General features: G+C 58.3%; 3 protein-coding genes and 1 pseudogene across 4 annotated transcripts; 2 read left to right on the top strand and 2 right to left on the bottom strand.

Moving 5' to 3' along the window:
• Positions 1 to 14298: 14298 nt before the first annotated feature.
• On the top strand, positions 14299 to 16664 carry LOC141982016 (uncharacterized; annotated as a pseudogene).
• A 2903-nt stretch (positions 16665 to 19567) lies between these two features.
• On the bottom strand, positions 19568 to 26995 carry LOC141981243 (uncharacterized). The gene is made up of 2 exons (XM_074942921.1): positions 26802 to 26995; positions 19568 to 22948 (listed from the first exon to the last, which is right to left on the bottom strand). The coding sequence occupies exon 2, from the start codon at positions 22848 to 22850 to the stop codon at positions 20895 to 20897; it is 1956 nt and encodes a 651-aa protein (XP_074799022.1). The 5' UTR covers positions 22851 to 22948; positions 26802 to 26995; the 3' UTR covers positions 19568 to 20894.
• Positions 26996 to 27402: 407 nt separating this feature from the next.
• On the top strand, positions 27403 to 46976 carry TONSL (tonsoku like, DNA repair protein). The gene is made up of 26 exons (XM_074943678.1): positions 27403 to 27451; positions 29680 to 29775; positions 32813 to 32955; positions 33247 to 33430; positions 34093 to 34222; positions 34522 to 34693; positions 34851 to 34965; positions 35666 to 35811; positions 36104 to 36256; positions 36577 to 36702; positions 37395 to 37581; positions 37811 to 37875; positions 38094 to 38183; positions 38903 to 38975; positions 39067 to 39230; positions 39383 to 39506; positions 39839 to 40590; positions 40684 to 40778; positions 41134 to 41290; positions 41463 to 41541; positions 42106 to 42407; positions 42891 to 43062; positions 43590 to 43762; positions 44082 to 44155; positions 45445 to 45578; positions 46115 to 46976. The coding sequence occupies exons 1-26, from the start codon at positions 27421 to 27423 to the stop codon at positions 46306 to 46308; spliced, it is 4131 nt and encodes a 1376-aa protein (XP_074799779.1). The 5' UTR covers positions 27403 to 27420; the 3' UTR covers positions 46309 to 46976.
• Positions 46977 to 47511: 535 nt separating this feature from the next.
• VPS28 (VPS28 subunit of ESCRT-I) lies at positions 47512 to 53290 on the bottom strand. 2 transcript variants are annotated; one of them, XM_074943680.1, is made up of 10 exons: positions 53154 to 53290; positions 52474 to 52531; positions 51734 to 51762; positions 51355 to 51392; positions 50852 to 50941; positions 50257 to 50362; positions 49557 to 49658; positions 48912 to 48965; positions 48493 to 48584; positions 47512 to 47978 (listed from the first exon to the last, which is right to left on the bottom strand). In XM_074943680.1, the coding sequence occupies exons 2-10, from the start codon at positions 52508 to 52510 to the stop codon at positions 47861 to 47863; spliced, it is 666 nt and encodes a 221-aa protein (XP_074799781.1). In that variant the 5' UTR covers positions 52511 to 52531; positions 53154 to 53290; the 3' UTR covers positions 47512 to 47860. The 2 variants fall into 2 exon arrangements, with proteins under 2 accessions (XP_074799781.1, XP_074799780.1); XM_074943679.1 differs by lacking the exon at positions 53154 to 53290 and adding an exon at positions 52748 to 52871.
• Between the last annotated feature and the right edge of the window lie 511 nt (positions 53291 to 53801).

The following is a 53801-nucleotide window of genomic DNA, read 5'->3' as shown; positions in this document are numbered from 1 at the left end:
AGGAAACTTGAGCCCCACAAGATCCCATACTTTATCAAAGGAGTTGATTCCACTTGTGCCGTTACAGTAGCCAAGAATGGTGAGAACATTGGAAAGGGACCTCTTCGAATCCCAGCCAAAGCATGCTAGGCATGGCCCAGTTCTGCTCCTGGCTTGGGTCTGCATGGTCAGGACCCCAGCAGCCGGACTGCACGCAGTGACAGCCCTGTGTAATGTTCCTGACCAGTCAGAATGGAGGCACCACAGTGTGGAGAACGAACAGCCACGCCACCCAGTAACCCAAATATGGCTACTCCCCTCTCATCCCTGCTTCACCTGCCCAGTGTCTGGGTCTCTGAATCTCAGCATGTCCTAGGCTCCACAGCCCAAGTCTGTGGGGGAGAATAGGACTGCGGGAGTGAAGAGCCCAAAGCTAAGTGGTTAGGCAGTGTGATGGCAGAGAGATCAGGGTAATAACAGGAATTCCTCATGCATAGTGCTGGCTTCTAAATTAAGGGGGGCCGAGGGGTTACTGTGGATAGTCCAGTGACGTCATCTGCTCAGTGGGAGTCAAAAAGCAAACGACCTCAGGATATAGAAAATCATAAAAATAGCTCTTCTTCTATCTCCATGGCGGGGCCTTAACCCAAATGCTGGGTTCAGGACTGGTCACCTTCTCTCGTTCATGGCCCAGCAGCAAGCGAAGGGGTCAAGCGGTGGGTAGTGAAAACGGTTAGAGGCATGAAGTCTTCTGTATGGGGAAAATGAGAAGGCCTGGGGCTGTTTCGAGGGGGAAGAGGAGGTGTGATGTAGGGGTCCAAAATAATCGAATAGAGAAGGTGACTCGTGCGCTTCTAGTTATTTTTTCTGATACAAGAACAAGGGGACGGACTGAAAGGCAACAGAAACTGAAAAAAACATTTTTAACATGATGCATTGCCTGTGAAACTCTCTGCCACAAGATTGCTGAGTCCAAGAGCTCAGCAGGATTCAGAACAGGATTGGACATTTGTAGGGGTAACAGGAACACCCAATTTAAAAATAAAAGTGCTCGTTGGGGTTGCGATTGTATCTCTGTAAGTTGTTTGTACGACACCTTTACACTGGGGCCCTCATCCTGACTGAGCCTCTGAAGGTTTGTAGTAAAAATAGCCAAGATCATGATGTTTCAGATCCTAGCTCAATGTCCAGGAGTTGGGACGAACTCGGAGCAGATTATGCCAGAATTGGGCATTCTGGACGTTCTGGCTCCTTCCCCTGAAGCCGCCAGTCCCAGCCACTCTCAGCACATCGGACTAGATGGAGCCGTGCTCTGAGCCGGTAGGGCAGTGCCTGCGTTTCCTGCTTTGATCTCCCTTTCTTTGTACCTCTTGTTGCACCCTGGACCTTCCAACTTTATTCTCCCTGGCCCCCTCTGGAGATACTGAAGTTGTGTAGTTGCCTTTGGCTTTAACGCAAGTCAGTGTGATCAGGCGAAGTAGCTGGAACGTTGACTTTGTTCATTACTTTACCTGCTTTGTGAAGTGCTTTGAGCTCTGCTGATGAAAAGCGCGAGTAGAGAGCGAGGTAATATTATTACTCGCTGATATTGGGAGTGCTGTGTGTAGAGGTTAGGTTTTCCATATGCTCTTTTTTATTAGTAGCAGCAGCCTTTGTGATGGATGGTCCATGCGTTTGAATAACACACTGTCATTGTGATGTTAGACTTGGTACAACACTGTAATCCTCTGGCCGGTGACTATTGAAAACTAGTTGGCCAACACGTTACTTGTTGGTACAGTGTGGCCTATTTCTGTAGGCCCCCTCCGTCCCGCTCAGCTGGGGTGTGCTCGGGGTATATGCCCACGCAGCGGGATCCCTCACACTACAGCAGCACAATCCTGATTCACTGCGTCTGATCGTGAGTCCCACTGATTTCTTTCTATTTAATTTCTCTGGGTACTGGGTGTCACTCAAACTGTCCAGAGCAGCCATTTTATGTATATCCTCTGTGCGTGAAACCTCACCGGGATCCATCATCCCATCAAGCTTAAGAAAATGTGAACCCACCCCCAAAAAACCCCTCTTTAGCTATATGGTCGTCCTGCACCATAGGACGGGGGTGCCTTCCAAACTCCCCCTCTCTCACCTCCCAGAGCCGCAGAGACGTCGCTGGGGTTTTCTGTAGGTGACATGAGTTGGTTGGGTTTTGTGTGTCTGTTGAAGTGCTGCGCGAAGGCGCGTGCTGTCTCCGATGTAGATCCGGGCATGGTGAGGTGGATGGAGTACGGAAGGGTGGTTCAGTTCAGCTGTGTCAGCTCCTTCTCCCACGCGTCAGGGTCCTCTGGGTTGGCAGGTTAGAACAGAACCGCGCTGGGCAGTAGCGGTTGTGTGGGGAGAAGTGACCATTCGGGTGGCTAGCGCCAGTCCCATGGAGAGCTCTGCATCTCGGGACAGACATTTTGGCCTGGAGTCTGGGGAGCCAGTGCGGACAGCGGACGCCCCGCGGGGGATGTGCTGCCAGTGACCTGTGGAGCTCCTGTGTGTTGTGCAAGCTGGAGGGTTTTTCAGAATGTTTCTAGATAGCCGTCGTGATGATCAAACCTGGAGGCCACAAACACACAGATCCCGGCCAGGTCTGTGGCCTGCTGGAGGGGAGCGATCCTCTGGCGAGCTGCAGAGACAAGTGGGCGTCTCTTGCTGCTGTGGCTCTTTTGGACTCATGACCACCGAGTGTCCAAGGGACCCCAACGTGGTGGACTGAAAAGGTGGGGGAGGAATATCATTTATTGGACTGACTTCTGTTGGTGAGAGAGACGAGGTTTTGAGCTACACAGAGCTCTTCTTGCCAAAGCAACTTCCTCAAAGGACTTCCTGTTTCTGACAGCAGCCCCTCAGTCCGACGTGGATTCACCTTTAGCCAGGGGTTTGCTCCACTTCCAGAGATGGGCACAGTCAGGGGGCTTGGCCCTCCTGAAATGGAGAGTCTATAATAGGGCCTCCCTTCTTGGCTACGTGAGGCCGAGAACCTGATGCTCAAGCACTGGCTAAGCTCAGAAACTTCTTGCTCCTGATCTGTGGAGGGGATTCAGATCTGCCAGAAGGAGCCAAGCAAACCCCAGCGGCCCCCGGCTCCTCTGCGCCCGAACCCCAGTGGCCCCCAGCTCCTCTGCGCCCAGGATGCCCCCTGGGCAAGAGGACTGTAATTGTTAGGTGCCTTGTGGAACTGCACTAGAGACAATCAGAGATTTCGTAATGAAATACACATTGGCAAGTTTTCTCAGGCTGAGAGTTTTGATTTTCCTCCCCCTTCTCTGCTCCAAGAGACTTTTGTACGTTCCCTGACTAGACACTTTCACTCTGCCCTGCAGAGAACTGACCCACCGGCCCCCGGGAGCAGCCCCCTCGGCGAGTCAGGTTACAGTTCACCTGCCTTCCCTAACACCTACTTAAAATCCCTTCCCCCTCGTGAAGTCGAGCCAGCATTTCTTCTCCAGGGCATATCTTCTTCCTACCAAGGGTATTCAGACCTGTGCGGCCAGCACAGACCCGGGCCCTGCAATCCTGGCACTACCCTGGATCCTGAGAACTGGCAAGAGGCTCTCAGATACCCCGTCCTTGTGTCAGTCTGTGACACTGGCCCTTTTCTGCCTCCTGGAAAGCCTGTCCAATGAGGCCTGCTGGTTTCCCACGCCGTGGGGGCTGGCGGGGGCCGCTTAGGCAGGTATTGTTTAATCTGGTCTCTTCTCCCAGAGCGACTTCCACTGCTCTCAGAACTTGGGGCTGCAGAGGCGGAAGGATGGCGCTGGCGAGAGCTCGGTGCTCCCTGACGCCATGGTGGAGCGTTCCTTCTGTCGTGACTCAGAGCAAAAAGCTGCCCCCCGAGCTCCCTGTGCATCCCGTCCAGTGAACTGCCTGGTGCTGCTTCGTTTGGAGAGATCCGACAAGGCCGCGGGCTGAGGGCAGTAACGCTGCAAAGCCCAACACGAGTGGGGCCGTATTCTCCACGTTCCTTCTGCAGCTGTGTGTTCAGTGGGGCCTACATCTTAACCCCCCCCCACCCCCCCGCAACTATGGATGTTCTGGGCTAAAAATATACACCTGACCCCTGTCGTCCTACAGGTTAAACCTGTTTGCCGGGGTGGGAAATACCTGCGCTAGTCTGCCCTTTGGCCAGCCTCGTGCTCCCCAAGCCACACCTGGGCCTGGCTGGGGAAGGGGCACAGAGGCTGGCAGATCGTATGTTCCACACGTAGCAGGAGGTTTGAGTTTGGTTCGACGGGCGGCTCGCTGCTGCTGCTGTTTATTGCAAAGAAACGTGCGAGAGCCCGTGAGGAAGAGAGACGTGGCTGGCAAAAGAACAGAAAGAAGGCAGTGCCAATCCGCCTCCATCCCCGGTTTCTGCCTGACCTCTGTCCTCTGACCTGAAAGGATCCAGCTCCTCTCTAGTAGCAACAAAGAGATGCCATGTTCCCCTCTATAATCCTAGCACCTGCCACCTCCACTTTGCTGGTAGCCCGTTCCCCGGAAAGGCCTCGTGCCCATTGCTGATGGTGCCAGCAGACACGCGAGGTGCCGCCGATGGATGATGCGGACGCAGGGCGAGGGGAGAATGCTACCTCGTGCGATAGGACCTCGGGGGGGATAGCTGCTGCTGTTTGGCTTCATGTGACCCTTCGAAACAGCCTCCCGAAGAGCTCTGCGTGCGTGACCGAGCGGCTCGCGGGGGCCGCACGGGACACCCAGCGGTGCCGGAAAGACCTCAGCCGGGGGAATTCTGGCACAGACGTCACCATCTGACCAGTCCCGCAGGAAACCGTGCGGCTTGCACTCCACGCCGTGCGTGCCGGCCTGAGCGCTGTGGGGCGCGCACCGGAGAGAGCTCGACGTTGAAACGTCGTGCGAATGGAGGAGGGCGCTGGGTGTGAGTGACTGAGCGGGAGAGAGGAGGTGAGCCAATGGGGAGGCTCCACTTCGGAGTCACATTTGAAAGCTGAAAGTAAATGAATTAACGCACCCGTCTGCCTGGGGAGATGGAAGCGCGCCGCGGCTCGGTCCATGCGGCCCGCCAAGCCGGACTCACCTTTCGTCAGGCGTTTGGGGGATGGACACTGACGCCTGGAGCGTTTCTCGGCTTGGCTGGAATAGCAGGTGGGTTCAAACCAGCCCTGCCTGGGCTGTACTGGGTGAGTGCGCTGCTTCGAAAGGGCTTGATCCCTTTCCCACAGGGAAGTCGCCCTGACTTCCTGCTCCTGTGCCCTCTGCTGGGGTTCTGCAGGGCCGTGAAGGCCAGAAGGGACCATGGTGCTCAGCTAGTCTGGAGAGACCCTCCCCATTCTGAGACGATCGCAGCCTGGGGGTGCGGCTCTGGCTCCCTGAATGTTGGGTCCAGGTTCCTGGGGCAGAGCCCAGGCCACAGCAGGACTTGAGCCCTATTCATGCAGGTCATTGCCTCATGCCTCCTCCGCACCCAGGTCCTGCGGGGTCTGGCACCGGCTGTGCTGTGGCTTGAGCTGGGCAGCCTGGAGCCCTGGGTTGCAGGCTGCCCTCCCAGAGCTCTCTGCCGGCCACTGGCTTCTGGGTGCAGGCAAGGATCCTGGGAACTACAGGCCAGTCAGCCTCACCTCAGTCCCTGGAAAAATCATGGAGCAGGTCCTCAAGGAATCGATTCTGAAGCACTTAGAGGAGAGGAAAGTGATCAGGAACAGTCAGCATGGATTCACCAAGGGCAAATCATGCCTGACTAATCTAATTGCCTTCTATGACGAGATAACTGGCTCTGTGGATGAGGGGAAAGCGGTGGACGTGTTGTTCCTTGACTTTAGCAAAGCTTTTGACACGGTCTCTCACAGTATTCTTGCCAGCAAGTTAAAGAAGTATGGGCTGGATGAATGGACTATAAGGTGGATAGAAAGTTGGCTAGATTGTCGGGCTCAACGGATAGTGATCAATGGCTCCATGTCTAGTTGGCAGCCGGTATCAAGTGGAGTGCCCCAAGGGTTGGTCCTCGGGCCGGTTTTGTTCAATATCTTCATAAATGATCTGGAGGATGGTGTGGATTGCACCCTCAGCAAGTTTGCAGATGACACTAAACTGGGAGGAGAGGTAGATATGCTGGAGGGTAGGGATAGGATACAGAGGGACCTAGACAAATTGGAGGATTGGGCCAAAAGAAATCTGATGAGGTTCAACAAGGAGAAGTGCAGAGTCTTGCACTTAGGACGGAAGAACCCCATGCACCGCTACAGACTAGGGACCGAATGGCTCGGCAGCAGTTCTGCAGAAAAGGACCTAGAGGTTACAGTGGATGAGAAGCTGGATAGGAGTCAACAGTGTGCCCTTGTTGCCAAGACGGCCAATGGCATTTTGGGATGTATACGTAGGGGCATTGCCAGCAGATCGAGGACGTGATCGTTCCCCTCTATTCGACATTGGTGAGGTCTCATCTGGAGTACTGTGTCCAGTTTTGGGCCCCACACTACAAGAAGGATGTGGATAAATTGGAAAACGTCCAGCGGAGGGGAACACAAATGATTAGAGCACTGGAACACATGACTTATGAGGAGAGGCTGAGGGAACTGGGATTGTTTAGTCTGCGGAAGAGAAGAATGAGGGGGGATTTGATGGCTGCTTTCAACTACCTGAAAGGGGGTTCCAAAGAGGATGGATCTAGACTATTCTCAGTGGTAGCTGATGACAGAACAAGGAGTAATGGTCTCAAGTTGCAGTGGGGGAGGTTTAGATGGGATATTAGGAAAAACTTTTTCACTAGGAGGGTGGTGAGACACTGGAATGCGTTACCTAGGGAGGTGGTGGAATCTCCTTCCTTAGATATTTTTAAGGTCAGGCTTGACAAAGCCCTGGCTGGGATGATTTAGTTGGGGATTGGTCCTGCTTTGAGCAGGGGGTTGGACTAGATGACCTCCTGAGGTCCCTTCCAACCCTGATATTCTATGATTCTAAGGGGCCCTCCTGCATGCCCCTGGCTGCTGAGTTCTCTCGGGGGTCTGCCCCTCCTGCCCACTGGGGTGGTTGCCCCCCTCTCTGGCACCTGCCTGCTGGGGTGGGTTGCCCCACTCAGTCCCCCTTTCCGTCCCGTCCCCCCCGCCCCATTCTGAGGTGATCCCACTTTCCTCCGTTGGGGGTCCCCTCTCCTGTGGGTCAGTTCCCTCTGGTTGGCTTGGCCCCTTTCCCAGCGCAATCCCCTCAGCCCTCAGGTGGCCACACTGGCCCATGTGGCCCGTTCACCCTGCCTGACAGGAGCCACATCCTCTCGCCCAACCCCCCCGCCATCCTTCAGCTTGATCCTCTAGTGATGGACTTCCCCGTTCTGGGGGGAGAGAGACGCTGGGGGGATGGCGTGAGGGGGCAGGGAGAGCAGGGAGGGAGATGGGAGGGATGTCTGAGGAAATAGGTGGGGAGGGCGAGCCGTGAACTGGGGCAGAGGAGACGGGGGCAAAGGACCAAAGGCTGAGGACCAGAGCGAGGGGCCGTCAGTGTGTGGGAGGGGAGAGGAACCAGCCAGGGAGGCAGGACAAACCCCACAGACCCATGAACTGGAGCAGGCCCAGGAGCCTGGGGGCTGCAGGGGCTGCAAAAGATGATGAGAAAAATTCTCCCAGCTCCAGCGGGCAGGGGAAAGGAGCGAAACACTGGGGGCAGCCGCAGTGGGGGCCGGGTTCGGTGTCTCGGGGTTGCTTTTAACAGTCCAGAAGAGACACGCCTGCCCAGAAATCTGGGACAACTGACCCCCCCCAGGCGACGATTCCCCGCTCGCAGGGCTGAAGCCCTTGGGCTTTGGGCCCCCAGGGTGGTGGGGCTCAGCCGTTTTCAGGCCTGGGGTCGTGTAGTAATTTTTGTTGTCAGAAGGGGGTCCGGGGCAATGAACCGCTAGGCCTTTTAAACTGCCCCCCCAGGTAGAAACACCTGTCCCCTCCCCCCTGCATTGGGCTTAGGGCAGGAGGTTTTGGTGGGTGACCCCCAGCCCCGCAATAAGGGCACATGAAGCGTCGGGCTGACGCGAGGAGCCATGGGCTCAGCGTTTCCCCGGAGCACTTTCCCTGCGTCAATTGTCCACTCGCCGCTGCATCAGAGCAACATTGTAATGTCACAGCCGGGGCGGAGATGGGGGGGGCATTAGGGGCATTGCCCCCCCAGACTGCAGCTTTCCACTCCCCTCCCGGCCCTGGCCCTTCAGTGCAGCCCCAGGGCACACAGCCACTTGCCCGGCCTGGCAGAGCCTGCGTTTGGGGGGCAGGGTCTGGAACGGGAATTTTGGGGGTGGGGGAGCCTGGGTCAGAGGCGCAGAAGAGGCGCAGCTGGAAGGTTTCCTCCTCTCGCCCTCAGCAGCTGGCTTGCAGGTGGGGGGTCAGGGGTTGCTATTTCACAGTGGGGAGTATCAGGGACCCCCCCATGCACTGAACTGTTCCCTCCATCTCGGGTGTCGGTGGTGGGCTGTGGGTGGGCTGTTTTGCAGTGAAGGGCTGGAGGATCCCCCTCCCCAGGGCACTGACCTGTCCCCTTCCCCCCTCCCGTCTCCCCTATCCATGTGGGAGCCCCCCCGCCATTACAGGCTGCGCCCTCCCCAGCCAGGGTGGGGCACGAAGCTGCCAGCAGCAGCATCCTCAGCCTGTTCCCACCACCGGGCTTGCTCAGCCATTTCACCGACTGGGGGCTCCCCTGCCTCATTCCCCCCACACTCAGCCCCCCAACTCCCACAACATGGCTGTCCCACTCCTTAACTCGTCATATGCCTTTGCTTGAATGGCACTCCCCACAACCGCAACAGTTCCTAGGGCTCAGGCCTGACCTTGCACGCGGCAGGCTTACGGGGTCTTTTCCCAGAGAAAGAGCCTCACACGGTAATAACCCTAACCTCTATTGATTACCAGTCACCACAACAGAACACACACGCTGAGCACACAACGCTCCCCGCTCCCAAGGAGACCGGAGCTTTCCCTGGTGGCCAGTCAGGATCAGGTCATCCGGGGACTCCAGTTTCTGCCCGGTGTCACGGGCTGGGTGCCGAGGTCTGGCAGCTCTGCTCTTGGGATGTGTCCTGGAGTTGGTCCCAATGCACTTCCTTGTGGACCCCAGTTTATACAGTGAAACTTGAGTCCTGCGTAGCTGGGCCTTCACCCGTCATTTTAAAGTACAAGACAGTACTTCTCACCAGTCCTAGCCCCTTCAGACCCCACCACCTTGGCTTGCAAGACTAGCCACGCAACAGACAGAACCAATCAAGGAACCAGCCAGCCAGACCCTACAGATAAACCCTGGAGAAGTGGGGACCGTGAAGGCAGAACAATAGAAGGGGGGATTTGACAGTCACAGCTGGTGAGACGTGGGTCCTTGCCAGACAGGAGGCTTCAAGCAACGTTTTCTGTAAACATCTTAAGATCTGTTTCTTTAGCTGGTGATGGTGGGTGCTATGGGGACAGGAGCCGCTTACCAGCCCGATATGTCAGGCTGTGACTTCCTGCTTCTTCTTCGCTCATGGCTGCTGCTGCTTACTCAAGGAAAAGACCTCAGACCTGACAATATGGCTACAGGAAGAGACCTTATCCTTACAGCTGGGCACCTGGGCAGAGTTGGGACACCAGTGCAAATAAAACCTGTTCTGGGCGGCTTTCCCCCACACCATCAGTCGCTAGCAGGGGCGAGTGTGGTCACCTAAGTTCCCTCTAAGCTGCGCGGCTGTGCAGCAGCCTATAAAGTGCCGCGCAGTCCCCTCCCCCAGCCCCGGAGCTGCCGCAGGGAGAGAAATCTGGGGGGAGCTCCCTCCTGCACCCCAACGCCCTCATCCCCATCCCAGAGCCCATACCCTCCGCCAGAGTTCTCACCCCGCCCCCACACCGCAACCCCCTGCCGCAGCCCTGAGCCCCCTCCCACACAGTGAACCCTCATCCCTGGCCTCACCACAGAGCCTTCACCCCCAGCCGGAGCCCTCACTCCCACACCCCAACCCTCTGCCCCAGCCCTGAGCCCCTCATCCCCAGCCCCACACCAGAGCCCGCATCCCCACGCCCCAGCCCCGAGCCCCTCATCCCCAGCCCCACCCCAGAGCCCGCACCCCCACGCTCCAGTCCCGAGGCCCTCATCCCCAGCCCCACCCGAGAGCCCGCACCCCCATGCCCCAGCCCCGAGGCCCTCATCCCCAGCCCCACCCCAGAGCATCCCCACGCCCCAGCCCTGAGTCCCCCAGCCCCACCCCCACCCCAGAGCCCGCACCCTCAACTGGAGCCCTCACCCCCCCCACACACCTCAACCCTCTGCCCCACCCCTGAGCCCCCTCCCACACTGCGAACCCCTCGGCCCCACCCCGCCACATGAATTTTGCTGTGTGCACCAATAGGAAGGTGATGTGTCACACGCTACCTCCATATGGGTGCGCAGAACAGCAGTCGCTCCGCACGTGGCTGGGAAACCTTAGAGGGGATGCTGCTGGTCACCCCACTGGCTTTGAGCAGGAGGGGTTGATAGCGCAGGCACCGACTCTGGGGGTGCTCCGGGGCTGAAGCACCCATGGGAAAAAATGGAGGGTGCTGAGCACCCACCGGCAGCCCCCCCCATTGGTCCCCCCCACCCCAGTGTGTCCTGTCTGCCAGCGGGCCCCACCGATCAACACCTCCCCCTCCTTCCCAGCGCCGCCCGCCCGCCTCGATCAGCTGTTCTGCAGCGCGCAAGAGACGCTGGGGGGAGAGGGGACAAGTGAGGGCGGGGCACACTCGGGGGAGGGGTGGAACAGGGCAGGAAGAGGCGGGGTGGGGGTGGGGCTTTGGGGGGAAGGGATGGAGTGGGGGCAGGGCCGGGGCAGAGTGAGGGTCGCACCCCCCCACCCCAGGGCATTAGAAACTTGGCGCCTCTGAGCGAAAGCCCGGGGCTCTGGGGTTAGGGGTGAGTTCTACTCCAGAAGCGTTACATGGCAGAGGGGACGCGAACACAGCCGCTCCCTTCCCTCGCAGCGCCCGCTGGTCACCGGGCACGCGCTTACGGGCAGGTCCCCTGCATCTCTGGGGCTGCGGCTAGGGCTCCCCCACAGCGAGGGAGTGCTTCGGAAAAGGCTGGCGGTCCTCTTCCGATGGCGCCGGGGCTGGCCCCTGGGGCTGGCCCGGGCTGGGGGAGCCGTACCGGTAGTTCAGTGGGTTTGTCTTTCTGCGGGCTTAGAAACAGCAACATTGAAAATACAGATGAAAAGCCACGGCCTCACCCAGGGATCTGATCCGACCGTGACACCCACGGGTTAGTAGCTCCAGACCGCGGGGGCAGTTTCCACATTAAGTGTCAGTGCGGTGCCTAAGCTGTTCTCTGCATTGCCACACCCCGCCCCGCAGTCTAAATGTGACCCGGTTTCCAAGGGTAGCCGCGCCCTGGCTTTGCTGCACCGGCCCTGCTTGGGCCAGCCTTGCGGTGTGGGAGCGCCAGGAGCGCTCTGCCTCCAAGGCCTTTCGAAGCCTGGACCCTTGGCCTCCAGTTCTGCTACTGGCCATGCTGATCTCCTCCAGATGTGGGGCCCAGAGGCAACGCCCACAGATGCTGCAACTCGGGGTGGGGGGCTGCAGCACCTCCACACTTGAAGTGGTTTCCATTATATCCAGGGTTCACAGTTTGGTTCAATGGCTCTCGGCACCCGCCACCATTCCAGTGCCCCTGGCTGCGCCACTCCGTCATTTCTCTGGACACCAGGCTTGGCAGCGCTGAGAGTTTCTTTCATTAGCCCCTGCCCCCCCAGACTTCAGCTGTTTTGCATGCAACTAAGATAACTCCGAGTGCCGGGGCTCCCACAGGGAAACAGACTGCACAGCAGGTGTGGCGAGATTACTTCCAAGCAGAAAGAAAAGGTCAATTAATGGATGATGCCCCAGCTCTGCGAAAGACTGAATTTTGATCTATGAGCCACCATGACAGCTGTGTCTGAGACAACGCAGATCACCCAGCACGGGACAAAGCATCCTCTGCTAGGGAGCAAACTTCCAGAAGCAATCAGGTGAATCTAAAGTCTTGAGTCGGTGGGAAACACAGCAAAGCCTCTTCAAAAGGGCTTTTCCAGCAAAAGAATGACTCATAACGACACTCCCTTCTACCCAATGAACCCGACCAATCCCCCCAGATGCAACAAATAAAGAGAGAGAAACGAAATCCCTACCCTAAAATCCCTTCCTTTGACCCCGAAAAGAGCAATGTGCCAGATACTCCATGAAGTCAACTCGGGTCTTCACTATTGCTATAGATGTTTGCTTGAAAGCTGCTGAGAGGGTGGTAATGGGCAGGACTATAAAACCAGACAGTCACAAAACACTTTTGGGGGACCTAGTTCGGGGTCCCCTTTTGACGTTGAAAGTCTTTTACAGCAGAAATAAAGAATCATGGAACTGAGGTCAGACAGTTCTTTACCCTCAAGGAAGGAATTCTGCGGCATTTTAAGTCTCCTGTATAAATCCCTTCACACACACACACCCACCTTTGGTCCCCCGGTTTGGGTCTGGATCCTGTGTAGTTGGTTCAGAGGGGTGGGCAGCAGCTTTTGTATATACTTGGGAAGGGTGATTCATCACAGAGGTTTGACTTTGGCATCCCAATTTCAGGTCAGCAGGCTGTGAAGTCATGTACCATACAATTTGCACCATGTAACACAACTGATGCATCTTAATCTGTATGGGTTTTAAGTGTTTATCTCACAAAGGCAGTAAGATCTGTAGTGAATGTGTTGTCTCAGACAATGGAGAGATGCACTTTCAAGGGCAGGTGGGAAAGGACAATGGGCAGGAGAGGTGAATCAAGCCCCAGAACTCAACAGCAGTGTGGATTCCTCCATCTCGCACTCCAGAAGGAGAATGGGGAACGGATGGCTGTATCGAGTCCGACATTCCAACACAGGGAATCGTGTTCCCATTCCCCCGCTTCAAGATTTGGGATCAGTGGCTTACCCATCCTTGGGGAAGGAGACCTGAGAGCACTCGTGTCTATGCTGGGTCACTGATGGTCTTGAGGGTTTGTGCTGTTTGTCACTAAGTCTCCCAGCGTTTGGAGAGCTCTGTATTCTGTACAGGGACCCAACAACTCTTGGGCCAGATGTTTAACTTTCCCTAAGGCTCTCCCTGAATTCTCCCATGTGTTCGGATGAAGGAAAAGGGGTGGGAATAAAATCACAGTTGAATATTGATTGAGTTACAAATAATTGCCCAGCTGTGAGGTCTCCTGTCTTCCTTTCCTTGGGCAGGATGTGAGATCCCTAAGCCTGGCATCTTGTCCACGAGGGGAGGACACATGCCGGCTGCTGCGGTCATGAGTGGCCGTAGTAATGCTGCTTGACTCCCGGCAGTTGCCCTCTGGGCCGGTAGCTTAAGGGAAGGGTCTCGTGGTTTCTCATCTTTCTGAAAGGCCCCATGGTGCCCCCCCCATATGGTCCCCAAGGGCCTGGGAGCACCGGAGCCAGCTATTCAGGCAGAACCTGACGTGCCAGGGGCCAGGGGCCAGGGGCAGGGGGCACTGCTGGCCTGCCCTGCTCGCAACTCCCCCCCCGTGCCAGGGGTTCCCCCCCCATTGCCAGGAGTCTCTGCCCCCCCCACACCAGGTGTCCCCCCCATTGCCAGGGGTCTCTGCCCCCCCCACACCAGGTGTCCCCCAATTGCCAGGGATCTCTGCCCCCCCACCAGGGGTTCCCCTCCCCATTGCCAGGGGTCTCTGCCCCCCCACCAGGGGTTCCCCGCCCCCCCTCCTGGGGGACGGAGGAGGGGCAGGCTAAGCCTGGGGGACGCGGGAGGCCGAGGTCAGGGCCAGGGCGCGTGCAGTTGGGAGCGGGGCGCATGCGCCCTCCCGGCAGTTTGCTGCCCCCTCAGGCGAGGGGAGATGGGCGGGGTGGGAGGGTCACGTGTCCATCCGGCATCACTTCCGGCTGCATTCACTTCCGGTGTTGCTGTGAGCGGGCTGCCGGGGCCGGGCGACCTTAGCCTCTCGGGGTGCTGGGGCCGGGGTCGGAGCGGGGAGTGCGGGGGCTGGGCCTGGGTTCAGAGCTGGGGCGGGGGTCGCTGGGGGGGGGCCGGGGTCGCTGGGGGGAGCACGGGCTGGGCCTCGGTTCAGAGCTGGGGCGGGGGTCGCTGCGGGGGGGGCCGGGGTCGCTGTGGGGAGCACGGGCTGGGCCTGGGTTCAGAGCTGGGGCGGGGGTCGCTGCGGGGAGGCCTGGGGTCGTTGCGGGGAGCACGGGCTGGGCCTGGGTTCAGAGCTGGGGCGGGGGTCGCTGTGGGGGGGCCTGGGGTCGCTGTGGGGAGCACGGGCTGGGCCTGGGTTCAGAGCTGGGGCGGGGGTTGCTGTAGGGGGGCCTGGGGTCACTGCGGGGAGCAGGGGCTGGGCCTGGGGTCGGAGCTGGGGCTGGCATCCCCCTGCGGGCTCCCTCTGCTCATGTGACGCCGCCCCCATCCCAAGCGCCATGGCGGGTAGCGATGGGGGCTTACAGCGGGCCGCCAGGCCGAGCCCCCGGGGGAAGCGGGATGGAGAAACAGGCCCGCCAGAGAGATGTCGCGGTGCCCATGGGAGTTCGCAGGTGAGGCCCAAACCCTGCTTCTCCCAGCGAGAAACGGCACGAACCATGTCCCGGCTGGGGGGCAGCACATGCCTGGGGCGGGGATCCAGGCCACCATTTGCAAGTGATGAGTTTCTATTGCAGAATCTATTATTATTATTCACGTTTGTGAGGGTGAGGCCCCAGGGTCAACCAAGGATAGGGCCCCATTACCATGGGTGGTGACGTGAGCCAGGAAGCCTCCAGGTGGACTCTCAGGATTGTCTTTTACCTGGTAAATGGATCCGTTAGCTCTGGAGTCCACAGGAGACCGGAAGCCTGGAGACCCACGACCCCGTTGTGACAAGCCATGTGTCAGAGTAGAGCTGCACCGCATCATGGCATTGACAGAGCTGCCGCTTTCAGTCCATTTAGGAACACAGATGTCCGCTATAACTCTCCACCCCCTTCACTGACATTGGGTGTAGTTCTGTCCTCGCTCATTGGTTCTGTGTTCAGATTGGCTGGTGAAGATTTTGGGGGATTGCCTTTCTGATTTTGATCTCCTTAGTGTTTTACTTGTTTCTGCCCTACTCTTTGCAGTTTTCCTTTCTGAGAGATCCTTTCTCCTGACTGCTGGATGTGATCTTGTCTGGGTTCTCTCTCCATTCTGCAGACGATGGGCTTGAGAGTGATTGTGAGAATGAGAAAACTCTACGGGAAGATCCTGGAAAGGTGAGCGCCAATGAGCTGTTTTCAGACTGCTCCATGGGCAATGTTTCCCAGAGTCTGGACCAGGGAAAAGACAGTGAAAGTCAGCATGGGTTACAAACGCAGCAGAGAAAATCCACAGGGAACCGGTGGGGCAAATCCACTCTCTGTGAGAGACGTCTCAAGAAGTGCAAAGATGTGGCTGTGCACTAGAGTCCAGCTCAGAGGGGAGAGAGACCCTATAAATGTGAGGAATGGGGCAAAAGCTCCTGGCAGTGCCCAGCCCTTATCAAACACCAGAGAATCTGTATGGGAAAGAAGCCCTACAAACGCATTGCGTGTGGGAGGAGCTTCCAGCTGAGCTCAGCACTCATTAAACACCAGAGCACCCACTCCGCGAAGAAACCCTCCAAGTGCCTTGGCTGCGAGAAGCCGTTCAGCTGGTGCTCCGCACTCCTGAGACACCAGAGGAGCCATGCTGAGCAGATCCCCTGCCATCCCACTGAACGTGGGGAGAGCTTCCAGCAGCGCTCTGCCTTTGCCAGACACCAGAGAATCCACTGGACGGAGGAAAGGTATGAGCGTGCTGACTGCGGGAAGGCCTTTGGGCAGAGCTCGGAACTGATCAGACATCAGAGAATCCACACCAGCGAGCGACCCTACACATGCGCCGAGTGTGGGAAGAGCTTCTCTTGGAGCTCAACCCTCGTCACGCACCGGAGGATCCACACAGGCGAGAGACCCATCAGTGCAGGGAATGTGGGGAGTGCTTCAACTGGAGCTCCACTCTCCTCGTCCACCAGAGGATCCATATGGGGCAGAGACCCTACAAATGCACCGAGTGTGGGAAAGGCTTCAGTCACAGCTCAGCTTTCATTCAGCATCAAATAACGCACACGGGAGAGAGACCCTGGACCTGCTCCAAGTGCGGGAAGAGCTTCGGTCAGAGCAAATCCCACCTTGCCCATCAGAGAACAGGCCCTATGGGTGCAGCGAGTGTGGGAAAGTCTTCCAGCGAAGCGCGGAGCTTCTCCGACACCAGGTTATCCACCTGGAGGACAGACCCTACAAATGTAGCGCCTGCGGGAAGAGCTTCAACAGCAGCTCGAACCTGACCGAGCATCAGCGAATCCACACTGGGGAGAAACCCTACAAATGTGACATGTGCGGGAAAGGCTGCAGCCCATGGCCCATCAGAGAACCCACACGGGCGAGAGGCCCTATAAATGTCCCAGTTGTGAACAAAGGTTTAGGTGGCGCTCAACACTTATTAGACTTCGGAGAATCCATGTGGAGCCAGTTGCTCTGGGGGCATTTTCGTAAAACCGCCAGGGAGCTGTGTCCTGTTAAGCAGGGAGCCTGGGGGCTGCACAAGAAGGGCTGCGTTTGCTGTGGACCCCTCCCCAGGAGGGATTAAAAGGAGGCAGCCCAAGACTTGAGCATTCACCTGCTGAGAGAGGAAATGTAGTTACTATCGAGGAAAAAACATCGTAAAAACTCATCAGCTACGTATCTCCGAGCTGCTTGGATAGCGGGTCGTAGCCAGTGTGCTGGGGCCAGTTTTGGGGTGACTGCCTGATTCTAAGTGGGCACCAAAAAAGTCGTCATAAAAATAATCTGGTGTTCAATGATAGTCTAAATGTGAATTGTGAAAAAATAGCTCTATGCCGTGAGGGAGAGAGACTGTGCGGAGCAGGGGTGAGTTACTGAGGGGACAGTGAGAAGACAGAGGCGAGCTAGCCGTGAAAGAAAGCAGAACTGCTAAATTCAACTATATGGAGCTGTAGCCCCTACTCATTCATGCTGGCGTGGCCCTGTGGATTTCTCATGTTGTGCTGGCCACAGCTGAGTGCAGTGGAATTTGCATCGTGCCTGTGTCCAGGTGTGGACTGGTCCATGACTTACAAAAACCGAATCCATACACTGGAGGCGAGCTTTAGGCCAGTTGGGACGGGAGCTTGCTCATCCCAGGGACTGCGAGAACAAATGACCTGCTGTGCCTCCAGACGGCAGAGGGGGTGATGCTGATCAGTGAGACTGCCTGCTTTCTCTTAGGAATGGCATAAAACCATTTTAGCCTGCTTGAAACATGTAAAATAGGTTTGTGGGTGGTGGTTGTTTTTTTTTAAAGCCCTCCCCCCTGCATTTCTGCAAAGGCTCCCTCTGATCAAGGCAACCACCTCACCCCTATCCTTGGTCTGTGTCTGCTATAGGCCCCATTACACAGGAAGTGCTTTTAGCAGCCTTGTTGCTGTCTCACCTGAACTGTGAGAAATGCTATGTTTGGGGACGTGGGATTTCCCTGGGGACGAGAGAGTTTCCAGTGTGACCAGTGGCCGGAAGGTGCAGGCCTCCTCCAGCTGTGACTGTACAGGAGGTTCCTAGTTGGTTTGATGGTCAGATACACCCGCCACGGCTGTGGTCATGAGCTGGAGTGTGTAACTGAGCTGGAGTTAGTGTATTGAATGATCCCTGTGGCACAGGCTCAACACCCTCTAAGCAGGGGCTGTATGTGTCTCCATCCCTTTCATGCAGCTCCCTGGTTCCCTGAAACAGTCATTGCTTATGCCACCCACCCCACTGCAGCCTCACTGGGGAGATCTAAAATGAAGCCATCCCGTGGTCCAGAACTTGCCTGAGCTCATAGTTCTGGGCAGGGACGGGAGCTGCCTTCTCTCTGTGAGACTGGCTGTGAACACTGCCCTGAGTCCAGTGTGTTCTGGGAGCAGCGGAGCAGTCACACACTACAGCATTTCTCGTTCTTGTGGATGGTATTTATCCCAGAGCCAAGGGCAGTGGTTAACAGGTGGGGGTTTTGCTGGGGTGTGTGTGTGTTTGAACAGGAGGAACCAATAAAAGTGTAGAATTGCTGAGCATGGAGACTTTTGAACATTTTACATAACTAACACTCACATAATCACTGAGGTGACAGGCAGGCTTCGAGGGCCAAAGCTGGGGCATTTGCCCGGCTGAGAAACTTGCTAGTGGGACCAGTTCAAATGCCCTGAGGCCCTCCTGTTAAGGGCTGGTCCTGGACCAGTGAGGAGGGAGGAAGGAAAGCTCACGCTCCCTGAGTCCTAGTAGCTACATCCCCCAGGCCCAGAGGTCTGTGCCTGCCTCAGCTAGGGTGGGAAGGCAGAAGAGGCTGAGTATTTCCATGCTTTGATGGGGGTGAGCTTCCTGCCCTGGGGAGGAGATGAGTCCAGTTTGCTATGGGGCACTGACTGATCACATGAGTTTGGGAGGCTGACTGGTGATTTTTCCACTCGTGGGGTTGGCAATGCTGATCTTGCTCACCAGGTGGCTTTTCCCAAAGAGCTTGCAGCACTAATTGTAAGTACAAGGTAACTCATTAGTAATAGCACACGAGTAACAGACTGTCACCACAGCACTAGTTATTTCTAGCAATTATGTTTTCACACTTTTACTTGCCTGTCAGGTATTTTCTACATTCATAGTTTACAGTTTAACAGAGTGGCGAAAGCAACAGGTTAATCACTGTCAGAATTTTGACTTAATTTCCATGAACAGACTATTGTAATGTATACCATTTGTGGATTCTTTGGTCATCCAGCTGTATTATTTAACGAAGAGACGTAAATCAAAAAGCATGAACAGATGAAACTCTTACAGAGCGGCATTCCTTTTTCTTTGAATCTTACTTTAAATCTCTGGTCTAAAAGGACACTTAAAAAAATTAAGCTTTAATGTCTCTCCTATAAAGAAAGAAAACGTAAAATTCCCCAAAGCCCCCTAGCATGCTAAATCGTCCAATCCAACTCCAGTCAAGTAACAAAAACCCGTCAAGTGACACCACATATTTTAAACCCATACGGAGTGCTAAACTGAAAACAACCCATTTAAGTAGAGCTTAGTGTGCAAAGCCTGGCGTGAAACCAAAATTCAGGTTTCTTACAATCTTCATAAGAAAGTACCCACACTGTGTTGTCAAACACTGCTAATTGCTGGGGTGTTACATTGAAGTGTACAGCCAGTATGATCATGATAAATTCTTCAAAGCAACAACGGGTCAGTAGACAAGAGATAAGAGGTTCACAAAAGGTGAATCCCAATGCTAATTAAAGTGAAACTGCCCATTAACGGATGCATATAAAAGTTAGTAAATTTCTTTAATTGTGGAGCTATGACACCCTGGCCCCACCCCAGAGCCTTCACCCCCCCTGCACCCTAAACCTCTGCCCCAGCTCTGAGTCCCCTCCCACACGCTGAATCCCTTGGCCCCACCCCTTCCCACACATCACCTCCATATTGGTGCACATAACAAACTTCATTCTGCACATGGATGTAAAAAGTTAGCGGGAACATTGGCTGTTAGGTGCTAGTACGATCAGCATCACTTAACAGTAACATGGATGCTCTTGCAGTTAGAGCACTGGACTGGAACTAAGGATCATCTGGCTCATTTCACAACTCTGCCATGTAATTCCTGTGTGATCAAGGTCAGGCAACTTACCTGTTTTTGCCTCAGCTCCTCATTAGTAAAGTGGAAATCAATGATACTTCCCTATTTCACAGGTGTTTGGTGAAGATAAGCTCATTATTATTTACAAAGAGCTCAGGTACTACAGGGGAACAACACCCTTGCCCACGAAAATTGTTTTATCATTCAGTCCTTTCAAGACTAACATCTTCATGCAGGTTTATGAATCACATTATGACTTTAAGTAGCAAAAAATCCCAAATCTGCTGCTGTTTCAAAGATGTGTGGAACAACGTCCATTACAAAAGTGGCTAGGCTACCAGGATCCCCGCCCTCTTGGATCGCAGGCAGGTGCTAAATGCCTAAGTGCAGATATTGTAAACAGGAAATGAACACAAGAATTGGAACGGTTCAAGCTGGGCCCAGTGCCACAAAGAGTGAAGAATCCCTCAATCCCACTGGCACTAGTGGTTGATAACACATACACGGCAGGACTGGATCCAAGTCGCCAACTCCATCACTCCCGACAGGGAGGAAAGTACAACATGATGGTGAGATGTTGTTTGATTTCATCAGATCTGTGCCCTGGTATTTGCATATATCCAAGGTAGATGTTTAATTACACTGGTTCCAGGCATAACAAAAAAGAACAGAATTGATAAAGGTACATTGAAACCTAATCACTTATCAAGTCTGAAAGACCTAGGTAAAACCTTCCAAACCTCACTGCCTAAAATTAGGCATCTCAATTTGAAGAGCTTAATAAAGCTAAGTAGGCATTCAGTGGGGCTGAGCACCCACCAAACCTCTGAAAACCAGAGGGGGTTTTTGTGTGCGCTTTAATATACAGTTAGGTGTAAAGTTTGACATTTTTGGACATGTCACCAGATACTGCATAATCATTTCATACAAACTTTGCATCATCTTTATTCCTCAGAAGTAAAACAAAAAATATAACAAGAACAGGGCAAGAAACTCCCTAGCACAGCCACAAAGAACTTTCATTGTAAAGGTATTTATATTTATGTAGAACAATGCAAACATATAGGCCTCAATTCTCTGTGCATTTATTTCTCCACTTGAGGCACGGACAGCGACAGGGCTTAAAGTCACCTTTGTGGTAGGCCAGCTCAGAGTCTGCCTGGCCCCCAAGTAATGAAGTTAAAGCAACCTCAAATATACACTGCTAATTCATATTCTAACTCCATATAGTGTACTTACTGGTTTAACTTTTTTTAGGATAAGAAAATATGACTATAATGCTATCGTATTCTAGCAGCGTGCAGTCTAGACCGGACAGGGCGGTGTGCATGGCAACTGAAACTTCTGATCATTTGTTGCTGCTGCCACAAGCTCCTTAGCTACTCCTGTCTGCAAAAATCCAGCAAACTCGGCACACGTCATTTTATAGTTGAAGTGCATGAACAGCTCAGCTTTCACCATGTCCACCTGGAGCCGAGTCCTTTCATCAGCCCACAAGTTCTTCATAACGCTGAAAACGCGTTCCACAAATGCGTTGCTGGGTGGAACAGCAAACACGTGCTGCACAATTCTAAGCAAGTTTGGGGCCTCGCAGCACTTAAAGAGCTCTACCCACACCTCAGAGACATTGATTTGATGGTGACGCTCTTGTTGCTGCTGGCACTGGGTCGATTCAGCATCGTTTATTGAACTCTTGAGGATTGGTAGCACATCATTCAATACGCACATTTCTGTAAATAATTCATCTATGTTCACTTGAATGTTCAAGTCTGTAGACAACGCGCACAGTTTGTCTAGCTGAAGAGGTTCGTCCAGATTGAGTGGTGCACACAACTTATAGAAAGAGTTTTCGCTGAAATCAAACCACTTTTCCAGGTACTGTAGCATGTGTGTGTAAGCCCGCTGGGCATCGCCAACAAATTTATTCTGCTTGTTAAGCGGTAGCTTCTTCAGGAACTGTGTCACTTTGTACCCATAGAAGCCTTTCTCTTGTCGATTCTGAATCTCTCTTCTCAGCCTGTTGAATACAGCATAGAGTTCGGTTACCTGAATGTAATCACTTTCAAGAACCTTTATGGTGTTGTTAAATTGGCTCATAATGTTGTGCACAAAGTAGATGTACAGTTCGGGAAGCGTAACAGTTTCATCATCGGATACTGCATCCTCCTGCTCAGCAAGAAAGGCCCATATTGCGCGGCTCACATCTTCCTCTCCTTTGTTCACGAAGTAAGATTTGAGTGCAGGCCAATCCTTCAGTAACCTGTCTACAGCAGTGAAAAGGGTCAGAAAACGTTTAGGTACCTGGTGTAAGATTTCTAAATATTCTGTCTCCATGAAGTCAAAGAATTCTTTAAGTTCACTGATACTCTTTGCACTGGATGAGAATTCACTGAAGACCTTGATGACCAAATATTCTACATCGTAAGAGAGCATATTCAAGCCATGTTTTGCTGTATTGTGAACTATGTGAGCACTGCAATACCCTGGCACAAGGTTTGGTAAATCCAACATTTGTTTTAGGTGCAGAAAAACAGACTTATTTTCTCCAAAATTGACTGCTCCATATGCCACAATTTTATTCTGTATCAGACCGGAATTTTGAAGACAATTTCTTAAGTTGTTTGCGATTGCCTCTGATGTTTCGTCTGCATCCTCGAAAAAGTCTATGATAGACATGCAGAGTCCCTTATCTTTATTAAAATAGCGGACGGCAACTGGGAATAATATAGTGTTCCCTTTATTAGACGCATCTGTCGCCACTGAGAAAGGTGTTGATCCAATGTCTTGCACAGCCAGTTTCAATGAATGGGGTGCTAATACATTCTCAATCAAAGCTGCTGCTTTTGTCATTCCACAGTGAATTTTGGAAGCTATCTTGGAATCAGGGAAAATGGAGTGATACAGTTTATTTCCACAATCTTGAGAACGGTAGCTGTGGTGGTGTTTAACTCCGTGATATGTTAAAAGCAATTCAGCCGTGCATATATGTTGTTCTTTGGCGTTGTCAGTCTTTATGGAGACTTTATTGCTAGTACTGGACCATACCTGTCCTTGTACTTTGATTCTGTGACCTTTTGTCTCTGCATGATGCTTAATAGCTTTTACAGAATCAAACTTAACCGTGAATTGAACACAACAAATAGAACAATATCCCGAGTCTTCACTTGCCTTTGTAAGCCAGTTCCGATACTCTGGGAGTTGTAGCCACTCATCTTTAAAAGAGCAGAGCCTTCGACTCTTTTTCTTTTCGGGTTCCGCCATTTCACCCTCGCGCTAGTCTGGCTGCAAGCACAGGTCAGCCACCAGATAAAAGTGTTGAGTGTGTGTGGCAGTTGCTCCCCGCTGCTTGTGGTGGCGCACTAAAAAAGTTATTCAAAGAGTCAATCACCTAGTTTTTGGCAGATTGAGTACGCTAATTACAGGTTTTATTTGTTACAGGACGCTAGAAGAAGATGGACAATCGTGGTAACTCACTTTTGGTGTCCGGTCAATACTTCTGACTAGAGACTGCACAGGTCCCCTTAAAACTGGACTTTTTATATATTAGCCTCTCTAATTTGTCACAAGCTATTTTCCTGTTTTCAGTGCAGCTAAAGTTAACAGCGGTGTTTTGACCAGCTTGGGTAACATCCAGTTCTGCAAGGACATCTCTGTGTATTTGCATCAGTTCAGTTAGCACCACCCTGGGGAGAGCATGAACCGCTGCAGCTAGCGCATCAAGCGGCATGCTTACAGTGTCCCCATTTTTCATGTTTGGTAGAGTATTATTAAGCCTTGACAAAATGACGTGAAAACGATAAGTTAACAATATAACTTACATTGGATACCAGTTGCTCTCAAGATTAACAAAACAAGGCCCTAACATGTTGATATATTAAGTCAACTGTATTAAGATAAGAGTCAGAGTCTGGTTTTAACCTTTAAGACAGAAAACCCCCAGGCAGAAGACAATGCACAGAGAATTTAGTTCATAACTCAACACCCTCCCCACCCCCCCCGACAGTGTTTATATTTACGTATTAGGTACCAGTCATTCCTTAGAAACTTCCAGTGACTGAGAAGCTGTAATTGTCAGGGGTTTCTCAGGATCGCCTTCATTTGTTGGTACTACATTGACTCAACACATGGTATCTGTTGTTCAAACCTTTGCTGAATGTTGTGTCAGAGAAGTCAGGACAGGGGCAATAGGGGGCAGAGCACTGCGGGAGCAGTCCCTGGAGCCAGAGGCAGCACCGGTCCCTGGGCTGAGGGCATTCGGGGCACGATTGGGCGTAGGTGGGGGTTGATTCCTGGAGCAAGGGGTAGGGTTGCCACCCATCTGGGTTTTTGGCTTCTGTGTCCAGGTGCGATGAGGCTGGAGAGAGCCGGGGCCTGGGAAGCTGAGAAGGCAGGACGGGCCATTACGGATAGCGAACCCGGCCATACTCCTCAAATGCTGTGCGCTGGCAGGATCCCTCCCCCAGGTCCAGGGGCACCATTTAGGGAGGGGAGAGGAGTACTTGCCCTCCCCGCCCCCCCAAGATTCATACCCAAGCCTTGGCATGCAGGAGTGCTGGCCCTTTAAGACAGGCACACAGAGACGGGTGTGTGTTTGTGCACGCAGGAGTCACACAATCCCTCCCCTGAGCTCAGAGATGAAAGTAAGCTAGCACGGTCCAGTACAGCATACCGGTGAGAGCTGGTACACAGCCAACCATACCAGCAGGGCTGCTGATGATGGGGGCCAAAAGGGGCAGCTTCCCCAGGGCCCGGCAATTTAAAAGGGCCCAAGGCTCCCGGCAGTGGCCGGGAGCCCCAGGGTAGCGCTAGTGGCGGAGATGGCAAAGAGCCCCAGTCCCTTTAAATCGCTGCTGGACCGCGCTGAAGGGCTGGCCGGTGGAGTCTGGCCCCAGCCCCGCCCCTTCCACCAAGGCCCCGCCCCTTCTGGTTGAGCCACCCCCGCACCTTGCTCAGGATCCCGGCTGCCCTGTGCACTGGAAAGTCCCTTAAATTGCTTTCACCCAGCCTGAGCTGTCAATCAGCTGGTGGCTCCTTTGACGCCTTTCTCATGCACATCGCTCTGCACAGTGCTGTGCCTCCCCTGGCCAAAGCCTTGAGTTTGCACTATTTGTGGTGAACTTTCCGGGGGAGGGGAGGGTGGGTTGCTGGTCCCTGGATCCTGCGTCTCCTTCATCCTCCAGGCTACCAATTACAAAGTTCCCTTCCCCCCCAAAAGGGTTTGGACTAATGCCTTCAGACCCTCATCTGCTGAATGGATCTATGTCACCTTTGGTGAGTTCATTATACTTTTGAGAGGCTTTCTAACCTTTCACAGCAGAAGTATATTGCAGTCTGCCAGGCAATCATGATGCCAGTAAAAGCCAGTGCTTTTACTGACATGACGTAGCTGTATTTTATTAGTTCCTCCACTGTTTTGCTGCCTTTTGTCGACAAAACTCTGTGGTGTAGACAAGACCTCTAATGCCTAAGACAGTGCCCTAAAGAAATTAAAGGAAAAAGTTCAGAGAGGGTAAAAGATGCCCAGCAGCAAGACAGTGGGGGTAGTTCTACATTATCCAGAGGGGTTTCTTTTCAGATCTCTTCAGCTTCTAGTTTCATCTCCAGTGTTCCAACAAAAAGAGCAAGAGCTGCCCCCAGAATGCCCCGTCATTTACCTAGGCCCGAGTATTGGATGCTGATAACTTGTGATGTATGTGTTTAAGGATCTAGCCCTTAGTTCAACTTTATATCTAGGTACTGTCTTGTAAAATGGCTTGCTTTCCCCCCCGGAAAGGTTCTCTTGTGGATGATCTCCATACATAGTTTTACCATAGTTACTTCATTGCAATTAGGGGTCCTACACAAAGTCTAATGTTACTAGAAGGCAATGTTTGTTCCAGTCTTTACAGAAGTTCTATCAAGTAAGTTCTACTAATTAGGTACACTTTAATACTACCAGTAAGATGTGCTAAATGAATTCTTCACTATAGCATGCCACTTAGGGAGGTCTTTTAGCAGAGAATCCCTATCCATAGCTGTCTCTAGCACAGTTTCCAATGGAAATTGCAAACGGGCAAATTCTGCCCTCCTTTGCACTGCTGGAAATCGGAGTCTCAACCATTATTCTGAATTTGGAGTTGTGTAAATGAGAACAGAATATGGCCCATTTTATTTCATTTTTAGTTTTGATCTTACTGATGCAAGATTTTGAAAAATATATTTTGGCCTCCTTATTCTAAACTTAAGGTTCACTGAAATTCTACTACATTTAGCATTTCAATCAATCATTTGTGCATTGAAAAAGTAAGACTACAGAAAGTACTGCTATTTAAAGTGCTTCAGTTGTGGGGTGCCATGAAACAACCTTTGAGTTAGGGTGTGATAAAATATTGCCATTCCAATCGCTGTAGTACCACAAGGTTTAAAGTAGTTTAAACTTTTCCAGAGTACTGTCAACCTGTGGAACTCCTTGCCAGAGGATGTTGTGAAGGCCAAGACTATAACAGGGTCCAAAAAAGAACTAGATAAAATTCATGGAGGATAATAGGTCCATCAATGGCGATTAGCCAGGATGGGCAGGGGTGGTGTCCCTGGCCTCTGTTTGCCAGAGGCTGGGAATGGGCGACAGGGGATGGGTCACTTGGTGATGCCCTGTTCTGTTCCTCCCCTCTGGGGCACCTGGCGTTGGCCGCTGCCGGAAGACAGGACGCTGGGCTAGATGACCCAGTATGCTTTATGTCCTGCACCCCCTTGCAAGAGTCTGATTTGTCTAGGGCACCCCCAAGTTTCACCTCACTTAAAAACGACTTGCTTACAGACCAGACAGGAACATACAAAAGCCCCGCAGCCCCCTGGGGCTGAAGAAGGGCGTACGGGCTCATTTCCCCCCGACGATGCTAAAATGGGGGGGGGGGGCACTTGGAAGATGCACCCTTGTGCTGACAGTCGCCGTGCGTCTGAAGCCCGAGCTGGCCCTGCCCTGGCTAGCGCTTGCCCTGTCGCCCGGGGCAGACGCAGGCTGAGGCCGGGGGAGCCCCCGGGAAGAGCCCTGCGAGCCCCGCCGGCTCCCTCCGCGCCCCCCGGGCGGGGGCCCCTGGGTGAAAGCAGCCGGGGAGCGGAGGCGGCGGCGGGCTAGTTCCGAAATCGACGCGCGGCTGTCCCGTCGCCCCCCGGCACCCCAGGGAGAGTTGCCCCCCGCCCTGGTGCCCCTGCCCGGGCAGCGCCGCTACCTACCGGTCCGCGGGAGCCAGTGCCGGGTGCGCCCCCAGCAGCCGCTGCTCTGCCGGCCCGGCGGCGCTTACTGCGGGGACCGGACGTTGGGTGTCCGGTCAGCCGCGCCGACCGGACACCGCCCCGATCCCCTTTGCGCCCGGCACCCGCCGCTCGGCTGCGGCCGGCCGAGCTCCAGGCGGACACGTTTGCGACACAAAGGCGTTCGCCTCGCTCCTCTCGCAGGACTACATGTCCCAGCATGCAACGCTGCCGGACCGCCCTGGACCCGAGGGAGCGGCCCGCGCCGCAGCAAGGCGGGAAGCTTCCACCGGCAGGGCCGAGCGGGGAGTCCGTGCGCGGCATGCTGGGAGCTGTAGTTCCGGGCCGCGCGTGGCGCTTGGCCTGCTGGGAGCTGTCCCGCGGGTGGATTTCCTTTGCAGCCTATCAGAAGAGGGGCTGGCCCGTTGGAGGGCGGGACTGGCGTGCTCAGTTTATGATTGGCTTCGTTTCCTGGGACCGCGGTGCCTGGTAGCCAATGAGAGGGCAGCCCTGGGGATCGGCGTCCAATGGGACCGGCGCGGGGGGCGGGCTCGGTACGAACCCAACGCGGCGGGGCGGGAGCTGGCGGCGAAGCGGGGGGATGAGCGGGGAGCGGAGCCGGGAGATCCGCCGTGAGTGCGGAGGCGGGGGATCGGGCCGGGCCGGGCCGGACCGGACCGGGATCTGGGGCGGTGGGTGGGTGGTATCGGTGGGGCGGGGATGTGTGGGGCTGGGGTACTTGGGGAGGGGGGATTGGTGGGGGTGGGGTGGGGTGAGCAGTGGGTGGGGCGGGGGGGAATCGGGGTGTGGGGGGGTCGGGGGCTGGGGGGGTGAATGGCATGGGACAGGTGGGGATCTGAGGGGGTTGGGGTGGAGGGATCGCAGGGGGTGTGGTGGGGCAGTGGGTGGGGATGTGTGGGGCAGGGGGATGGGGAGTGAGTGGGCCGGGCCGGGTGTGGATCTGAGGGGGTGGGGCGGTGGGTGGTATCGGTGGGGCGGGGATGTGTGGGGCTGGGGTACTTGGGGAGGGGGGATTGGTGGGGGTGGGGTGAGCAGTGGGTGGGGCAGGGGGGAATTGGGGTATGTGGGGGGCTGGGGGGGTGAATGGGATGGGACAGGTGGGGATCTGAGGGGGTTGGGGTGGTGGGGATGTGTGGGGCTGGGGTACTTGGGGCTGGGGGGGTGAATGGGATGGGACAGGTGGGGATCTGAGGGGGTTGGGGTGGTGGGGATGTGTGGGGCTGGGGCCGGGTGTGGAGTGAGTGGGCTGGGCCGGGTGTGCATCTGAGGGGGTGCGGCAGTGTGTGGTATCAGAGGGGTGTGTGGTGGGGATGTGTGGGGTTGGGGTGCTTGCAGCGGGGGAATCTGAGCTGTGGGGCAGTGGTGTGTGGGATGGGTGGCATGGGGGCGGGAGGCGGTAGGGGTGGTGGCTCATGCAGGGAGGAATCGGGGTGTGTGGGGTGGGGGGAGATTGTAGGGAGTGGGGACGTGTGAGGCTGGGTTACTTGGGACAGGGGAATTGGAGCGGGGTGAGGTGGGGTTGTGTGGGCTGGGGCAGCGGGTGGGGCAGGAGAGAATGTGGGGGTGGACTCATTGAGCTGGGCCCTTGGGCTGGGGATTGGAGCTGGGTGGGGAGTGGGATAGGGGAGGGTGTCAGGTATTTGGAGATGGGATCATTGAACTGGGCTCTTGGGCTGGGGCAGTATTTTGGGTGGTGGGATTTAGGGTTGGGGTCCATAGTTGCCTACGTAAGACAAAGCCCCTAATATCATAGAATCTCAGGGTTGGAAGGGACCTCAGGAGGTTCTAGTTCAACCCCCTCCTCAAAGCAGGACCAATCCCCAACTAAATCATCCCAGCCAGGACTTTGTCAAGCCTGACCTTAAAAACTTCTATGGATGGAGATTCCACCACCTCCCTAGGGAACCCATTCCAGTGCTTCACCATCCTCCTACGGAAAAAGTTTTTCCTCATATCCAACCTAAACCTCCCAGTTCTCTCAGCCTCTCCTCATAAGTCATGTGTTCCAGTCCCCTAATCATTTTTGTTGCCCTTCGCTGGACTGTCTCCAATTTTTCCACATCCTTCTTGTAGTGTGGGGCCCAAAACTGGACACAGTACTCCAGATGAGGCCTCACCAGTGCTGAATAGAGGGGAACGATCACGTCCCTCGATCTGCTGCCAATGCCCCTACTTATACATCCCAAAATGCCATTGGCCTTCTTGGCAACAAGGGCACACTGTTGACTCATATCCAGCTTCTCGTCCACTGTAACCCCTAGGTCCTGGATGGGGCAGTGAGTGGAACAGGCTGGGGGAGGGGTGGAGATGGGTGGTCTCCTAGGGTGGGGGGAGCCCTGGTGGATTTGGGATTCTTGTGACTGGCACAGGGGTGTAGCTGGGACTGATGGAGGAGCCAGATGTGAGAGGGCAGAACAGGGCCTAGGAGCGGGGTCACAGGAGTTCACCCCCTGGGACTAGCCTGGGGGCCCTGCCCTTAGCTCTGGAGGGGTTGGCTGGGCCGGAGGGGGCCCCGGGCTCTGAGTGGGAAGGATGCACTGACAGAACCTGGGCTCAGCTCCTGGTCCTGACACCAACTTGCTGGGCTACCCTGGGCACGTCCTGTCCATCCTTCTCTGGGACTCAGCCCCCAGGGGCTGATGGTGCTTCCCCACCTGCAGGGAGTGTGCAGACAGGTTGGGGGTCATAGGAAAACTTGTCCATGGTGATTTGCTGCCCTGTGCTGGGCGCTCCTTTGGTGCCTAGTTAGGTGGCCAGTGACTGCGCCAGAGGGATTTGGTGCTAACAGGCTGCAGGGGCGTGACTGGTCGCTGATGGTTTTTCTCCTGCTGCCCCAAAGAGCTCCAGAAGGCGAAAGACAAGGCCCAGAGGAGTGGGAACCTGAAGGAGGAAGCTGTCATTTGTAACCAGCTTGGGGAGATCTTGGCTAGACATGGTGAGTGGGTCCCAGGGCCCTGCTCCTGGTGGGTGAGGGTAGCCGGCTCGCTCCTGTCTGTCTCTGGTGGCTGAGGCTGACTTTGTGGGAGATGGGACCTGGAGAGTCCTTTGCCTGTGTAGGTATTGGGGCCCTGCTTTTGCGCCATTCCCCACCCCCCACCCCCGGCCCCGCGAGTGTCACATGCACAGGCCAGGGGTGAGATGGGATCTCTGCGCTAGGATCGGGGTCGGCCCCTCTCACCCTGAAGCAGGTCGCTGGCCCGTCTGATGCCCTGTCTAGCGCTGCCGGTGCATGCTGCCGCAGGAGAAGGTGGAAAGGTGGGTGGTGTGGTGCAGCGTGGGCAGAGGGGATTCCGTCTGTCCCCCGTGGGGACCACAGTGTCCTGTAGCAGGATGTGCGATCGCCCCACGTCAGGGCCATCATTCCAAAGTTAGTCACTGTGAAGTTCTCTAGGCTGTTTTTTGTCCCCACTGCTCTGGTTATGTTCGTGGAGGCCGGGCAGAGGAGGGCGCCTGGCGCTGGGATGGCCCTTGGTTCCTGGGGAGTTAAGTCCAGAGGCTGGGACCAGCCCTGTGTCTGCCGCACAGCTGAACTTCCCCCTGCTGGTGGTGCCGGAGGAGCGGGGTTGGCGACCACGCTCTCCATCCTGGAGCTTTAGGCTCGTTTGGGTGCACTGGGCCCAGGTCATGGAGCACCTCGAAGATCAGGGCTGAGACGCTGAGCTGGGCTCTGTTGTCCAGGAAGCCAGCGGAGGACGGCCGTGAAGTGCTGGTGGGAGCCTGTGGCACTGAGGAGATGCTGCAGCGTTCTGTACTTGCTAGAGATTCCTACGTGCTGAAGGCTTCGTGCCCAGGTGTGCCGCATTGCTGGAGCCCAGCGGAAAGTCAGTGTAAGGCCAGGAGGGACAAGCACATTATCTCATCTGGCCACCGGCACCTGCCCGCTGACCCCAACAACCGAAACAAGGCCAGTGCACCACAGGAGGCTAGGCTGGTATGGGCAGAGAACAGGAGGGGCCAAGCAGTACCATGGCCCATATAATCCTGGCAAGTGACCCACGCCCTCCAGAAGAAGGTGGAAACCCCACAATGTCCCTGCCATTGTGATTGGGGGGGAAATTCCTTTCTGACCCACGTGTGGCGATCAGTCAGACCCGGAGCATGTGAGCAAGGCAGCCCAACCTTGTAGCACGAGACTCAAGGAGCTCTATTCATTGGCTTAACGTGACAGTTAAGGGGCGACTTGATCAGTTGATAAGTACTTACATGGGGGCACGTATTTAATACCAGGCTCTTCAGTCTCACAGAGGAAGGTCTAATGGGATCCAGTGGCTGGGTGTTGAAGCTGGACACATTCAGCCTGGAAATAAGGTGCACGTTTTTGACAGTGAGGGTCATTAACCACTGGACCAATTCCCCAAGGGGTGTGCCGGATTCTCCACCACTGCTCTGCTCTGGGAATGACTTGGGGGCAGGGCTCTAGCCTGTGTTACACAGGGGGTCAGCCTGTATGGTCACACTGGTCCCTACTGGCCTTGGAATCTATGACGAGGAGAGAGCCCCAACACCCCCCCCCCCCGAATACGTTGGGGGGTGGATAAAAATCCCTTCCTGTCCCCTGCAGATCACCATCGGAGACCCTGAAGCATGAGCATTAGGAACATAAGACAGAAACTGGAAGGGTCCCCAGAGCTACCAAGCCCTGCCCCCGTCATCACAAACAGCCCCCTCATACAATCACACTCATAATTTTGCCTAGCTTGCTCTCAAACCTAACAAAGTTGTTTGTCCCCCACAACTCCTGGTGGGAGGTAGTTCCAGAACCTCCCTCCCCTTCACTGCCCGCCTGAATTTATTCATGGCCATTTGTTCTCAGGCCAGCATTGTCCTTTAGCTTCCCTAGCTCTTCCCCCTCCCTGGGTTTACCTGCCCGGCGTGTTACCAGAGAGTAAGGAGATCCCCTCGCAGCCGCCTTTGTGCCACGCTAACCAAGCCAGGCTCTTCCAGTCGTCTCTCCTGAGCCAGGCCCTGCGTTCCCCTGACAAGCCGAGTCGCTCTTCTCTGCCCCTTGCCCAGTTTGAATTCACCTTTCGTGGCCGTGAAATTATACTCAGTATTCCAGATCCGCCCTTCCCAGTGCTTTGTACAGTGGCATGAACGCTCCCCTCTCTCTACTGGAGAGACCTTGCCTGAGACAGCCTAGGATCGCATTTGCCTGATTCATGGCTGCCTCATATTGGTGGCTCCTAGTCACCCTGTGAGCAACCCACAGACCCAGGTCTCTCTCCTCTTCTGTCGCCTCTGGCTGATGAGCCCCCAGCTTGGAGCAGAAATTCTTATGATTAGACCTTAAGTCCATGACCTTGTCCTTTGTACAACTGAATTTCATCCCATTTCTTCTACTCCAGTCTTCAAGACCATCTAGATCTTCCTCTCTAATATTCCGATCCTCCTCCAGAACGACCATCCCACCCGACTTCATATCATCAGCCAATTCCATTCGCCTGCTTCTGCTTTTTGTACCATGGTCATTAATAAAAATCCAGACTAAAATTGGGCCCAAGACTGATCCTTGAGGAGCTCCGCTTGGAGCCTTCCTGCAATCTGGTCATTCTCCTTTCAGCACAATCTGTTGCCTTTTCCCCTGAAGCCAGTTCCCTTCACCTTCCAGTCCTTGGGCTGAGCCCCATCTTCTCTAATTAAACTAATTTCTCATGTGGCACCGTGTCTAACACTTTCCTGCCGTCCACGTGTATTAGATCTGCTGCGTTTCCCATAGCTAGAAATTCAGAGGTGACGAGGGTCATCTGCTCTCACATCCCCAATGCTGAGTACACTTCAGATCGGAGCATCGGAGCCCTGAGAGTACACTTGCATCCCCAATGCTGAGTACACTTCAAATTGGCTCTCATCCGGGGCCGGGGTTAGTGTGTCTCCGGTTAGTGCCGTGGCTAATGAAGCAGGTGCTGCCCCACCCGCCTTGGGCAGCAGGTTCGCTTCCCCCTCACCCCGCCTCCTTTCTCTGCTCCCGGCAGGGCGCTACCGGGAAGCGCTGGAGGAGCACCGGCAGGAGCTGCGGCTCCTGGAGAGCGTGGAGGACGTTCTTGGCTGTGCCGTGGCCCACCGGAAGATTGGGGAACGCCTGGCCGAGCTGGAGAACTACGAAGCTGCACTGAAGGTAGGAGGGTGGGGAGCTGATCGGCCGTGGGGATCGGGACTCTCCAGGGAATGGGGGTGGAGGCTGATTACCCGGAGTTCAGCCCCCTGAAGACTGCAGTGTGGGGGTGGTGAGGGTGCAGCGGGGCGGGGATGAGGGGGGAGAATAACTGCAGAGGTTTAAAGGGGAACACTGGGGCACGTGGTGGTAACCTCTGAGCTGTCAGCCCCGGAGAGCCCAGCTCAGAGCCAGCCTGGATCCCCACGGCTTGGGGGTCTCCGCTGAAACCCGCTCACAGTCCTGCCCCCTCAGCACCAGCGCCAGCACCTGGAGCTGGCCCGCGCCCTGTCCGACCACACCGAGCAGCAGAGGGCCTGGGCCACCATAGGCCGCACCTACATGTTCGTGGCTGAGAGCGGCCAGGCGGGCGAGGCACTGCGGGAGGCGGAGCAGGCCTTCATGAAGAGCCTGGCCATCCTGGAGGAGAAGCTGGAAGGTGAGGGCCTGGTGGGCATGCGGGGCTGGGAGCTGCGGGGCACAGAGCCGGGGCAGGGGGGTGCGGAAGGGCTGCCAGCTGGTGATTGGAGCGGCCACGGGAGGAAATGCCAGTCGGGTTCCCCTGTGACAGCCTGGCTGGGCAATCCCAGTACCCACACTTCACCCATTGTCCCCGCACCAGAGCTGGGATCTTCCCGGTCCCTGAGTTCCATCTGCTCCCTGAGGCACAAAGGGACAGAGCCTCGGGCTTTCGTTTGGCCTGCCAATCTCCTTGTGCCGGTTTGCAGGGCTCCGGCTGGAATCTGCAGGCCAGGCCCAAGGTGCCAGCTGTTCCTGGTGCCTGTTTGACAACGAGGGATTGTGGGATATATAGGGGCACTTAGGGGACTTGCAGCCCTATCTGACCTCTACGCCAGGGGTCAGGCAGGACTGTGCCCTAGACTGTCCCGGCGCTCCCACCCCTTCCCTTGGGAGATGATTCCCCCGGCGGATCCAGTCAGCCACAGGACTATGTTTCCTGGCATTCAGCCTGGCTCTTTGTGGCAATCGTGCTGTTCCTGGCCCTCTGGGCCCTGGAGCTCCTGCCTGGCAGATCTGGGTGGGTGAGGAGCAGGGACGTCCGGAGCCAGCTGGGTAACGGGCTGGCTCTGGGTGTCCCAGGGATGGTGCCGCAGCGGGAGCTGAGCGAGATGAGGGCCCGGCTTTATCTCAACCTGGGCTTGGTCTATGACAGCATGAAGGACCAGGCCAAGTGCAACTGCTACATCAAGAAGAGCATCTTCATCTCGGAGTAAGGCCCTGGCCCCTTTCTCGGGGGGGCGGGGGGGAGAGGAGAGGTCTCTGCAGCCCCACCAAAGGCCCCTTTCCTGGGGCATGCTGGGAGGCCCCTTTCCTGGGGAAAGAGCTTGCACGTTTCCCCAGGATTCAGCCCAAAGCCCTGGCCCACCCTCCGTTGCTGCGTGTGGCTGTTGGATGAGGGGGAGCCCGCCGATTGCTGGGGCTAAGGGGTGTGGCGGGCCGGGTATGTGTGTATGGGGGGGGGGGCGTGACCCTGAGTCGTCCCTGGCCATGACCCCGCCCTCCCTCCAGGCAGACTCGCCTCTACGAAGACCTGTACAGGGCCTACTTCAACCTGGGCAACATCCACCTGCGGGAGGGGCAGTACTCCAAGGCCATGCGCTGCCTGGAGCGGGCGCGGGACTGCGCCCACACCATGAAGGAGAAGTGCATGGAGAGCGAGTGCTGCGCCAGCATCGCCCAGGTGAGTGTCACCAGCTGCTGGGAGGCAAAGGGGCAGCTCCTCCCCCCCACACCAGCGGGGGGTGCGCTTTCTCCTGGGGTGGCTGTGAGCAATTGTAGCTCCCTGGGGGCTCATCTGCCCTCCCCTTCTCTGAGCCTGGTGCCCCGGTGCCTTGCAGGTGCTCCTCAGCCTGGGGGACTTTGTGGCCGCCAGGCGCTCGCTGAAGAAGGCCTACGTGCTGGGCTCGCAGCAGCCCCAGCAGCGCGAGAGCATCCGCAGGAGCCTGCGATATGGTGAGCGCGCCAGAGCCAAGCTCCCTGAAACATGGAGCTCAGGGCCGGGCTGCGGGGATTGGGTGGGGGGGATCCAGTCTCTGCACCGGCCTGGGGGGATCCCCTGGGGGAGGCTGGGGTGTCTGCTCCCCAGGGCTCAGCACTGAACTTTGCGAGACTGACTAGGGCAGGGAACCCTGTGGCTCTGGGGGCTCAGCCCCAGAGGAGATTCTCATCTGGACCGCCTGGCTGTCAGTACCTGGCCTGTCCCAGCCCCCTCCCCTCCAAATCCCCTTCTGTGGCTTGTGGCCCATGGAGCAGTGCCCCCAGCACCAACCCCCTCCCCACATGCACGCCCAAGGAGAGGAGTTGCAGCTGCTGGGGTGCAGGGTTCGAGGCTGGCACAGGCTCTTCCTCCCAGGGGGTGGCCTCCAGGGCTCCTGGTAAGTCCCTGATGTGGCCCCCCCATGTCACCATGGGGCACCTGCTTTCTGTGACTGAACCCAGAGCCAGCCCAGGTGGGTCTGGGAAGGAAGCTCAGCAGCTGCCCAGAGGATGGCCGGTGTCCCATAAGCCTGCGGGCTAGGTTGGGTGAGGGGGACCTTGCGGATCCCCTGCCTGCCCTGCACCCCTAGGGGGTGAGAGCTGCCGGGAGGCCTGCCCAGGCCTGGCGCCCTGAGTCCCTGGCGCATGCTGCTCACGCTGCCGGCCTCTCTTGCAGCCCTGACGGTGAGCCGTCTGCAGGAGGCCCTGGAGGAGGCCGTGCCCGGCGACCTGCAGGCAGCCCTGGGCCTGTGCGAGCAGCTGGGGGACCTGTTCTCCAAGCACGGGGACTATCGCCGGGCTGTGGAGTTCTACGAAAGGCAGGTGAGTCAGGGGCTGCTCGGGCAGGGGGCAGGACAAGCTTGCCCCTAGGCTGTGGGGCCTGTGCCGGCGGACACCCTGCATGGATAAGGGGCTCCCCCTTCCTCCTAGCCACTTCCAGGGTGCTGGTCTGGAGAGGGGCCCTGCCAGCCGCTCTAGATGCACGCATGGGGCGTGGGGTGTACGAGCCGGGGGAGTGAGCCCTGGGGCAGGGCGGGCTGGCCCTGGGCAGGGTTGGCTGTGTGGCTGGGCACCCCTGGGCAGAGCGCGCTACAGACCGTGTCTCTCTGGGCAGCTGCGTTACGCCGAGACCCTGCGGAGGCCTGAGCAGGAGCTGGCTGTGATCCACGTCTCCCTGGCTGCCACCTACGGGGACCTGAAGGAGCATGGCCGGGCCGTGCAGCACTACCAGATGGAGCTGGCGCTCCGGCGCGGGAACCCGCTGGAGGTGAGAGGGGCAGCCTGGACTGTGCCCGGAGCCCTCAGCCCATGGAGACAGACAGGGGGAGGCCAGGTCGTGCTGGGCCCGGGTCCCCATTGGTATGTTAGGGGAAGCTTGGCTAGCAGGCAGAGCCTGGCTAGGGCCCCACAGAGCAGGGCAGGCAGAAGGGCCAGGATGGCAAAGGGCTTTACCTGCCCCTGCTGGCGATGGCGGGTGGGCACACTGCCAGCGGAGCTCAGCTTCTGGCAGGCAAGGGAGTAGCCGGGGGGCTGGACTGGTGCCGGCGGGCTGAGTCCAGCCCCTGACCCGTTGTCTCTGCGCCCCAGGAGGGGAAGACCTGGCTGAACATCGCCCTGGCCAGGGAGGAGGCCGGCGAAGGCTACGAGGCGCTGGAGTCCTGCTTCCGGAGCGCGCTGCAGTGTGCGGAGCGGGCCGGGGAGCCCAGGCTGCAGGTGAGGGGGGGGAAGGGCTCTGAGCCGCTCCCCAGCGCGGACTCCGGTGCTTGCCTGCAGCTGGCAGCGCCCCTCTCAAGGTCCCGCAAGCCGGGGACTGAGCTGGGAATGAAACCCAGGAGTACTGCCTCCAGTCCCCTGTCCTAACCACTGGACCTCACTGCTGGGGCCTGCTGCTGAATGTGTCACTTTCCGGCCCCCTCCCCCCCACCCAACATGCAGCCCCTCCTGGCTGCTCCCGCTCCTCGCTGGCACCTGCCCAGGAAGACTCCATTTAGCCCACCTACCAGGGGATGTGGCTTCTCGCTTCGCCCGGGAGCCCAGGCTGTACCCAGCTGTACTCAGCATTGCAGAAGCCCTGGGGGTGGTGGTGGAGGGAAGGACGTGGGGTGCTGGGGCCCTGAGCTGAAATGCGGCCAGTGCAGCTGGGACTAGACTCGTGGGGAGCCCCACCTAGCCAGCGTCCCCCCGGCCTCACCTATAGCCCTGTCTGCTGGGCTGGGCCAGGGCTGGGGGGTCTGGGAGCTGCCCCGAGGGCCGGTTCCTCATCCCCACTCACTGCAGCACCCATAGCTGGGCCAGGCCAGGGCTCGGGGACCCGGGAGCGTCCCGCTCCCAGCCAGGGCTCCTGCCTCCTCCCCTGGCCCCCATTCTGGGGCAGGGTGATCAGCCCATCTCCCTTCGTCCCCCAGCGGCAAATCTTGCGGCACCTTCACCCCATTCAGCAGAAATGGGGGTGCCCCGAGGCCCCCGACACGCTTGCCAGGCTGCAGAGCCTGTGCCGCTCGCAGGGCTGGAGCGCAGCCGGGGACAGTGACGAGGAGGAGCTGGAGAACAGCGAGCCCCTGGAAGAGAGCGACCTGGAGCTGTCTGAGAGCGGTGAGTGGGCGGGGGAGGGGAGAGGGGGCAGGGGGGTTCCTGGAGTCGAGTCCTGACAAGTGAGCGGGGCGGGAATGTGGTGGGTGGGGCTGTAGCCCCGTATGTGCCTTGCCTGGCATGTGGGGCCCCGTGTCTGCAGGGTGGGGGGCTGTATTGTAGCCAGCTCCCCCGGCTCCGGCCCTCCCCGCACCCAGCGCGGCGGTACCTCACCCGGGCCTGTGTGTTCCAGATGGGGAGGAAGACGACCTGGACGGCTACAACAAGAGCGTGCCCGGCCGGCGCAGGATCACCAAGGTGAGGCCGGGGCCTGGGCGCAGCGTTCTCACCCCAGGAGACTAATCGGGGGCCAGGCTGAGACCCTGCAGGGCTCATCCCAGGCCAGGGCTGGATTGCGGGTGGGGGCGGGGCTGCGTGGAGGTTGGCGATAATGGGAATCTGATATGGGGATCTGATCTGGGGCCCCCTGGGCAGTTCTGATCCTGGTGCTTCCCTCACCCCCCATGCCCCTTCAGTGGAACCGGCGGAACGACCGAGGCGAGACCCCGCTGCACCGAGCTTGCATCGATGGGAACCTGCGCCGGGTCCAGTTCTTCCTGGAGCAGGTAGGAGACGGTCCCCGGCTCTCAGGCACCGGCCCCAGCAGGCCCCTTCCCTGTCGCCCCGCGGCTTCTGGGGTGGTGCAGGTGGCTGGGGAGCTGGCTGGCCCTGCAGAGCCCCTTCATCAGAACATAAGAACGGCCGTACTGGGTCAGACCCAAGGTCCATCTAGCCCAGGATCCTGTCCTCTGAAAGGGGCCAGTGCCAGGGGCCCCAGAGGGAATGAACAGAATCATCAAGTGATCCATCCCCTGTCGCCCGTTCCCAGCTTCTGGCAAACAGAGGCTAGGGACACCATCCCTGCCCATCCTGGCTACTAGCCACTGACGGACCTATCCTCCATGAATCTATCTAGCTCCCTTTTGAACCCCGTTATAGTCTTGGCCTTCACAACATCCTCTGGCAAGGAGTTCCACAGGTTGACAGTGCGTTGCGTGAAAAAATACTTTCTTGTTTTAAACCTGCTACCTATTCATTTCATTTGATGACCCCTTGTTCTTGTGTTATGAGAAGGAGTAAATAACACTTCCTTACTTTCTCTCTCCACACCAGCAGTGGGCACGTTTTAGCAAGGGCTGAAGGGATCCCGCTGGGGTTGGTGGGTGGTCCCGGGGGGTGGGCAGGTGAATTGGGGGGAAGGGGTTTCACAGCTCTCCCCATCAGGACTTCCGGCCTAAGTGTAACCCCCATGCCTGTTTTCATGTCTCTTCCTTCCTGGTGTCAGGGTCACCCTCTGAACCCGCGGGATTACTGTGGCTGGACCCCCCTGCATGAGGCCTGCAACCATGGGCACCTGGGTGAGTGAGGGGGGGCAGTGAAGTCTGGGGCAGGGAGCCAGAGGGGCCGTGTCACCGCTGCCTGGCACTAACTGCTGGCTCCTGTGCCCAGAGATCGTCCGGCTGCTGCTGGAGCGTGGCGCCTCCATCGATGACCCCGGGGGGCCGGGCTGTGAGGGGATCACCCCCCTGCACGACGCCCTCAACTGCGGCCACTTCGAGGTGGCGGAGCTGCTGCTCCAGAGGGGTGCGTCGGCGGTGCTGAGGAACGCCAAGGTGAGGGCAGGGGCTGGGCTGGGCACACCCCGCCTAGCTGCAGGGTATATGTGTGGGGGCAGTGCCCTGGCTCCTGGGGCCAGGCTGGCAGCAGTCTCGCCCTGAGGCCCTGCCTGCAGTGGTACCCATGGCCTATGTCTCGCCCCGCGCAGGGCCTGAGCCCGCTGGGCACCCTCCAGGAGTGGGTGAGGATGTACGGCAAGGACCTGGACCAGGAGACACGCCGGCGCTGCCGAGCCATGGAGCGGCTGCTCAGGGAGGCCGTGGCAGGGCGAGGTGAGGCCAGTCTGGTCGGGGAGTAAAGCTGAGGGGTGTCTCCAAGGGGGCAGCATTGGGTGGGCCCCGGCTCTGGCTTGCTCTTTCATTTTCACCTGGTGCCCCGGCTTCTCTGCTGAGCCCTCAGTGCAGCTCCCAGACCCACTGGCAGGGGGCGGGCTGGAGTCCCCTGCCCCTGTCGTCCTGGGAAGCGCGTCTAGCCTGGTACCAGGGGCTGCCTTTCCCCCTCCCCGTCTCCCCGCTGTGGTCCGCAGCCCCTTGCTCTCGGGGTGTTTGGCCCTGGATCTGGGGGCCATGGGCCCAGCTCACGGGGTCTCTTGTCGCCCCCACAGCACCTGATGCAGCCCCGCCCCCCTGGGACATTCTGCAGAGCCAGCTGTTTGATGCTGAGCTCTCGGAGCCTCTAACGCTGCGCCCCTCTGCTCCGGCGCCACAGCCCCGGAGCGGGGGCCCCTCCAAGGAGCCCCCTGCGCCCTGCGGGCTCCCCAGTCAGCATGGTGGGAAGGGGTCAGAGCGCAGGGCCGAGCAGGACGACTGCATGACCCCACTCCGGCCCGTCAAGAAGAGGCAGCGGCTCCTGGGCCAGAGGGAGGATTGCCGGACGCCGGGGTTCCTGGTGCAGGAGGAGCCTGAGCTGCCCACCCGTGGTGGTGGCCAGGCGGAGTATGAAGCAGCCATCCGTAGCGTAGGCAGTGCCCAGTCCTGCCTGGGCACAGAGCCGGTGCCGTCTGAGACCCCTGCGAGGCCGGCCCTGATCCCAGCAGACAAGTACGTGGGGGACGACTGGCTGGAGGATGACCTGAGGGCCAGCCGCGAGCCCCGCAAGAGGAGCCGCTGGGGCCAGGGGGAGTCGGGCTCGGACTCTGGAGACGCCACAGGGCCCGAGAGCGACGGCGGGGCCCCCCCTCAAAGGAGGAGGGCCCGGCAGAGCCGCCTCACCCAGATTGTGGACAGAACAGTGCTGGGCCGATCCCGCGGAGGCTGCGCCCTGGGGGCCCCAGAGACCGCCGCCACCCCTGCCAGCCTGAGGCCCGCGGACAGCAGCCGAGCCAATGGCCTGAGAGGCAGTGGAGAGGCCCCGGAGGTGAGGCGCTTGGGGTGTCGGGCTCACAGTGAGGAGGGCGTGGGGTACCCTTGGGGTGTCCTGTGTGCCTTGACTCCACTCTCCTGTCCCCAGCTCCCTTCGCTGTCTGCAGCTCCCGCTCGGCCGCCCCCCATTCGAGTGCGTGTCCGGGTCCAGGACAACGTCTTCCTTATCCCCGTGCCCCACAGGTGAGAGCCGGCTCGTGGCCTTCCTCCCGGTGTGGCCCAGAGCCCCTGGACCTCCACCCCAGGCCTCCTGGGGCAGGGGGGCGGGTGGAGTCCTGCCCCCTGCAGGTCAAGTGTGAAGCAGCATTAGCAGCACCCTCCAAGGGGTCTGGCTCCTAGGCAGCTGCTGGGGCCCATCCCCCTGGGCGAGGGGTTGGCCAAGGGGGTCAGGTGCTCGGGGTAACACCTGAGTAGGATGTGATCCCCCTCACAGCCACTGGGGAGCGGGGCGGGGTGGTGCCTGCGGGGCCTAGTTCCGGCTGAGGAGACCGGTGGCCTGTAGGGGGCGCTCCGCCTCAGCCCCTCCCGTCCCTTGCAGCAGCAGCGAGAGCCGCCCGGTGGCGTGGCTGGCAGAGCAGGCGGCCCAGCGCCATTACCAGACGTGTGGCCTGCTGCCGCAGCTCACCCTCAAGAAGGAGGGGGCTCTGCTGGCGCCCCAGGACCTCATCGTGGACGTGCTGCAGAGCAACGAGGAGGTGAGTGGGGGGCGTCCGAGCCAGCGTGGGCACCTCCTGGGTCGAGCCCACGTAGCTCCCCCGCAGGATGCCGAGGGGGTCGTAGTGGGGCTCGTCACCGTGGCGTCTGGGCGTCCGGATGCTTGGGTTCAGTGCCCATCCTGTGCCAATGGGACTCTCCTCTCCCTTGCAGGTGTTTGCAGAGGTGCAGTCCTGGGACCTGCCCCCGCTCGCCGACCGGTACAGGAAGGCCTGTCGCAGCCTGGCCGTGGGTAAGAGGCTGCCTTGGGGACCTTGCTGGCCATGCTCTGGGTGGGCGCTGGAACCATCGGGCACAGAGGGATCCAGGTCTTGCTGGGTTTTGTAGGGCCCTGGGGCGGTCAGAGCACTCCCTTCCCCGTGTGTGGGATCACATTCTGGGGGGTAGAGTGGGAAGGACAGTCCTGGGGTCAGGGCGCCAGCCTGGGATTGGGACCCTGCTCTGCAACAGCCTCCCTGTGGGGTCTTGGGCAAGTCCCTCAGTCTCTGGGCCTCTGGCTCTGGCTGTGGAAGGGGGTTGGAGGCAGATCTCCAGCCCCATGGCCGTGCGACGTGCCAGAGAAAGGCCAGTTCAGAACCTACTGAAGAACACTCGGTGCTCTGGAGCCCCGGGGAGCTGGGCTCGGCCCGAGGGGCCATCAGTCGTGGCCGACCCCTGTGCAGCGCTGGGGGCGCTCTCCCCCTGGCTGTGGCTCCAGCCTCCAGCTGTCAAGGACCCTCAGCAGCAGTTCGGGTCCTCCAGTGCCCCAGTGGGCCTGGGGCGACCTGCCCTCACCTGCCCTGTCTCCGCGTTGCAGGCGAGCACCAGCTGCTGCTGAAGATCATGGAGCTGCAGGAGTCAGGCCCCTCGTTCAGCGCCTGTGGCCTCTCGCTGCGCCAGCCCCACCTCGCCCCACTCCTGCGTGCCCTCAAGCTGCAGACCTCCATCCGGCAGCTGCGGCTGGCTGGGAACGGCCTGGCCAATGGCCTGGCCGCTGAGCTGCTGGCCACGCTGGGCACTATGCCCAGCCTGACCCTCCTCGACCTGTCAGCCAACCAGCTTGGGGCCGAGGGGCTCCGCACACTGGCAGCAGGGCTGCCCGCCCAGACGGCCTTTCAGGTAGGGCTGGGAGCATGTCCAGCATCCTCTCCCCTGCCCCAAGACTGGGCAGGGAGCGCGTGGTGCATCCAGCCCAGGTGTGGAAGAGGCCCTGGCCTCATGCCTGAGCCCTAGAGCCACAAGCAGGGGCTGGGGACCCCCAAGCTGCCCTCCCTGAGCTCCAGGGCTGCCCTGATCAGTACCAGGTGCTGCACTGGTCCTGCAGGCCCTGGATCTAGGGAAGGGGAAACTGCGTCCCTCCTGCTGCCGGGGAGTCTGCCCCTAGGGCCCTGGCGGGGAGGCACTGGGGTCACTTAGGGAAGGAGGCCCACATCCGGGGGGCTCTGCTCCCACTGTCGCTTCTCCCCCTGTGCCCCTCACCATCAGGTTGGTGCAGCCCCCTGCCCGTCTGATGGCACTGGGTGTGCGGGGCAGACCCCAGAGGGTTGGGGGTGACCCCCCTGTCCACCCAGCAGCGCTGACTCCTGCCCCCCATCCTGCCAGAGCCTGGAAGAGTTGGATCTCAGCCTGAACCCCCTGGGAGACGGCAGCTCCCAGGCGCTGGCCTGCCTGGTTCAGGCCTGCCCCGTCCTGACCACGCTCCGACTGCAAGCCTGCGGCTTCACTGGGGCTTTCCTGCAGCACCACCGCCTCCTGCTGGCCGATGGCCTGAAAGGTACGCGTCCCCCTGAGCAGGGAAGGGCACTGGCCACATGGCAGAGGTCACTGCTAGCCTCCTTGTGCGCGATTGCAGAGGCATCTCTAGGCTAGGGACCCCTATGAGTCCCCAGAGGGACTGGGGGGAGGGTGAACAGCTCTCAGCTGGGGGGGACGAGTATGGCTCTGCTCATGGAGACAGTCCTGATCACTGTCCAGTCCCAGTCCAGCTCTGCTGATGCCCCTCAGTCCTGCCCCATAGCTCCCCGCGATCCAGCCCTGGGCTCCCCCACCTCTGCCAACGCCCCTCAGTCCTGCCCCATAGCTCCCCGCGATCCAGCCCTGGGCTCCCCCACCTCTGCCAACGCCCCTCAGCCCTGCCCCACAGCTCCCTGCTCTGCTGTTCTCTCCCAGTCCTGGTCTGTCTGGTACATAAGTTTTGCGTTACGCAGCTGCGGACAGGGCCTCAGGCGAGCTCCCCAACTCCCTTCCCTTGCCCCCGCGGCTGCAGGCTCGCTGTTAGCTCGCTGTCTCTCCCTGGCCCAGGCGCTGTGCACCTGAAGACCCTCGCGGTGTCCCACAATGCCCTGGGCTCCACTGGCCTGGAGCTGCTGCTCAGGAGCCTGCCCTGCGCCACCCTTAGCCAGCTGGAGATCGGCTCGGTGGCTGCCCGGCTGGAGGAGCCTCTCATGGATCCGGTGGTCAGGTACCTGATGAAGGTAATGGGCCCCAGGCTGGTGCAGGGGCAGCTCGGGGGGAATCCTGCTGTAACCCTTTACTGGCTCCAGGAATTGCCAGAGTATTGCTCATGGTAAGAACATGGCTCCGGCCACTGACCTCGGCCCCTGCGCTGCAAAGAGACAAGGTCCTTCCTCGGGAGCATGACCATCCGGTGCTCCTGGTTCTGCTTCTCCCAGGTTCTCTGAGGAATCTCAGGCGTTCAGCGGCTCCAGGCCCTTGCTTGAAAGAAGGGTTTGGCCCCTGCCCCGTTCAGCTGGGGTGTGGCTTTGGGATCAGTTCCCCTCTGTTCCCTTCCAGGAGGGATGTGCTCTCACCCACCTGACTGTGTCTGGGAACCACCTGAGTGACGAGGCTGTCGAGGAGCTGGCCAGGTAAAGGGCAGTGCTGGAGTCTCTGGGCCTGGGGGTTTGTTGGGCGGGGGCAGATGGGTGTGCTGCTGACTGTGAGGGGCTGTGATGTGGAGCTGAACTGAGAGCCTGAACTTCATCCTGCTGGGTCCTACCTGGAAGTGACCCCCCGGATCTCCTCCGGCCGGGCCCATCCCTTGGTGATGGGGGCCAAGAGTGGGCGGGGCTGCTGTATAGTAATGCTTTGTTCGATGTCTATTTGGCAGCCGGTATCAAGTGGAGTGCCCCAGAGCTCGGTCCTGGGGCCGGTTGTGTTCAACATTTTCATTAATGATCTGGAGGATGGCGTGGATTGCACCCTCAGCAAGTTCACAGATGACATTAAACTGGGAGGAGAGGTAGATACGCTGGAGGGTAGGGATAGGATACAGAGGGACCTAGACAAATTAGAGGATTGGGCCAAAAGAAATCTGATGAGGTTCCACAAGGACAAGTGCAGAGTCCTGCACTTAGGATGGAAGAATCCCAGGCACTGCTACAGACTAGGGACCAACTGGCTAAGCAGCAGTTCTGCAGAAAAGGACCTGGGGATTACAGTGGATGAGAAGCTGGATATGAGTCAGCAGCGTGCCCTTGTTGCCAAGAAGGCTAACGGCATATTGGGCTGCATTAGTAGGAGCATTGCCAGCAGATCAAGGGACGTGATTATTCCCCTCTATTCAGCACTGGTGAGGCCACATCTGGAGTACTGCGTCCAGTTCTGGGCCCCCCACTACAGAAAGGATGTGGACAAATTAGAGAGTCCAGCGGAGGGCAACAAAAATGATCAGGGGAACTGGAACACATGACTTATGAGGAGAGGCTGAGGGAACTGGGATTGTTTAGTCTGCGGAAGAGAAGAATGAGGGGGGATTTGATAGCTGCTTTCAACTACCTGAAGGGGGGGGTTCCAAAGAGGATGGAGCTCGGCTGTTCTCAGTGGTGGCAGATGACAGAACAAGAAGAAATGGTCTCAAGTTGCAGTGGGGGAAGGTCTAGATTGGATATTAGGCAAAACTTTTTCACTAGGAGGGTGGTGAAGCACTGGAATGTGTTACCTAGGGAGGTGGTGGAATCTCCATCCTTAGAGGCTTTTAAGGTCAGGCTTGACAAAGCCCTGGCTAGGATGATTTAGTTGGGGTTGGTCCTGCTTTAAGAAGGGGTTTAGACTAGACGACCTCCTGAGGTCTCTTCCAACCCTGATATTCTAAGATTGTGGGTGGGAAGAGTGAGGCCGGGTGCTGTTTGACTCAATTCTTCCCTCTTGGTTCCAGGTGCCTCCTGGTGTGTCCACCTTTAGTCTCACTGGATTTGTCTGCAAACCCTGGGATCACCATTGTGGGCTTGCGGATGCTGCTGTCAGCCCTGGGGGAGAGGAACCAGGGGCTCCGCTCCCTCAGCCTGGCAGGTGAGGGTGAAAAGGGCTTGGAGATCCCCAGGTCACTGGGGGGGGTCTAGTGAAGGGTCCTTCTTCCCAGTCCCTGGCCCTAAGAGAAGTGCTGGGGCAGGGGGAGAAATGCAGTCCCTGCTGGGCCTGTCATGAGACTGACCCTGGGCAGGGGGCTGCGAGCACCAGGACTGGGGTGGGGTGGAGTTAGCTCTAGAGCCAGCCTAGGTCACAAGTGCCACATCTCCCTGCCTACCTGGGGGATTCCCAGAGCACCCAGCAGCCGGGGAGTGACCTGGCTGAGCCCTGGGGGATGGCAGAGCCACCAGCTGGTGTGGCCCAGGTACTCCTCTCTTGGTGGTGCGCAAAGGGGAGCAGGTCAGACAGACACAGCAGCTGAGCTGGGGGGGTCCAGGACTGGAATAGCTGAGGGCTGCAGCTGATAAAGGGCACGGGCAGAGCTCAGAAAGGGACCATGGGGATCACCCAGCCTGACATCCCTTTCCCTGGGTCCCGCATTCCCTACGCTGGCACAATGGCCTCTTTCCTTCCCGCAGGCTGCAGCGTGCGAGGCCCACTGGACAGCACCACGTGGGCCCGGGTCTCTGCCAACGTGCGCGAGTTGCGACTCTGCAGCCAGCAGCTGAGCAGGAGCGACCAGCGGGGCGTGGGCGAGTCCTGGCATGGCCCCGCGGGCACCTCTCTGTGCGCAGTCACTCGGCACCACAAGCTGTTCTGCAAGAGCGTGTGACGGGACCTGTCTCCTACTGCTGTATAGATCCCTCGGGGCCTGCTTGACTCCATCCTCAGCCATCCCTGGAACTGCACCGCTAGGGGGCACTCTGGAGGTCGGTCCTCCTGGGAGGCAGTGGCCATTGGCAGAGGGGGCGTCTGGCGATAAGAGGACGCAAGCACTGGCTGGCCTGTGCCAGCAGCTGTTCTGCACTCAGCCCTGGCCCATGGGGAGAGGGTGCAGGGCCCTGGCTGCTGGTGCTTATCCTGCCATCTCCAGGTGCTTGGGGCCCTTTAGCTTTGCCCTGCCTGGCACCTCTGCAAGGTGAGAAGGGAGTGTTGGTACTATCTTATCCAAAGGAGGCAGGATGCCAGATGCTGTGATCCGTGGAACTCCCTCCAGAACTGTCCACACCATGGGGATTGCTCAGCTCTGGATCGACAGCCTCTGCTGTGGCCAAAGGAGGCAGCGAGTTACCTGGCCCGCACTGCTCACAGAGCGATGGTGGGAATTCCTAGTGCGCTGCTCGAGAGATTACTTACAGTCCCAGCACTGCCATACCTGGGGGTGGCTTGTGTTTTCCTGGCACAGCAACTGCCCTGGAGCAAGTTCTGAAGGTGACTGAGGCCCTGGGGCAGAAGGGTCCCCCCGCTCCATTGCCCTGGGAGCCTGACTCAGAGTGGGTTGGGGGGGGGGGGGTATTTTATTTGTCCTCTAATCTTTCTGTAATCCAGTCCTGCAGGGGGAGGTATTCACATCCTCCCCAGGCTGTAGGGGTTCTGGCCCCACCCTTCCAGTGGCCACTCGGGCTAGTTCAGACATTACAGGTTATTTATTGACTGTCGGGTGCTTTTCCTGGGAGCACAGGGCTTGCTGCTCGTGGCCCCGGTTAACCATGGTAAATAAAGTGCTGCATTCCACCAGCTCTGGCCTTGGCTGCTCTTCTCACAACTCTCCCCACAAGCTGTGACACAGACGTGGGTGTAGCTCTCCCCCCCTCCACGAGACCAGCTGCTTTATCTACTGCCAGAGCAGCACCCTCTGAGGATGGCCAGGGTTCTCCCTCTCCCTGCAGACAGGAAAGGAGAACAGGAGCCAGCCCTGCCTCTGCCCAGCTTAGTGCCTGGGAGTGCTTTGGACATCTGACCTGTCTGGTCCCGAGTCAGCTGTGCACCAGCTATGCCTCCTGCCCCCGAGCCCAGCACCACACCACACATGAGCTGCAGTGTAAGGGCCTTTATTAGTGCAGGTTTGTACAAGTCTCCGCCCCTGCTCACAGGGCCGCCCCACAGCCCAGCTGCAGCAAGGGCCAGGTGGGCTCCGGCTAGAGTAAGGCTGTTCACACAGACCCCGCCCCAAGGGCTAATGCTAGGATAGCTACAGCCAACGCCCCTCCCAAGGGTGGGGGGAAGGGAGGACAGCATGGCAAACTCCACACCACCCATGAGTGTGCCCTACAGCAGGGCAGTGGAATGGAGCCCAGCGGTCCCCGCCTGAGCGCTATACATGGGGAGGGGCTCCCAGGAGGTGGGCAGCTGGAGACACAGTCCAGGGGGGCACTGGTCCAGGCTCAGGAGTGCAGGAAGCGGTTGAAGGCGTTGTAGGCTGATTCCAAATCAAACAGCATCTGGCGCACTTGGGAGTCATCCAGCTCATCCGAGGCAGACATCCCACTCAGCGTCTGCAGCCTGCCAGGGAAGAGTCAGGGGGAGGGTCCAGCCCTGAGACTCCTCCCACTCCAGGGCAGGAAGAAAGCTCTTAACAAGGGGACTGGGCTGCACTAGCAGGAGTGGGAGAAGGGCAGGGAATAAAACAGACTCATCCCTCTACAGCGCTGACCTAGGGGAGAGCCAGGATCAACCTGGGGCTCCTCCAGCCCCTGCCCAACCCCTAGCTGGGCAGGATGATAAACAGCCCCTGATCAGAAACATGGCAGGTTGGTGCCAAAGATCATCTTACCACAAGCCTCCACCCCAGGGTTGCCCTGACCTCCCCCAGCAAAGGGAGTGCCAAAGGCACTCTGCCAACAGGCCTGCCTGCAAAGCAGCCCTCCTCAGCCCGGTGGGTGGAACAGCCCTCTCAGTTCTGCATAAGACCCACTGGGGGGCAAGGCAGGCCCAGGCCTCTGGCATCCCCTCTGCCTGCCTGCTTGAGCAAGCAGAGATAGCGACAGAGGAGGGGCCCCCAGAGAGCCATACTCACCACTGGTTCACTTTCTGTCGCCCCTCGAAGTCAGGGGGCAGGTGGCTCATGCGGTTCATTGTCTCCATCAGCTCCCGCAGGTCCGGCTGGATCTGGGGGCACAAACACATACAGCCTGAGCCTTTCCTGCCCCACACCCCAGGACTGGCTGGGATAACCCCACCCTATGGGGCGGGAAGAATCCTCCCTCCACACCTCACTCCATGCAGGAATCTCTCCACACAGCCAAGTGCTGATCCCAGTAAGGAAGCCTCCACGCCCCCTTCCCATGGCAATTAGCATGGCACAAAGTCATAGCCCATCGTCCTACAGGCTTCCCTCTCCTGGGCCAAGGAGGAGATGCCTTGGGAAGCCAACCGGGGCGCAGGCTCCAGGCAGAGTTCTCAGGGACTCAGCCTGGCTGTCTCCCCCAATCTCACCTCATCCATAGCTCGGATCTCCAGGCGCAGTTTATCCATCACCGTGATGAAAAGCTGGAAGAGAGAAGAGACACCTCAGTAAAGGCCTGGAACCCCAGGGAAGTAGGGGAACAGCACCTGACAACCCCAGCCCTCCTAGGACAGCCCCCTGGGTTGGGCAGTGCGTAATGGAGGCTAAATCTCCCCAAACCTCTCACCGCCACGGTGGAGCGGGAGGGGGACAATAGTGGTTTTGGGGCCCCTGGAAAAATCCCCCCAGCCATGGCCCCGGGGCTGGAGGAACTCTCGCTCCCTGTCCCCACAGGGGGTGGGGGGAGGGAGAGATGGACCAGGACAGGGCTGCGGGTGGAAGGGGTGGAACAGGGGAGGGGCTCAAAGCTCTAGGTGGGCCACGGGGGTGGAGAGGCCAAGCTCTCAGCCCCCCAGTCCAGGGAGCTGAGAGCAATGAGTGGAGATGTGGCCTTGGCCATAAGAGGCGGAGCAGGGGGTTAGCTTCCCCAAGGGAAAGCTTCACCCGCCACCCATGCCCTTGAGAATCGGCCGGTCTAGACACACAGTGCTGGCCAGCCCCGCGGGCAGAGTCCCAGAAGCACTGGGTACAGGGATTACAACACACGCAGCCCCTCGCCATGGGCAGGAACGTACGGAGACGATGTCAGCAATGCAGCGGTTCAGGTTGCCTTTGTCATCCTTGATGGTGATTGGCCGATCCTCCTTGATCCTCTCCATGGCCAGTGGGCAGTCAAGCTGCAGGAGACGGGTCAGTCACAGCGAGCCCCGGGGAAGCTCAGCGCAGGGCAACAGGGATAAAACCCCCAAAAAAGCAACATTTCCCTGAGAATGCTTCCAAGCACGGGACGGGGGTTCCACGCTCATGTTCTAACCCGGGGGTGGGGGAGGAGAGTGCAGGCCTGGGCCGGTAAGCTGGGGGGGAGGGGGTGAACTCACTGCCCCAGGGCCAGGAGCCTCTCTCTGTAACCCTGGCGAACAGCTGAGAGTAACTCACCACTGGAACAATTTTCCCCAGGTCATGGTGGATTCTCCATCACTGACAGTTTTTAAATCCAGACGGGCTGTGTTTCTAACAGCTCTGCTTTGGGAATGACTTGGGGGCAGGTCTCTGGCCTGTTTTACACAGGAGGTCAGATGGGATGGTCACACTGGTCCCTTCTGCCCTTGGAATAAACAAATCTATGTAGGATTTCTCTCTTCCCCCTCTGGGGAGCGGAGTCTAACCCAGTCAGCAGTGGTACATCTAGGACCACAGCCCCCCCACTCTAAGGGTTCCCCTGAGATTCCTGTCTCAGTGCCTCCCCAAGCTGGAGTGCCGGAGAACTTAACTCACCCGGAACTTGCGGCAGAATTCATCGATGGAGCCGATCTCGGAACCCTGCACCTGTTTGAAGGCAGCTTTGTACTGGACCAGGAGCCGGGAGCAGGCTGCAGTGTACCTGGGGCAGGGAAGAGGATATGGAGTAAGAAGAGCTGCTAACAGCCGGAGCTGCTGATGCCAAGCAGGAGGGGATCACCGAGGCTGAGTACATAAAATAAGCAAGCAACTTCCTTAGGGGAAGATGAGTTCACCCGCGTAACAGTCCCCGGGGCAGGGGTGGAGCCCCAAGGCCTGAGGCTGGAGGCCCGCTCTGGATGGAACAACACTGCCTGGCCCCAGGAAGTGTGTGTGGAGGGAGGGGCGGGGGGGGGCGCGGTGGGAGGGGTGAGGCAAGGGGACCTAATTGGCTGTTTTGATGATTTTCTGAGCCCCCTCCCCACAAGGAGGAAACGTCCGCTCCCCAGTGTGTCTGCAGGGTCTTGGGGAGCAGAAATCACTCTGCTCCACTCAGTAATGGGAGACATCCCTGCTGAGGAATCCTGTCAGCTTGGCTCCCCGCCGCCCCACGAGAGTCCAGGCTGGAAATAAGAGCAGAGCCCGGACTCACTCGTTGGGAGAGACGCAGTCCTTGATGTAAGCTTTCTCCAGAGCCTGCATCGTCTTCACCACTGCAAACAGCTCAGCCATGTTATCGTACCTGAAACCAGAGGGCAGAAGCCTGTGAGGGCGCACAGCCCGCGGATCCCCCACTCACACCCTCTGCGATACACCCCCTCCCACGCCCCCAGGAACGGCACAAAGGCTCTAGCATTTCAGGGCCAAGGGCGACCACTTGCTTTTTCCAGAGATGACATTTCCACCTACTCCTTCTCCCTGGGACGCAGCCTGCGCTGGCCAGTGGCAGAGACAAGACAAAAGGGCTCTCAGGTCTTTTCTGGCTTGGCAGGGGCAGGACACCAGAATAGAGAGCTCCCTGCACCGTCAGCTCCAGCATCTTCAGAGCAAGGACCTCACTGCAGCCAGCAGCTTGAACTCCCGGTACACACACGGCAACACAGAACTGCGTACATGGGACCCACAGGAAACCCATTCCGCTCGGGATGGACTCACTTTTCTCGTTCCCGTGCATTCTTATACAGCTTCACCTCCTGCAACGACAGCAGACACACACAGCACATCAGGCATCACAGCCTCTGAACCGAAACCCACGCGCACAGACTGGGGGCGGGGGGACGGGGACACAGCTGACAGACGTGGAACCTCCTGCATCCTCTCCAAGGGGCAGAGGAGACGGGCTCCAGAAGAACCCCTACTGGGATGGAGATTAGGGGCTGCCTGTGTCCTCAGGAGCGTGGGGTCCCTGGATGCCCCAGGATGGAGGGGCGCGCATCCATTTGCAGAGCACAAACCCAGCTTACGCTGGAAGGTCTTTCTGCCTCCAGTGCCAGAGGCGGAGCAAGGAGGGGAACAGGACCGAAGCGCTACTCACCTCGTACAGTTCCGGCTTATTCCCTGGGGCTGAAAGAGAGGGAAACCCGTGAACCGCAGTAGGCCCAAGGGCTTTCCAGCGATTCCCACAATGAAACTTCTCCCTGGTCACCCTGTGTTACGAAGGCCCAGCGCGGCAGCTCCTCAGCCCGCGAGCTACTGGGCGACTGCTACCCGAGAACCCCACAACCAGCTCCAGGACAGCGAAGGCCGGCTGAGAGCGCCTGCTGGCCACCGCCCATTGCTCCCAGCCAGGAACAGCCCCCCAGGGGAGACTCACAGAGATTCAGAGCTGCAAGGGACCTCGAGAGGTCACCAAATCCAGCCCCCTGCGCTGAGACAGGACCGAGACCATCCCTGACAGGGGTCTGGCCAGCCCGCTCTGAGAAATCTCCAGTGATGGGGATCCCACAGCCTCCCCGGGGCGCCTGATCCAGAGCTGGACTCCCCCGAGAGTCAGGCACCTGCTCCTAATCGCTGACCCGCATTGCGCCTTGTCCCCCCGGCCGCGGCGCGCAACCCTGAACCCGCGGCGCCCGGCCGAGCGCGGACACGCGGCGCCGGCGAGGCAGCTCCCGCCCGCCCGACCCCAGCCCGCTCGGGGGGCGCCGGGCCAGCGGCCACGGGTCCGGGGCCAGCGGGCACGTGGCCTGGCCAGGGAGACCCGGGGCCGCCCGCAGCGCGCCCGGGGGCCGCGCAGCCCCGGGGCGGGCCCAGGAGCGGGGCCGGGGCCGGACTCACCTCCCAGGCCCGGAGCGGCGGGGATCCCGTGGAACATCCTGGCGGCGGCGGCGGGGCTCTGGGAGGGCAGAGAGAGGCGTTAGCGAGGGGCGGCTCCGGCCCGAGCCCAACCAGGCCCGACACCACGGCGAGGGGCTCAGCCCCGGCCGGGCCCCGACACACCCCGCGGGGGGGGGGCGCCAGGCGGGGACAGCCCCGGCCCGGCACCCACAACGGATAACGCGCAGCTGCTTCCCCCCCCGCCGCAGCTGCTTCGCCCCCCACCCCGACCCACCTGCCGGGGCCGGGCTCCTTGCTGCGGGCCGCTCGCGGGCTTCCGGGAAAATGGCGTCGGAGCCCATCGGCCGCTCGACTCGCCGCGCCTAGCGGCCCATCGGGCGCTCGGGGCTCGGCCCGGCGGCCTGGGGCTCGGCGGGGGGGCGGGGTGTGGCGCGAGGCCGGGCGTCCGTTTTTTGAGCGGGAAAGGGGCGCGCGCGGGGCGGGAACGAGGCTCGAGGGCAGCCGGGGCCAGCGCCGAGGGGTAGGCTGCCCGGTCGGTCCTGCTGACGGGACCCTGGCGCTGGTGTGGCCGGGCGCCGCCGCGGGGAAGCGGGGGGGGCTCTAGAAACCGGCGTGTCTGACCGGCTTTGGAAGGCCGGTTTCTAGGCGGGCCGGGGGGGGCGGATTGGGGGGAACCTCACCTCCCTGCCAGCGGTGACGTGTCTGTCCCAGGCTCAGGGTGCTCCTGGGCGCTCTGTGCGCTGCCCCTGCCTCGAGTGCCGGCTCCGCAGCTCCTATTGTCTGGCAACTGCGGCCAATGGGAGCTGGGGGGCGGTCCCTGTAGGTGGAGGCTGTGTGCAGAGCCGCCTGCTGCCCCTCTGCCTAGGACAGAGGTTCCCAAACTTTATCAACTGTCAATCCCTTTCACTAAAATGTCAAGTCTTGTGACTCCCCTCCTAAAAATGAATATTTCCAGGGATTTTCGCCTTTACCTGAGTATAAATTATAAAAGCAGTGATCCTGGAAATGTAAAATTTGTTTTTATGACCTGCTTATTACACATTATTTATTATTAGTTATTATTTATCATTATAGTATTTTATTACATTATGAAAACGGCAACACTCTCCCAAGAGCTCACTTTCGTAGCTTGTATCGCTTTGAAGAAGCCTGTTATAAGACAAGGCCCCTCTGTTTCATCAAGGAGTATCAGATGTGAAGCAGCATGAAGGGATTTAAGAAGCCAACTCAAAGAGTTCCTCCTACACAAGCACTCAGGTCTTGAGCAGTCCAGGCAAACGACGCACGTTACAACGAAGTTTGAACTTGTTCTTCAGCATAATTTTAAA

This window comes from Natator depressus, chromosome 2 (assembly GCF_965152275.1).
Source record: "Natator depressus isolate rNatDep1 chromosome 2, rNatDep2.hap1, whole genome shotgun sequence".
In the NCBI taxonomy this organism is placed as follows: Eukaryota; Metazoa; Chordata; order Testudines; family Cheloniidae; genus Natator; species Natator depressus.
The sequence above is the reverse complement of the archived record's forward strand: the minus strand, read 5'-3'. Positions and strand labels throughout refer to the sequence as shown.

Excerpts from the sequence above, each read along its gene's own strand:
- LOC141981243 (XM_074942921.1), bottom strand. The coding sequence starts at position 22,850 with ATGGCGGAACCCGAAAAGAAAAAGAGTCGAAGGCTCTGCTCTTTTAAA.
- TONSL (XM_074943678.1), top strand. The coding sequence starts at position 27,421 with ATGAGCGGGGAGCGGAGCCGGGAGATCCGCC. Across the intron at positions 41,291-41,462 it reads TGCTGCAGAGCAACGAGGAG|GTGTTTGCAGAGGTGCAGTC; the intron begins GTGAGTGGGGGG and ends TCTCCCTTGCAG. Across the intron at positions 43,063-43,589 it reads GCTGGCCGATGGCCTGAAAG|GCGCTGTGCACCTGAAGACC; the intron begins GTACGCGTCCCC and ends TCCCTGGCCCAG.
- VPS28 (XM_074943680.1), bottom strand. The coding sequence starts at position 52,510 with ATGTTCCACGGGATCCCCGCCGCTCCGGGCCTGGGAG. Across the intron at positions 50,363-50,851 it reads GACTGCGTCTCTCCCAACGA|GTACACTGCAGCCTGCTCCC; the intron begins GTGAGTCCGGGC and ends TCCCTGCCCCAG. Across the intron at positions 48,585-48,911 it reads AGATCCGAGCTATGGATGAG|ATCCAGCCGGACCTGCGGGA; the intron begins GTGAGATTGGGG and ends TTGTGCCCCCAG.